Genomic DNA, 72,089 nt, shown 5'->3' with positions numbered 1-72,089 from the left:
GACTTTATTTGACTTTGCTTTGCTAATGCATATTGCAAATCAATGCGCACCTCGTAATGAATTTTCTTACGGCACATTTAATAATGCAAATTATTCCATCACAGTATTCTTCCACAGGAAGACCAAGCACAGACCTGGATTGATGAAGGCACTTCAAAAGTATGCTTCTCACGCCAACATCATGACAGATTTGTAATTCAGTGCAATCTGCAGACTAATCCTGTCAACTACGTCCCTGAAAGTGCAACATCATTGTCTTCATTTAATTGTTGGACATTTTAATCTACAGAATCATTTTTTTTCTGAATCATAATATATGATCAGCAAATCCAGGATTTGCACAGTACAAATGACAGTTTACTTGAGCTGTAGTTTGTTTATGTTGCATTATTTTCAATGTTTTTAGAGGAAGGGGAAACCAGGGGTACAGTGAATCAGTACCTATATCTGCAAAACTACATATAAACTGCCATATTTTTATGGCATATTTTTATGTCCACTCAAGGACATTCACAGAGTTGTCCTGAAGCCACTCCTTTGATATCTTGGTTTTGTGCTTAGGGTCATTGTCCTGCTGAATGATGAACCGTCACCCAAGTCTGAGGTCAAGAGTGCTCTGGAGCAGGTTTTCATCCAGGATGTCTCTGTACATTGCTGCATTCATCTTTCCCTCAATCCCGACTAGGCAGGCTGCCATGTGCCTTTTACTAAGGGCCCCTTCACACATAACACGAAAGACGCAGAAACTGGAAGAAAATCTGCAAACCAACCAGGTTCAGCTGTCAGTCGGCGGTCATCTGACAGGTACTGTGTGTCCACAGCAATGTTTATGAGCAAATCGATACAAGAATGAGTTCACATCTTCACCCTTATTTATTTGATTTAATTTCCACTATTTCTGTCTGTCATGTAAACAACAATTTACATGGCGGTAGTGACATCAGCTGGCCGGGCATCTTCACATCGTGCCACTCACTCAGATGCTGGCGGGTCCTCATGTGGGCATGAGCGCCAGTCCACACATGTGCACAGTGTGTTTTCCAGCTGTGTTGCAGTACACAGGGGTCAGCTGGTCCTGCAGCACACTGCGCTGGACAGCGACCAGACTCCGGGACCCTCAGCCACAGCTGACACTGTTTGATTCATGGTGTGTGTGTGTTGGTGGCGGGAGGGGGGGCAGACTCCTCAAGTCATTTGTCTTGGGGGGACAGACAACAACAACATACTCCACACACCATTTGTGTGTGTGTGTGTGTGTGTGTGTGTGTGTGTGTGTGTGCGTGGGGGTGGGGGGGGGGTGGGGGTGGTGGTGGTGGTGGTGGGAGTTCAGCACAGTTACACTTTTCACAGACAGGTTGAATGTGGTCACCTGCTGTCTACGTACTGTACCAGGGGTGTGAATAGCCCCGCCTTTTCTAAGAGTCCAGCGAGCGGTGTTCGATGTTCATGTGTGGCACCTGGAATTTGGCCGACACCTGGCGCGAGGAGGATTGAATGAGCACGCGCAGGACATTCGTTGTCTTTTGGCTGCTTGTGTGTGCAAATGGAGGTAGCGACAGCTGTACGAGGCATATGAGGTGGCTCCAATTTTTCACAAATGGGGTGCGCTGCTCAGCTAAAATTGTGTTATGTGTGAAAGGGCCCTAAGGAGTGGCTTCTGTCTGGCCACTCTACCATACAGGCCTGATTGGTGGATTGCTGCAGAGATGGTTGTCCTTCTGGAAGGTTCTCCTCTCTCCACAGAGGAATGCGAGAGCTCTGGTTCTTGGTCACCTCCCTGACTAAAGCCCTTCTCCCCAGATCACTCCGTTCAGACGGGTGGTCAGCTCTAGGAAGAGTCCGGTGGATGATCAGTTGAAATAAGATGCACTTGAAATCAGAAATGAGCTTCATGGCAAAGGGTGTGATTACTTAAAACGTGATTTCTTCAGCTTTAGAAAGAGACTGAGTGGATCCAAACTTCTTCCATTTTCACATGATGGAGGCCACTGTGCTCACTGGGACCTTCAAAGCAGCAGAAATGTTTCTGTACCCCTACCCAGATTTGTTCCTTGAGAAAATCCTATCTCGGAGGTCGACAGACAATTCCTTTGACCTCATGCTTGGTTTGTACTCTGATACACTGTCAACTGTGGGACCTTATATGTAGACAGGTGTGTGCCTTTCCAAATCATGTCCAATCAACTGAATTTACCCCAGGTGGTCTCCAATTAAGCTGTAGAAACATCTCAAGGATGATCAGTGGATGATCAGCACCTGAGCTCAGTGTTGAGCTTCATGGCAAAGGCTGTAAATACTTATGTAAATGTGATTTCCTCATTATTTGTTTTATTTTTTAATATATTTGCAAAAAAAAAACAAAAAACCTTTTTTACATTGTCTTTATGAGGTATTGTGTGTAGAATTTTGAGGAAAAACATGAATTTAATTGATTTTGCAATTAGGGCTGTAGCATGACAAAGGTGAAGTGCTGTGAATAGTTTCTGGATGTGCTGTAGCTTTTTATGCTGCACAGAAATGTGGCTTTACTTGGAAAATAGCTTCTTTTGTCCTTATTTTCAATATGATTAACAGCAGAAATTATGCATTTTCATCTAACTTCAGTTTATATTTGCAAAATGTGTTTTTTTTGCAGCACAACTATGAAGGAACTTCCTTATGAATCTACATGGAAAGTAACCTCTGTTTGTTTTGTTTCTGTTGTTTCATCCTTCTACCACTTTTAAAAACCTTACACACCAAAGTATTGATAGCTCGGATGCAATTCTTTATTAAAGTCCTACATTTTAGTGAGGAAGTAACAGAATATTGAACTGCACAGTCAGAAATCAGAAAATGCAAAAATGTGATTTTTTGTACTATAAATTTAATGCAATAAAAGCATATTTTTCTATTTTTTGTTTTTACCTTTTGTGTTAACCAAAAACTGTATACGTAAAGCATTTTCCAAATAAAACAGACTCCAGTGAGTACAAATGGTCCCACTTCCATATAGTGTTTAATCAGCTCTGTCATAGTATAAATGAACTCTGCAGAACTGATCAAACTGATTAAGCTTTATATGGACAAAGACCACAAGTCTCTTACTTTCCAAATTATACAATGTATCTAAACTAATTCCTACATATTTCAAATTTTCTTGCATATTCATACAATTATGAACAGTGACATAATTTTATTTATTTAATTGTACAAATGTAGCAGGAACCATTTCAAATCAAATCAAATCAATTTTATTTATATAGCGCCAAATCACAACAAACAGCTGCCCCAAGGCGCTTTATATTGTAAGGCAAGGCCATACAATAATTACGTAAAAACCCCAACGGTCAAAACGACCCCCTGTGAGCAAGCACTTGGCGACAGTGGGAAGGAAAAACTCCCTTTTAACAGGAAGAAACCTCCAGCAGAACCAGGCTCAGGGAGGGGCAGTCTTCTGCTGGGACTGGTTGGGGCTGAGGGAGAGAACCAGGAAAAAGACATGCTGTGGAGGGGAGCAGAGATCAATCACTAATGATTAAATGCAGAGTGGTGCATACAGAGCAAAAAGAGAAAGAAACACTCAGTGCATCATGGGAACCCCCCAGCAGTCTAAGTCTGTAGCAGCATAACTAAGGGATGGTTCAGGGTCACTTGATCCAGCCCTAACTATAAGCTTTAGCAAAAAGGAAAGTTTTAAGCCTAATCTTAAAAGTAGAGAGGGTGTCTGTCTCCCTGATCTGAATTGGGAGCTGGTTCCACAGGAGAGGAGCCTGAAAGCTGAAGGCTCTGCCTCCCATTCTACTCTTACAAAGCCTAGGAACTACAAGTAAGCCTGCAGTCTGAGAGCGAAGCGCTCTATTGGGGTGATATGGTACTATGAGGTCCCTAAGATAAGATGGGACCTGATTATTCAAAACCTTATAAGTAAGAAGAAGTCCCTGTCAGTACTCTAGCTGCAGCATTTTGAATTAACTGAAGGCTTTTCAGGGAACTTTTAGGACAGCCTGGTAATAATGAATTACAATAGTCCAGCCTAGAGGAAATAAATGCATGAATTAGTTTTTCAGCATCACTCTGAGACAAGACCTTTCTAATTTTAGAGATATTGTGCAAATGCAAAAAAGCAGTCCTACATATTTGTTTAATATGCACATTGAATGACATATCCTGATCAAAAATGACTCCAAGATTTCTCACAGTATTACTAGAGGTCAGAGTAATGCCATCCAGAGTAAGGATCTGGTTAGACACCATGTTTCTAAGATTTGTGGGGCCAAGTACAATAACTTCAGTTTTATCTGAGTTTAAAAGCAGGAAATTAGAGGTCACCCATGTCTTTATGTCTGTAAGACAATCCTGCAGTTTAGCTAATTGGTGTGTGTCCTCTGGCTTCATGGATAGATAAAGCTGGGTATCATCTGCGTAACAATGAAAATTTAAGCAATGCTGTCTAATAATACTGCCTAAGGGAAACATGTATAAAGTGAATAAAATTGGTCCTAGCACAGAACCTTGTGGAACACCATAATTAACCTTAGTTTGTGAAGAAGATTCCCCATTTACATGAACAAATTGTAATCTATTAGATAAATATGATTCAAACCACCGCAGCGCAGTGCCTTTAATACCTATGGCATGCTCTAATCTCTGTAATAAAATTTTATGGTCAACAGTATCAAAAGCAGCACTTGAAAGGATGTTTGGGGATGATGAAATCATTTTTCAAGATGATAATGCATCTTGCCATAGAGCAAAAACTGCAAAAACATTCCTTGCAAAAAGACACATAGGGTCAATGTCATGGCATAGGGTCAATGTCAATGAGCAGATCTGAGTTGATGCTGGTGTCAATTTGGGGGATGAAAATTTACAGGGTGATTCCATAATTTTTTCCTCAGAATTGAGTGATTCCATATTTTTTTCCTCTGTTTGGTCTAAAAAAGTAACCCTTACTGACTGCCACAATCTTTTTTTCTTGATTTCTTATAGTGTTTCTTAAAGCCAGAAAGTTGCCATTTGAAATGACTTTAGTTTTGTGTCATGTCTGTGATCTGCTTTTTTTCTACAAAATTAAACAACTGAATGAACATCCTCTGAGGCCGGTGATTCCATAATTTTTGTCAGGGGTTGTATTTAATGATATTTGGATCTCAGTACATTGAACAAAGACCAGATTTTTTTTTAATGCTTAAAGCTTTTTAATTTGCATTATGAAGTTCACATTTCAGCTTAAAGTTTGCCGTAAAAGCGTCTTTTCGTAACCATTCCATGTGCCCATTTCATCCCAGTCTTTGCATCCAGCTCAGGCTAACGTGTCTTTTCCTCCCTGAAGCAGCGTTACAGATACAGCAAAGAAATAAAGATGTGTCATGACATATGGAGCCTCCACCCGACATACGACACAAACACATGAAGCTTCCCAACTCAGATCAGACCCACAAATCAGTTGGGGGTTTAGCACAGACGGAAAGACGTTCTAGGAAATAGTGGTCATCATCCCAGCATTTTTGATCTGTAAGTAGGAAAATACAAGAGTCAGTCATTAGTACAGGAAACAAAACCTGTTGGGAAGGTGTCGTGACACGGCCCCACAACAGGGGGCGTTAATGAACGGACAATGGATAAGCCAAAAAGTAACAATTTAATGTTGTGAAGCGCACAACGAAGTACAGACAATAACAATAGTGCGGAATGTCAATCATACACAAGGTGGCGTGTGGCAGGCTCGAAGATAGAAGATGTCTGGTGATAGAAGAGCCGGAACCCACACAGCTTCCACCACCAACGGATCTGAAGAACACCAGAGCCGCCAAGCCCTGCGCCCCAGGTGGCCACTGTCTTCAGCAGTCAGACCCGGTACTGCTGGCAGAGAACAGAAACAGTTTGATGAGTGTGAGTACGCACACTCAGTAATCCCACAGTCTGTGTTCAGTTAGGAGGGAGCACCTCCACCTCCAATCACACACTCGTACAGCTCCTGTGAAACCACTTATCTGGTTTGGGGTGTGAGGCGAAGCCGTCGCAGTCCACACCAAATGCCAATACCGCAGATAAAGATAAGGACACCGTCACAGGAAAACAGCTGCAAATGAGATCAGACTATTACACAAGGTCGTTAGATTCAGCAGAGAAGTTACCTGTATGGTAGATGATTTCTCGGCGGGGAGGTGGAGTTGCAGTCCGGCTTTTATGGTGGTTGACGTAGACGAGTGACAGCTGGTGGTGATGATGTGACAGCTGTCACTCCACTGGTTCCGGTGCCCTCTCGCGCTTGAAGCCCGCACTCCAAGCAGGGCGCTATCTGGTGGTGGTGGGCCAGCAGTACCTCCTCTTCAGCGGCCCACACAACAGGACCCCCCCCTCAACGGGCGCCTCCTGGCGTCCGACCAGGTTTGTCCGGGTGCCGGGCGTAGAAGTCGGCCAGGAGGGCCGGGTCCAGGATGAAGCTCCTTTTTACCCAGGAGCGTTCCTCGGGGCCATACCCCTCCCAGTCCACCAGATACTGGAACCCCCGACCCTTGCGACGGATGTCCAGGAGCCAACGCACGGTCCATGCCGGCTCCCCGTCGATGATCCGGGCAGGAGGCGGTGCAGGTCCAGGGGTGCAGAGTGGTGAGGTGTGGTAAGGCTTGATCCGAAACACGTGAAAGACAGGATGGATCCGCAGTGAAGCTGGTAGCTGTAGCTTCACTGCGGCCGGGCTGAGGACCTTGGTGATGGGAAACGGTCCGATATACCTGTCCTTGAGTTTCTGAGAGTCAACTTGAAGTGGGATGTCCTTTGTTGACAACCACACCTCCTGCCCGGGGTGGTATGCAGGGGCCGGGGAACGCCGGCGGTCTGCATGGGCCTTGGCCCTCGTCCGGGCCTTCAACAGGGCAGAACGGGCGGTTCCCCACAACCGGTGGCACCTCCTGAGGTGGGCCTGGACCGAGGGCACACCGACCTCTCCCTCCACAAGTGGAAACAATGGGGGCTGGAACCCCAAACACACCTCAAACAGGGAGAGGCCGGTGGCAGACGACACTTGGCTATTGTGGGCGTACTCGATCCAGGCCAGATGGGTGCTCCAGGCCATCGGGTGTGCGGAGGTAACGCAACGGAGGGCCTGCTCCAGCTCCTGGTTGGCCCGCTCTGCCTGTCCGTTGGTCTGCGGGTGATACCCGGACGAGAGGCTCACAGTGGCCCCCAGTTCCCTGCAGAAACTCCTCCAGACCTGAGAGGAGAACTGAGGGCCACAGTCTGAGACGATGTCCGCTGGTATCCCATGCAGACGCACGACGTGGTGGACCAGGAGGTCTGCTGTCTCTTGGGCCGTGGGGAGCTTCGGGAGGGCCACGAAGTGGGCTGCCTTGGAGAACCGGTCCACTATCGTGAGAATGGTGATGTTGCCCTGGGACGGCGGGAGGCCCATGACAAAGTCCAGGCCGATGTGGGACCAGGGGTGGTGAGGCACCGGTAGGGGATGGAGGAGTCCTGAGGTCCTCTTGTGGTCAGCCTAGCCCCTGGCACAGGTGGTACAGGCCTGGACGTAGTCCCGGACATCGGCCTCCATAGACGCCCACCAGAAGCGCTGCTGGACTACCGCCATGGTCCTGCGCACCCCGGGATGACAGGAGAGCTTGGAACCATGGCAGAAGTCCAAAACGGCAGCTCTGTGGGGTCTGACAACTCGGCCTTGGCCTCCTCTTCATGCACCCGGGACAGGGCATCCGATCGTTGGTTCTTGGTCCCGGGGCGGTATGTAATCTGGAAGTCAAAGCGCCCGAAGAACAGTGACCAGCGGGCTTGCCTGGGGTTCAACCGCTTGGCGGTCCGGATGTACTCCAGGTTCCGATGGTCCGTGAAAACCGTGAAGGGCACCATTGCTCCCTCCAACAGGTGTCTCCACTCTTCAAGAGCCTCCTTCCCCGCCAGGAGTTCCCGATTGCTGACATCATAATTCCTCTCAGCCGGGGTCAACCTGCGGGAAAAATAGGCACAAGGATGGAGGACCTTATCGGACTCCCCGCTCTGGGACAGCACGGCTCCTATCCCTGAGTCAGAGGCATCCACCTCCACTGTGAACTGGCAAGTAGGATCAGGCTGCACCAGAACTGGTGCAGACGAAATCCGGCGCTTCAACTCCCTAAACGCGGCTTCGCACCGATCCGACCAGGTGAAGGGGACCTTAGTGGAGGTCAGGGCTGTCAGGGGGCTAACTACCTGACTGTAGCCCTTAATGAACCTCCTGTAGAAATTCGCAAAGCCGAGGAACTGTTGCAGTTTCCTACGGTTTGTTGGTTGGGGCCAATCTCTCACTGCCGCAACCTTGGCCGGATCAGGGGCGACAGAGTTGGAGGAGATTATGAACCCCAGGAAGGACAAAGAAGAGCGGTGAAACTCGCACTTCTCGCCCTTCACAAACAGCCGGTTCTCCAACAACTGCTGTAGGACCTGACGTACATGCTTGACATGGGTCTCAGGATCCGGAGAAAAGATGAGTATATCGTCTAGATATACGAAGACAAACCAATGCAGGAAGTCCCGCAAGACATCATTAACCAACGCTTGGAACGTCGCGGGCGCATTGGTGAGGCCGAACGGCATGACCAGGTACTCAAAGTGACCTAACGGGGTGTTAAATGCCGTCTTCCACTCGTCTCCCTCCCGGATCCGAACCAGATGATAAGCATTCCTAAGATCCAATTTTGTAAAAATTTGGGCTCCATGCAAGGGCGTAAACACTGAATCCAACAGAGGTAACGGGTATCGGTTGCGAACCGTGATCTCGTTCAGCCCTCTGTAATCAATGCATGGACGGAGTCCGCCGTCCTTCTTGTCCACAAAAAAGAAACCAGCACCCATCGGGGAGAAGGAGTTCCGGATCAACCCGGCAGCTAACGAGTCCCGGATGTAGGTCTCCATTGATTCGCGATCCGGACGTGAGAGGTTGTACAGCCTGCTGGACGGGTACTCAGCGCCCAGTATCAAATCAATGGCACAATCGTATGGACGGTGTGGGGGCAGCGTGAGTGCCAGATCCTTGCTGAAGACGTCAGCAAGGTCATAGTACTCGGCTGGCACCACCGCCAGATTGGGGGGGACTAAAACCTCCTCCTTAGCTGTCACACCGGGTGGAACCGAGGATCCTAAACACTCCCGGTGGCAGGTTTCGCTCCACTGAACCACAACCCCAGACGGCCAATCAATCCGGGGATTGTGTTTCAACACCCATGGAAAACCCAAAATCACTCGGGAGGTAGAAGGTGTTACATAAAACACAATCTCCTCCCTGTGATTCCCAGAAACAACCAAAGTCACGGGCTGTGTCTGGTGTGTGATTAGTGGAAGAAGGGTGCCATCTAGTGCCCGCACCGACAATGGTGACGGTAAGGCCACTAGAGGGAGCCCAACCTCCTTTGCCCATCTGCTGTCCAGCAGATTCCCCTCTGACCCCATGTCCACCAGTGCTGGGGCGTGAAGGGTTAGATCCCCACTCAGGATCATGACTGGGATACGTGCAGATTTTCGGGGTTTCCCCGCGTGGGTATTGTGACCCACCCTTAGCCCAGTCTCTAAGGATGAGTGCTGCTGTTTTGACCGTTTGGGGCACTCTCTCTGTATGTGCTCGGTTGAGCTGCAGAGAAAACACTCTCCACGGATCAGCCTCCTTTGTCTCTGATCTGATCGTTTTTTGGCCCTGCTCGTTTCCATAGCAACGTCAGCAGGGGGAGCTGTCGTCACGTGGAGAGCCCTGGCTGTGGAGCGTGGGGAAGTCGGCTCCCTTTCGGACCTGGGAGGAAGAAGGACGGCTTGTGCCTGACCACGCCCTTCGTCTCGCTCCTGTCGGTGTTCTATTAATCGGTTGTCTAACTGTATAACCAGGTCAATAAGCCCGTCTAAATCCCGCGGCTCGTCCTTCGCCACCAGGTGCTCCTTAAGGACCAGAGACAGTCCGTTTACAAAGGCGGGGCGGAGCGCAACAGCATTCCAGCCAGCTCGCGCTGCCGCAATGCGGAAGTCGACTGCATACTTCGCTGTGCTCCGACACCCCTGTCGTATCGACAGCAGCACGTTTGAAGCGGTCTCGCCTCTATGAGGGTGGTCGAACACCTGTCGGAACTCCCTCACAAACTCAGTGTAAATCGTTAGGAGCCGTGAATTCTGCTCCCAGAGTGCCGTAGCCCAGGCGTGTGCCTCTCCTCGAAGCAGATTTATAACGTAAGCCACCCGGCTAGCGTCTGACGCGTACATGACGGGACGCTGTGAAAAGATGAGCGAGCACTGCATCAAGAAGTCCGCGCACGTCTCCACACAGCCTCTGTACAGCTCCGGAGGGCTTATGTATGCTTCAGGGGAAGGTGGGGGGGTTCGTTGAACGACCAGTGGAATGTCTGTCTCTGACATTCGGTCAGCAGGAGGAAGTGTTGCAGCAGTGCCCTGAGCATGCGCTTCCACCTGGGCAGTGAGAGCCTCCATCCTTCGATTGAGAATAATGCTCTGCTCGGTAACTAAGTCCAACCGAGCAGTAAAGGCGGTTAAGATGTGCTGCAGCTCACCTAACATGCCTCCTGCTGGCGCCTGTGCACCTCGCTCTTCCATTGGTTGTTCAAGCGCTGGTTGACGCCCCTCGGGATCCATGACGCTGGCCAAGAAATCCTGTTGGGAAGGTGTCGTGACACGGACCCACAACAGGGGGCGTTAATGAACGGACAATGGATAAGCCAAAAAGTAACAATTTAATGTTGTGAAGCGCACAACGAAGTACAGACAATAACAATAGTGCGGAATGTCAATCATACACATGGTGGCGTGTGGCAGGCTCGAAGATAGAAGACGTCTGGTGATAGAAGAGCCGGAACCCACACAGCTTCCACCACCAACGGATCTGAAGAACACCGGAGCCGCCAAGCCCTGCGCCCCAGGTGGCCACTGTCTTCAGCAGTCAGACCCGGTACTGCTGGCAGAGAACAGAAACAGTTTGATGAGTGTGAGTACGCACACTCAGTAATCCCACAGTCTGTGTTCAGTTAGGAGGGAGCACCTCCACCTCCAATCACACACTCGTACAGCTCCTGTGAAACCACTTATCTGGTTTGGGGTGTGCGGCGAAGCCGTCGCAGTCCACACCAAACGCCAATACCGCAGATAAGGACACCGTCACAGGAAAACGGCTGCAAATGAGATCAGACTATTACACAAGGTCTTTAGATTCAGCAGAGAAGTTACCTGTATGGTAGATGATTTCTCGGCGGGGAGGTGGAGTTGCAGTCCGGCTTTTATGGTGGTTGAAGTAGATGAGTGACAGCTGGTGGTGATGATGTGACAGCTGTCACTCCACTGGTTCCAGCGCCCTCTCTGCTTGAAGCCCGCACTCCAAGCAGGGCGCCATCTGGTGGTGGTGGGCCAGCAGTACCTCCTCTTCAGCGGCCCACACAACAAAACCAGCAGATTTATCTGCATTTACTCTCAGAATATTGATATTTATTTACCTGAATAATTCATTTGCAAACAGTCTTGTTTGCCCCAAAGATTGGCCCCATTCGGCTCTCCTGGACACCAGTTGTCAAACCCAAAAGGTGTTCCATCAGTCCAATACCAGTGTCCCTCCTATCAAACAGAAGAAATTATAACTGTGCAAATAATTAGAACACAGAGTCAGTAACTGTGTGGACGTCAGAGGTGTCAAGTAACGAAGTACAAATACTTCGTTACTGTACTTCGTTACTTTTTGGGTATCTATACTTTACTCCATTACTTATTTTTCTGCCTACTTCTGACTTCTACTCATTACATTTTCACACAAGTATCTGTACTTTCTATTCCTTACATTTTTAAAACAAACAGCCTCGTTACTCTTGGCTTCAGTTTAATATATATATTATATATATATATATATATATATATATATATATATATATATATATATATATATATATATATATATATATATATATATATATATATATTTCACGTCATGTGCGCCTGTAATCAACTTTTGTGCAGCAGCACGGCTTTGCTTTGAACCGTGAACCAATCGAAGCAGTGGTTCGCAGATTGAAGCAATGCTTCCACCTCTTGCTTCGTTTATTCTTTCTTTCTTTCGCTTAATTTTCCCCCGCTAAAACCCTAAAGAGCATACTTCTGTGAGTATTATTTTCCTTTTTTACTATGTTAAACCTACCTGTTATAGTCTTCTGAAACAGTTGATAGATGTATTTTTATAACTTAAAAACGGGAGCGATGCTAACGCGTTAGCATGTCTATGGCATTTTCAATGTTAAAACTTAGCATTAAGCAATTGCAGCTCTCATCACGTTCGGGTGCATTTGTTTTCAAATTGTAATATTTCTTACATTTATTTTTGTTTATATATTAATAATCTAATGATTATTATATATAATTTTAGAGAAAGAGGCAAAAAGAACCTGAATAGAAACACAACAGAAAATATAAGTGTTTCCTGTGAACACCTAGTGACTCTTCCACCTCCACTTCATCCCTGTCTTATTTAATGACCATATTTTCAGTTTGTTAATTTCTTCAGTGATTTTCTCCAGAACTATCTGCCAAACTAGAAAACTGCTGCATCCTAGTAAGAGCAGAATACTACTGGAATGAATTTGAATAAGGAAAGTTGTGTTTTGTTTTGTTTTTTCCTTCACTAAATGGATGCTGCACTCACTGCAGTTTATCGTCTGGAATAGTCCCAGATTGCATTTCAGAGCTTCTAGAATTGAAACATTTTCGTGCAGGTGGTGTTGGGGAGTAATTTTGGGTTTTGGGTCTTGGGCCACATGTTGAACGAATCAGTTTTTAAATTAAGCTTTCAATTCATATAGTGGCGTCTACCTTTTTTTTTTTTTAAAGGTTACTTTATACTTTTATACTTTAAGTAGGTTTTGGAGCACATACTTTTTCACTTTTACTTGAGTAAAGAGGTCAAGTTGATACTTCAACTTTTACCAGAGTGTTTTTAAACTGCAGTATCTATACTTCTACTTAAGTAACAAATGTGTGTACTTTTGACACCACTGGTGGACGTGCACATTTATATTTTACATACTTCGTATAATGCCGATCCTCCGAGCCATGCCTGATTGGACTGATGTGTGACCTTGATGATCAAGCTCTGAATGTCAACATCTTCGTCATGGCTGTGGACTGATGTGAGATGTCCACCCATGGACATACAGTTCCTCTGCGGGGGACAAAACAATGAATTTAAGCAAACAAAAACACAAAGACATGAACAGAAAGAACATTGTTCTGATTACCTCTGCTTTAATCCAGAACAAGGGCCTTGAGACATAGCGGAAACAGCGACCACTGATCTCATACCAACCATGGGGACAAGATGACCTCTTGACTCGGACCTCTGGAGGATTTTTACAGCAGTAATGTCTTAAAATTCTTAACTTTGCAGGCAAAAACATGATCTTGACACCAAAAGTAGGTGCAGTCAAAAACACATCCTCACACCAAAACCAACACAGCAGGTAACTGCACGGGGACATGACACACATGGTTATTTTAACAATCAAACACCTGCATGTGTGACCTGTAATTAGATTTAGACCGTGAGAAGCACTCTGAGAGCTATCAGCCTGGTTACCAAGCAGAAAGAGGCTCCTGTAATGGACACGTCTGTCTGTGAGGTTATCTTCAAACAGTGGACCATCCTCTAACATCACAGCTCATGGAAAGCTCTAAGGTTAAGGTCGACCACAGTATGACCACAACAGATGGTCACCACAAACCATCTGATCTGCTTGAGCTTTCTTCCTTCTATTGAAAAAAAACATTGTTACAAAATGCAGAGGTACTTTTCCTCGTCACTGTCGCCAGTGTTCTTGCTCATGAGGTATATAAGGTTTAGATGTTTTTTTTTCTATGGAGCACCTTAGTAGAGAAGCTTGAATCTTTGACTGGACTGGGTTGCTTGACGCGAGGACGTTTCGCTTCAAATCACAGAAGCTTCCTCAGCTAAAATTCTTGCTCTGGAAGTCTGACTTCTGTCTGACTCTTGTAGAGAAGAATAAAACAGAAGCCAACAAAAGGTGGAGTTTTAAACCTAACCAGACCCCTCCTACTGAGAGGCAGATTGCTATAGGCTAGGAACTAAACAATAGCTCTCATTAGTAAATATTGTGCTCTAGTTAGCACACCTAATGGCAGGACAGCTGTCCCTCTAATGATGGGATGGATGCCTTTCTGATGGCTCCCTTGATGACGTGAATGACTCATTACCATGAACAAAAGACTGAAACTCCTTTGACCTGAGTACCCCATTGTAAACAGGGGATAAAGTGTGTCTCAGACCCCCTCCCCGGTTAAGGCTAGGTTTCAAACATTTCACAAAGAATGCCTCCTTGACCCCTCTCTCAAACCATTTCTTCTCTCTGGCTAATATTTTAACTTCCTTGTCCTCAAACGTGTGGTTAGTGTTTTTAAGGTGGAGGTGAACCGCAGACTGAGGTCCACTGGTGCCCTCTCTGCAGTGCTGGTATAGCCTTTTGTGTAAAGGTTGCTTCGTTTCACCTATGTAGTGTTCGTTACAGTTTTCCTGACATCTGATAGAATACACTACATTGCTCTGTTTGTAACTAGGGATCCTGTCCTTAGGGTGAACTAATTTCTGTCTCAAGGTGTTAACAGGTTTAAAGTAAACTGGGATTTTGTGCTGTCTGAAGATCCTCTGTAGTTTTTCCCCTACTCCTGCTAAATAAGGGAGAGACACTCCTCTTCTTCTTGTCTCCGTCTCCTGTCTATCTGGTCTCTTTGTTCTCTGGGACTTCTGCACTTTGTCCAGGGACCATCGTGGGTACCCAACTAGAAACCTTAGTGGGGGAAGAGGCCCATAATAAGATCACAAAGTTCATTGTTAAAATTCAAATGGCTGAACATTTAAAAAGTAAGGAGCGGCAAATCAGGAAGTTTCACAACCTTTTAGTGCAGAAAAGGCGTACTTTCAGTGGGAGTATTTTTAAAGATACACCCAGACAAATTAGTGACAACAGGGAAAATTGGGTAAAGAATCTCTCCAACAGGGTTCTTACACAGACAAAAAAGGATGTGCTCGCTAAAGGACTAAATTTCTCAGTGACCCCTAAACATATTCCGTACCAAATTCGGATAAATGCAGAAAATAGTTACAAATTCAAAAGACACCTGTATCAATTCTACAAGTACAATAAATTTAGCAATATTTACAATTTGTAGTTAAAACATAACCCATTTAAATATAATGATGAGTTCGAACAGTAGCAGAAAATGTTGTCCAGACAGTTTTTTGCTCAAACATTTTGCATGGTTTTTGTACAAATCTGAATAAAAAGTAACTGCAATAGACCACATTCCAGTTTTTTTTATTATATTATTTGTTATAATGTTTGTCTGCTCATGTGTGTTGTGTGGGCCGCTGAAGAGGAGGTACTGCTGGCCCACCACCACCAGAGGGCGCCCTGCTTGGAGTGCGGGCTCCAAGCACGAGAGGGCGCCAGATCCCGAAGAAGTGACAGCTGTCATTCTCTCCCTGCACCAGCTGTCACTCGTTTATCATCATCAACATCACACCATAAAAGCCGGACTGCAACTCCACTTCCTTGCCGAGAAATCGACTACCTTTCCTGAGGTAATCCTTCTCTGCAGTATTTGGATTAATCCACGTTTTGATCTCTGTTTGCAGCCGTTTATTCCTGTGGGACAGTTTTCTTGGAGCGGCGTATTGTGGGAACCGCGACGTCTTCGCCTCCCACTCCCTCCAGATAAGTGACTGACAGGAGCTGCTTAAGTGTATGATTGGAGGTGGAGGTGCTCCCTCCCATCAGTGTTGGACTGTGTATTACTGAGTGTGCGGACTCACACTCTCTGCCAGCAGTACCAGGGTCGACAGCCGGGAACAGAGGCCACCTGGGGACTCGGGACTTGGCGGCTCCGGTGTTCTTCAGGCCGTTGGTGGTGGAAGCCGTGTGGAGTACGGCTTCTCTCTCGTCGGGGGGGTCTCCTATCTTCGAGCCTGCCACATGTCACCTGGTGCTAATTGACTGTGCATATTTTCTGTATCTTTTCGTTGTGTAGTGTCACAACATTAAATTGTTACCTTTTGGTTTATTCATTGTCCGTTCATTTGCGCCCCCTGTTGTGGGTCCGTGCTACGACACCCTCCCAACAATGTGAAGCACCTTGAAGCAGGATTGTGGTGATTTGGTGCTAAACAAATAAAATGAATTAAATGTTGTGGAGTTATATTTAATGATACAACCCCTGGCAAAAATTATGGAATCACCGGCCTCGGAGGATGTTCATTCAGTTGCTTAATTTTGTAGTAAAAAAGCAGATCACAGATATGAAACAAAACTAAAGTCATTTCAAATGGCAACTTTCTGGCTTTAAGAAACACTATAAGAAATCAGGAAAAAAAATTGTGGCAGTCAGTAACGGTTACTTTTTTAGACCAAGCAGAGGGAAAAAATATGGAATCACTCAATTCTGAGGAAAAAATTATGGAATCATGAAAAACAAAAGAACACTCCAACACATCACTAGTATTTTGTTGCACCACCTCTGGCTTTTATAACAGCTTGCAGTCTCTGAGGCATGGACTTAATGAGCGACAAACAGTACTCTTCATCAATCTGGCTCCAACTTTCTCTGATTGCTGTTGCCAGATCAGCTTTGTAGGTTGGAGCCTTGTCATGGACCATTTTCTTCAACTTCCACCAAAGATTTTCAATTGGATTAAGATCCGGACTATTTGCAGGCCATGACATTGACCCTATGTGTCTTTTGCAAGGAATGTTTTCAGTTTTTGCTCTATGGCAAGATGCATTACCATCTTGAAAAATGATTTCATCATCCCCAAACATCCTTTCAATTGATGGGATAAGAAAAGTGTCCAAAATATCAACGTAAACTTGTGCATTTATTGATGATGTAATGACAGCCATCTCCCCAGTGCCTTTACCTGACATGCAGCCCCATATCATCAATGACTGTGGAAATTTACATGTTCTCTTCAGGCAGTCATCTTGATAAATCTCATTGGAACGACACCAAACAAAAGTTCCAGCATCATCACCTTGCCCAATGCAGATTCGAGATTCATCACTGAATATGACTTTCATCCAGTCATCCACAGTCCACGATTGCTTTTCCTTAGCCCATTGTAACCTTGTTTTTTTCTGTTTAGGTGTTAATGATGGCTTTCGTTTAGCTTTTCTGTATGTAAATCCCATTTCTTTTAGGCGGTTTCTCACAGTTCGGTCACAGACGTTGACTCCAGTTTCCTCCCATTTGTTCCTCATTTGTTTTGTTGTGCATTTTCGATTTTTGAGACATATTGCTTTAAGTTTTCTGTCTTGATGCTTTGATGTCTTCCTTGGTCTACAAGTATGTTCGCCTTTAACAACTTTCCCATGTTGTTTGTATTTGGTCCAGAGTTTAGACACAGCTGACTGTGAACAACCAACATCTTTTGCAACATTGCATGATGATTTACCCTCTAAGAGTTTGATAATCCTCTCCTTTGTTTCAATTGACATCTCTCGTGTTGGAGCCATGATTCATGTCAGTCCACTTGGTGCAACAGCTCTCCAAGGTGTGATCACTCCTTTTTAAATGCAGACTAATGAGCAGATCTGATTTGATGCAGGTGTTAGTTTTGGGGATGAAAGTTTACAGGGTGATTCCATAATTTATACCTCAGAATTGAGTGAGTCCATATTTTTTTTCCCTCTGCTTGGTCTAAAAAAAGTAACTGTTACTGACTGCCACAATTATTTTTCCTGATTTCTTATAGTGTTTCTTAAAGCCAGAAAGTTGCCATTTGAAATGACTTTAGTTTTGTGTCATGTCTGTGATCTGCTTTTTTTCTACAAAATTAAACAACTGAATGAACATCCTCCGAGGCCGGTGATTCCATAATTATTGCCAGTGGTTGTATTTGGATCTCAGTACATTGAACACAGACCAGATTTTTTAATGCTTAAAGCTTTTTAATGTGTGTTATAAAGTTCACATTTCAGCGTAAAGTTTGCAGTAAAAGCGTCTTTTCATAACCATTCCATGTGCCCATTTCATCCCAGCCTTTGCATCCAGCTCAGGCTAACGTGTCTTTTCCTCCCTGAAGCAGCGTTACAGATACAGCAAAGAAATAAAGATGTGTCATGACATATGGAGCCTCCACCCAACATACGACACAAACACATGAAGCTTCACAACTCAGATCAGACCCACAAATCAGTTGGTGGTTTAGCACAGACGGATGGAAATGTTACACCACACAGTTCATCATTCCAGCAATTTTGATCTGTAAGTAGGAAAATACAAGAGTCAGTCATTAGTACACAAAACAAAACCAGCAGATTTATCTGCATTTACTCTCAGAATATTGACATTTATTTACCTGAATAATTCATTGCGAAACAGTCCTGATTGTCCAGATTATTCGGCTGTCCTGGACACCAGTTGTTAAACCCGAAAGGTGTTCCATCAGTCCAAAACCAGAGCCCCTCCTATCAAACAGAAGAAATTATAACTGCAAATAATGAGAACACAGAGTCAGTAACTGTGTGGACGTGCACATTTATATTTTACATACTTCGTATGCGTCCGATCCTCCGAGCCATGCCTTCTTGGGCTCATGTGTGACCTTGATGATCATGCTCTGAATGTCATGATACTCATCATAGCTGTGGACTGATGCGAGATGTCCACCCATGTACATACAGTTGCTCTGCGGTGGACAAAACAGTGAATTTAAGCAAACAAAAACAAAAAGACATGAACAGAAAATGTAACATCGTCCTGATTACCTCTGCTCTAACCCAGGTCAAGGGCCTTGCGACATAGTGGAAACAGCGACCACTGATCTCATACCAACCACTGGGACAAGATGATGACCTCTTGACTCGGACCTCTGGAGGATTTTTACAGTAGAAACGTCTTAAAATTCGTAACTTTGCAGGCAAAACATGATCTTGACACCAAAAGTAGGTGCAGTCAAAAACGTGTCCCCATGTAACTGCACGGGGACATGACACGTATGGTTATTTTAACAATCAAACACCTGCATGTGTGAAAAACATAAATAACGAGCTGAGTTACGTCTTGTACGAAAGGTAATAGAGAAGAAATTTAGCCATGTTATTGTATATTTCGTGTCAGTTTGAAATGAGTGCTGTCCCGTTCGGGTTGAAATTCACGTGCACATGAGCCAGTCGCTATGACGTCATAAGTAAAGTGTGATGCTTGCTATCTGACCAGAGCACCACGTGAACTGCAAAGATAAAGGCTCCAGTGAGCGGGTTGTGATCTAATATATAAGGCTGACCGTGTGTGTGTGTGTGTGTGTGTGTGTGTTAGCACACATACACGTTCCACCTAAGGAACCCAGTGACCTCCCCCTTGGTGCCTCCAGTCGCCATCCACGTTTTGTGTCAATTGCCTGTTTATTGTGGCTGTGCATAGCGAGCACACACACACACACACACACACACACACACACACACACACACACACACACACACACACACACACACACACACACGGTCAGCTTTATACATTAGATCATATTCCAAACTAAATAATAATGAAAAAAGTCATTTTCTGCAGACTTCTGCTCTCAGGGTGAACAAATTTATCAGACCTCTGATCAAGTTCAGACTAATATTAGCTGGTGACAGTCTGGAGGACTTGTTTGGTTAATGACTGTGTTCTTGGTTAATATTACTGAAAGTATTGATCCTTGATGTAGATGTTAAAATCTGTGCACGCTTCTCTGTCCTCAAGTGATTAAAGGTTCATGATCAAAATGTTTTAAGGAACAAAACCACAAACTGACCCACATGAATAGTTTGATGGAAGAAGAAAAACAATTCAAACTCACCCTCTTGAGGTTCATTTAGCTGCTCTCCTTCTGGAAGATCTGGACAGTTTCAGACAGTTAAAGATCACACACACACACACACACACACACACACACACACACACACACACACACACACACACACACACACACACACACACACACACACACACACACACACACACACACACACACACACACACACACACACACACACACACACAGTCAAACTGGTACCAGTCAGCAGAACTCACCATCAGCTCCACTCAGATTCATCATGGCACAAATCAGCAGACACATGTAAGTCAGGGTCTTCATGTTGTAGATGGTTTCAGAAGGTGACCTTCAGTCAGGAACACAGATGTTATGAACATTTATCGACAGCCACTGTGATTGAAGGCTGACCATAGGTCCACCCAACATGAAGGAAAATAAGAAAAAATGTGGAAAAAAGGAAGTTGGAGTCTGACTAACCTGGTGCAGAAGTTCTTGGGACGTCCTGTGTGGAGATGTTGGATGAAACAAACATCAGCTCTTATATACAGTAACTTTATCTCCCATCTATCACAGAATAAGGAACTGTTGTTTCAGAATGACTCTGCAGTTCCATGAATTTTGCTGATGTGGAAAGTGACTTTACCAAGAGACACTTGAGAATGTGTAAATTGTACCATCAGGTCCATTTTGGTTGTGTGGCTCTAAAACTCTGAGGAACAGACCGACCAGACTGACCAGAAGAACTAAAATATGTGGTAGCATCCCAACAAGGTTTTGTACAACCCCAATTCCAATGAAGTTGGGAAATTGTGTTATATGTAAATAAAAATAGAATACAGTGATTTGCAAATCCTCTTCAACCTATTTTCAATTGAATACACCACAAAGGCAAGATATTTAATGTTCAAACTGAAAAACTTTATTGTTTTTGTGCAAATATTTGCTCATTTTGAAATGGATGCCTGCAACGCATTTCAAAAAAGTTGGGAGGGGCCACAAAAGACTGGGAATGTTGATGAATGCTCAAAGAACACCTGTTTGGAAACAGGTGAGTGTCAAGATTGGGTATACAAGGAGCATCCCCAAAAGTCTCAGCCGTTCACAAGCAAAAATGGAGCGAGGATCACCACTTTGTGAACAACTGCATGAAAAAATGTTCCAACAGTTTAATGGCAATGTTTCTCAATGTTCAGTTGCAAGGAATTTAAGGATTCCACCATCTACAGTCCATAATATAAACAGAAGATTCAGAGAATCTGGAGAACTTTCTACATGTAAGCAGCAAGGCCAAAAACCAACACTGAATGCCCATGACCTTTGATCCCTCAGGCCGCACTGCATTAAAAACCGACATCATTGTGGAATGGATCTTACCGCGTGGGCTCAGCAAAACTCAAGAAAACCATTGTCAGTTAACACAGTTTGTCGCTACATCTACAAGTGCAAATTAAAACTTGACCATGCAAAGTGAAAGCCATACATCAACAACATCCAGAAATGCCACCACCTTCTCTAGGCCCTGAACTCAATTGAAATGGACAAAACAAAAATCACAAAAAAATGGAATAATAAAATATCATGTTGAACATATCACTTTTCCTGTTGGTTTAACTTCTAAATTCAGCTACTATTTGATCTGAACTGTTTCAAATTAAAAATCTGAATCCAGTTTGACACAGACTCCGTACTTTATATATTTTGAAATCACTGAGATTATTCCACAAACGGACTTGAGGCTGAATTTTAGCTTTTTATTTTTATCAGTTCATGCGGTTGATTAGTTTGTTTGAATGAACATGTTTTCCACAAACAATCCTTCACTCTGATTCAACAAAAAAGATTTTGTTTGACAAGATGCAAATGAGTCTGAACTTTTAAATTGACGTTTATCCAAATCAACACCTGCTGAGTGAGTGACAAATTTTCATATCTGAGCAGTTTATTAATCACACTGTTCTTCAGTCATCAATCAATCAATTTTTTATATAGCGCCAAATCACAACAAACAGTTGCCCCAAGGCGCTTTATATTGTAAGGCAAGGCCATACAATAATTATGTAAAACCCCAACGGTCAAAACGACTCCCTGTGAGCAAGCACTTGGCTACAGTGGGAAGGAAAAACTCCCTTTTAACAGGAAGAAACCTCCAGCAGAACCAGGCTCAGGGAGGGGCAGTCTTCTGCTAGGACTGGTTGGGGCTGAGGGAGAGAACCAGGAAAAAAGACATGCTGTGGAGGGGAGCAGAGATCGATCACTAATGATTAAATGCAGAGTGGTGCATACAGAGCAAAAAGAGAAAGAAACAGTGCATCATGGGAACCCCCCAGCAGTCTACGTCTATAGCAGCATAACTAAGGGATGGTTCATCATGATGATATGAATGTTAATATTTTTATTTTGGTCAGTTACACAATTAAAGTTGTGGGATGATTTGAGGTTTTGATCATTTCAAATTGAAGTTATTAATTTTAATTTTTAGGTTATAATCATCAGTGTGTTGATGTAAATTTGCAGAATCATACAATCTTGAGTTTGATATTACAGATACACCCCCCCCCCCCCAGCCACACTTGCAGACAAAAATTTTGTCCACGTCATGCATCCTGGTGTCACAAGAGCACACCAGCAAATAATAATGATCCTGATGGGAAAGTCTAATTTCCCTCAGCCACCGCCAGGTGGTGCTGTTTAACCATTTTAGTCTAAACACTTGTCGATGTTGCATATCCATTACACAAAATCAGCTGACGAGCCAATTATCATCATTTGTATGTAAATCCTCAATACACTCTCACCTCGTAATTGTACGAGAGCCAAGAAAGACCACACCTCTTACAAATTAGGATGACGAGCAAATGCAGGAAATACAACCCCTGGCAAAAATTATGGAATCACTGGCCTCGGAGGATGTTCATTCAGTTGTTTAATTTTGTACAAAAAATGCAGATCACAGACATGACACAAAACTAAAGTCATTTCAAATGGCAACTTTCTGGCTTTTAAGAAACACTATAAGAAATCAGGAAAAAAAAATTGTGGCAGTCAGTAACGGTTACTTTTTTAGACCAAGCAGAGGGAAAAAAATATGGACTCACTCAATTCTGAGGAATAAATTATGGAATCACCCTGTAAATTTTCATCCCCAAAACTAACACCTGCATCAAATCAGATCTGCTCGTTAGTCTGCATCTAAAAAGGAGTGATCACACCTTGGAGAGCTGTTGCACGAAGTGGACTGACATGAATCATGGCTCCAACATGAGACATGTCAATTGAAACAAAGGAGAGGATTATCAAACTCTTAAAAGAGGGTAAATCATCAGGCAATGTTGCAAAATATGTTGGTTGTTCACAGTCAGCTGTGTCTAAACTCTGGACCAAATACAAACAACATGGGAAAGTTGTTAAAGACAAACATACTGGTAGACCAAGGAAGACATCAAAGCATCAAGACAGAAAACTTAAAGCAATATGTCTCAAAAATCGAAAATGCACAACAAAACAAATGAGGAACGAATGGGAGGAAACTGGAGTCAACGTCTGTGACCGAACTGTAAGAAACCGCCTAAAGGAAATGGGATTTACATACAGAAAAGCTAAACGAAAGCCATCATTAACACCTAAACAGAAAAAACAAGGTTACAATGGGCTAAGGAAAAGCAATCGTGGACTGTGGATGACTGGATGAAAGTCATATTCAGTGATGAATCTCGAATCTGCATTGGGCAAGGTGATGATGCTGGGACTTTTGTTTGGTGCCGTTCCAATGAGATTTATAAAGATGACTGCCTGAAGAGAACATGTAAATTTCCACAGTCATTGATGATATGGAGCTGCATGTCACGTAAAGGCACTGGGGAGATGGCTGTCATTACATCATCAATAAATGCACAAGTTTACGTTGATATTTTGAACACTTTTCTTATCCCATCAATTGAAAGGCTGTTTGGGGATGATGAAATCATTTTTCAAGATGATAATGCATCTTGCCATAGAGCAAAAACTGTGAAAACATTCCTTGCAAAAAGACACTTAGGGTCAATGTCATGGCTTGAAAATAGTCTGGATCTTAATCCAATTAAAAATCTTTGGTGGAAGTTGAAGAAAATGGTCCATGACAAGGCTCCAACCTGCAAAGCTGATCTGGCAACAGCAATCAGACAAAGTTGGAGCCAGATTGATGAAGAGTACTGTTTGTCACTCATTAAGTCCATGCCTCAAAGACTGCAAGCTGTTATAAAAGCCAGAGGTGGTGCAACAAAATACTAGTGATGTGTTGGATCGTTCTTTTGTTTTTCATGATTCCATAATTTTTTCCTCAGAATTGAGTGATTCCATATTTTTTTCCTCTGCTTGGTCTAAAAAAGTAACCGTTACTGACTGCCACAATTTTTTTTTTTCCTGATTTCTTATAGTGTTTCTTAAAGCCAGAGAGTTGCCATTTGAAATGACTTTAGTTTTGTGTCATGTCTGTGATCTGCTTTTTTTCTACAAAATTAAACATCTGAATGAACATCCTCCGAGGCCGGTGATTCCATAATTTTTGCCAGGGGTTGTAGTTACAAATTCAAAAAACACCTGTATCAATTCTGCAACAAGTAAAATAAATTTAGAAATATTTCCAATTTGTCATTAAATTTTAACCAATTTAAACATAATGAGCAATTTGAGCAGCAGCAGAACATTTTGTCTGGACAGTTTTTACTAAAAATTGTGTTGTGTGTTGGGGGGTGTGGCTGGACATTTTGGTGTTCTTTTCTTTTCTTTGCTCTCCAGGTGGTATGCAAACTGATTTATTGTCTGTGGAGAAGGTGCTGGCAGAAGAGTCCTTCACCCTCATCAACATGATGTGCAGCACCTGTGGATGGTGCTCACGTGCAACCTTAAAGACTTTCAGCTGAAGCAGATAATGAGATGGCGTTCTGCATTTAAGTCATGTGTGATTCAAGCAGAATTGCCGGGAACTCGACCTTGTGATGTTCGTTTGTGTGACGCTGAGGACCGCCCCTGGGTTTGACACATTGTGCCTGTGAAGGAGGAAGGGTGAGGGACACATGCTGTCAGCACACATCAGAGGTGATTGATTATCTGAATAATTGTTAACAGTAACTTGGTATTTTGTTACGCAGTATATTTGAACTTTGATGAGAGTTGTGCAGCTCGCTTCTCACTGCCGTGGCATGCGGACTGATGATCCTCCACCTGTTGTGAGAAGCTGCTCATTTACATAAAGCTTGAATTCGGACCTGAATGTGTTGCTGATAGTGTGCCTTTTTAAGGATATTGGTTGTAACTGCTGACTTACCTCACCTTTTTTATCCTTCGCAGAGTCGGTTTGTCGTGTCCACCTGGGGGGTGTTTGGCGGTGAACGTGGGTCCAGAAGCGCCGGGCTTCGATCCTTTTGGGCGCTGGAGAGCGTGCCGTCCTTCACTCCGCCAGACCGACGCAGTTTTTGTTTGTACACTTTGTTATGCACCAAAGGGGGAAAATAAATTGTTTTGTTATTGGAACCGCTTTCTGGTTGTTTTAGCGCTGAGTTCCGTCAGACGCAGGTCCGCTCCTCAACCCGCGTCGACACATAACAAATTGTGCATGGTTGCTGTACAAATCTGAATAAAAAAAACACTGCAATAGATCACATTCCATTTTTTTGTTTATTATAAATGGACTACATTTATATAGCGCTTTTCCATCTGCATCAGATGGTCAACGCACTTTACAAATAATGCTTCACATTCACCCCGATGTGAGGCTGCTGCCACACAAGGCGCTCACTAAACACCGGGAGCAACTGGGGGATTAAAGACCTTGCTCAAGGACCCTTAGTGATTGTCCAGTCAGGCTGGGATTTGAACCAAGGATCTTCTGGTATCAAGTCCTAGGCCTTAACCACCAAACCGTCACCTCACCTATTATATTTGTTATGTCTGCTCATGTGAAGTGCCTTGAAGCAGGACTGTTGTGATTTTGTTGCTAAACAAATAAAATCAATTGAATGTTGTAGAGTTATATTTAATATTTGGATCTCAGTACATTGAACACAGACCAGATTTTTTTCAATGGTTAAAGCTTTTTAATTTGTGTTATAAAGTTCACATTTCAGCATAAAGTTTTCAGTAAAAGCGTCTTTTCGTAACCATTCCATGTGCCCATTTCATCCCAGCCTTTGCATCCAGCTCAGGCTAACGTGTCTTTTCCTCCCTGAAGCAGCGTTACAGATACAGCAAAGAAATAAAGATGTGTCATGACATATGGAGCCTCCACCCGACATACGACACAAACACATGAAGCTTCACAACTCAGATCAGACCCACAGATAATTTGGCCGTTTTAGCACAAATGGACGGAAGCTTTTCTTGACATTTTCGATCATCCCAGCATTTTTGGCCTGTAAGTAAGAAAAACAAGAGTCAGTCATTAGTACACAAAGCAAAACCAGCAGATTTATCTGCATTTACTGTCAGAATATTGACATTTATTTACCTGAATAATTAATTTGCAAACAGTTATGAGTGTCTTGACCATTATTCGGCTCTCCGAGACACCAGTTGTTATACCCGAAAGGTGTTCCATCCTCCAAAGCCAGTGTCCCTCCTATCAAACAGAAGAAATTATAACTGTGCAAATAATTAGAACACAGAGTAACACTCTTAGGCATAAAATGTTGAATTTAATTGATAAAGTTAAGGTAACTTTTTCCACATAACGTTGTTAATTAAGTGGAAAACAAAATTGTCATTGACATTAATTAAATCAAATTAAACATTATTACTTAAATCCCAATATTGTGTTGCACTTAATTGACAGAGTTATGTGGAAAATTTACCTTAACTTTATCAATTAAATTCAACATTTTATTTCTTAGAGTGCAGTAACTGTGTGGACGTGCACTTTTATATTTTACATACTTGATATAAATCCGATCCTCCAAGCCATGTCTCATTGTACTGATGTATGAGCTTTATTATCAAGTTCTGAATGTCAAGATACTCATCACTGCTGTGAACTGATGCGAGATGTCCACCCATGGACATGCAGTTGCTCTGCGGGGGACAAAACAGTGAATTTAAGCAAACAAAAACACAAAGACATGAACAGAAAACGTAACATCGTCCTGATTACCTCTGCACCAGTCCAGGACAAGGTCCTGGGAACGTAGCGGAAACAGCGACCACTGATCTCATACCAACCACTGGGACAAGATGATGCCCTCTTGACTCGGACCTCTGGAGGATTTTTACAGTAGAAATGTCTTAAAATTCTTAACTTTACAAGCAAAACATGATCCTGACACCAAAAGTAGGTGCAGTCAAAAACACGTCCTCACACCAAAACCAACACAGGAGTGTAACTGCACGGGGACATGACACACACGGTTATTTTAACAATCAAACACCTGCATGTGTGACCTGTAATTAGATTTAGACCGTGAGAAGCACTCTGAGAACTATCAGTCTGGTCACCAAGCAGAAAGAGGCTCCTGTAATGGACACGTCTGTCTGTGAGGTTATCTTCAAACAGTGGACCATCCTCTAACATCACAGCTCATGGAAAGCTCAAACTCAGACTTTTTAAGTTAATTTATCTGCTCTCCTTCTGGAAGATCTGGACAGTTTCAGACAGTTAAAGATCACACACAGTCAAACTGGTACCAATCAGCAGAACTCACCAGCAGCTCCACTCAGTCATCATGGCACAAATCAGCAGACACACGTAAGTCAGGGTCTTCATGCTGGAGATGATTCAGAAGGTGACCTTCAGTCAGGAACACAGATGTTATGAACATTTATAGACAGCCACTGTGATTGAAGGCTGATCATAGGTCCACCCAACTTGAAGGAAAGTCAGAAAAAGTGTGGAAAAAAGGAAGCTGGAGTCTGACTAACCTGGTGCAGAAGTTCTTGGGACGTCCTGTGTGGAGATGTTGGACGAAACAAACATCAGCTCTTATATACAGTAACTTTATCTCCCATCTATCACAGAATAAGGAACTGTTGTTTTAGAATGACTCTGCAGTTCCATGAATCTGCTGATGTGGCAAGAAACTTTACCAAGAGACACTTCTCTTGAGAATGTGTAAATTGTACCATCAGGTCCATAAGTATTTGAACAGTTAAACTATTCTTCTCATTTTGCCAGAAATAAGATGTTCTTGTAGAGTTTCAGCTTCAGTTCAAAGCTTGTAACAAACATGTTACATTAACCGTTTAAGAATTAGATATTATTTTTAGCTTCAGAGCCTCCATTTTAAGAGTCCAAAAGTAATTGGACAAACTCGATATAAGAATTCTGAATACAAATCATCACCCTTACAGCCAGTTTTCTTTGAAGCTACAGTGTGCAGGATTTAGTCAACTAGAGGTGAGAATGTAGAATTCATCATGCTGTCACCTGGTTATGAATACTTGTTTCCATTTTTTAAGAAACACCGAAAACTCAGAATCACTGGAGCCACATCCTACTTTCTCTGGATGAGGCTCAAAACTTCTCAGTCACCTCTTGTACATCTGTATATCACGAGCAGGTCATCTGCTCAGCTCCTGTTCCTCATCCAAAGCTAAAATCTTCATTGATGGTCCTCTTACTCTGGAAAGAATCCCCCCGCCAAAAAAAACTCAAAAATTGTGGACTCAGACTTTTGTTTTTGGCATTTTGTTGTAAAATTCTGGTTTTGGAGATGTTCTCTTTGCTGAAAATTTAATTTGAAAATAAAAGCTGTCGCTCTTTATTACTGAGAACAAAAACAGATAAATAAATTCCTGTCTCACATCACAAACATAAATTCTTACTTTAAACAATGTTTCCAGAAAATGTCATTCACAGCATACAGAATGTTCTTGATTTAAAAACAAAAAAGCTGCAGAAAGTTTTTTTTTTTAAATCAACATTATAATTATTTATACAAATACAATTATCCACAACATTCACTGAACTGTTTTAATGTGTTCTCACTTTTTTTGTTTGTTTGTCACAAAGGGAAGCTTAACTCAGATGTTCATGATCAACTGTACAATGACAAGACAGAAATGATGCAGCAGATGGAGAGAGATAACTGCAACAGTTTCTCAACTTCTCAATTTGAAATGCCAGTGTAATGATCCACAGATATCTGGGCCCATGTATGTGGTAATACTTCAGCCACATGCTTTTCACCATATTAAGAAATAACTGAGACCACTTGAACAAGATGTTCATGCTGATTGGAGTTCATGTGATCTACACAGTGGTGGTACAGTGAATCTCAAAGTTACCTTTGATACCTACAAACTCAATAACTGAGACACTAAACTGATAAACCATATTAACATTTTGCTGAAACCATCAAGTTCTCGATTTGATTATATGAATTCAGCTTCAGTTTGGGTTTTCTGGCTCTAAAACTCTTAGGAACAGACCGACCAGAAGAGCTAAAATACATTGTAGTGTAAAAACGGAGGATCCCAAAAAAGGTTTTGTAGACCAAGATCAGAGGAAGATCAAGACTGACATGAATAATTAAAGGAACAAATGAAATTAAACAGTTTACATTCAACGTATAGTTGGAGGAAAAGAATGGACATCGTACAGTCCCAACCTTTGGAAAACTGGTTTGTCATTCAGACCGTCCAGAATGACGCGAGACAACATGAGACAGGACAAATGCGTTTTCCATCAACCAGCCTCAGACTGATGAACATCTCAGTGTTTTCTTTCCTGACAGTCGGACCAAAGTCTGAATCAGGTGAAAGCACTTTGCAAGGGTAGAAACCTCTGTGATGTATTTCACAGGAGTCCAAAACAAGCAATTTCAGGACAAAATATTACTTGCTGTCGCAGGAGGATTTCTACATGAACAGATATAGAATCATAAGTCGTTCAGACAGCTACATGTGAAACTCCAACCACAACAGACTCTAAGAGGTAGATTAAAATTCTATTTTGATCAATATGACCTTTTTAAAAACCTATAAAATACTACAAACAGATTTGAAAATCATAACGGTACTGTTGAGAATAAAAGTCCTATGTTTGTATGTTCGTGTGGCACATGTGCATGACTCTCTCGGCAGGGAGTCATGCTGAAGGATGTTCTGGGTCCTCTGTCATCTCCTCTTCTCTCGCACTTTCCAAATGTCCATGTTTGCTACTTTTGTTTTCCAAGTTACTGCTTGCGTCGAAAATTTTAGAGAAATGTGTCTTTGCTCAATTGCAGCCTTCTTTAGAAAAATGGCACATTGAATCCATTTCATTTGGGGTACAAAGCATTTCATAGTACTGATTCTGCACTTTTAAATGTTTTTAATGACCTCCTTTTAACAACTGATTCTGGTAGTTCAGCCATGTTAGTGCTTTTAGACCTCACTGCAGCTTTTGACACAGTCGACCATAAAATTCTTTTAGACCGCCTGTGAGACTGTGTGGGTGTCAGGGGGACCGTTATGGAGTGGTTTAGGTCCTACCTGTCAGAGAGGTCTTTTGCTGTCAGGCTGGGGGACTCCACCTTGTCTTCAGCCCCTCTTCATCATGGAGTCCCCCAGGGTTCTATTCTGGGACCCATCCTCTTTGCTCTATATCTCCTCAAAGTAGAAATTTTTAAACAACGTAGTATGGCCTACCATTTTTTTTTTTTTTTGCCCATGATTGTCAAATCTACATGCCCATTACTAAAAACAGCCTCTGCCCCCTGAGACCCCTACTTGACTGTCTGTGTGATGTCAAGGCTTGGTTATCGCAGATATTTTTTAAAACTTAATGAGGCCAAGACAGAGGTTATGTTGTTTGGAAGTACCCTCGTTGACTTGGGACCTCTCAAGGATTTTGCACGTCCCAAAGTCACCAGCCAGTCTTTTAACAAAGGAAATACCATTTTTATTTTTTAACCTTTTTTAACACGTTATGTATTCTTATTTCAAGTCATCTGGACTACTGTAATGCACTTTATTTATATCAGCTCTTTCTCATCTGCAGTTAGTCCAGAATGCTGCAGCGTGACTTTTAACAGGGGCGTGGAAATGCAATCACATAACCTTAATTCTTGCATCTTTGCACTGGCTTCCTGTTAATTTTAAGATTTTATTGTTTGTTTGTAAAGCTTTGAATGGAATGGCCCCGCAATACGTAACTGACCTCCACCAAACTTACTCTCCGGCACGTGCTCTGAGGTCTGAGAGCTATTTCCAGCTTGTAGTGGGTGCAGAAGATGAGATTTAAACCGGGGGGACAGTGCTTTCTCTGTGGCTGGTCCCAGACTCAGAGTGGAGCGTTTTAAGTCTTGTCCGAAGACCCACTTTTATTCTATGTTTTTTAATAATGCGTGAGTTGTGTGGTCCTCTGTTTTATTTTTTATTTGTTTGTTTTTGGCTGTTTTTTAATCCAGGTTGATTTTATTGGTTTTTATCTTTTGTATTATTGTGTATATATTGTGTAATTGTGTATTGTTTGTATGTGTTATTTTACCGATTTTTTATTTATTTCATGACTATTGGGGTCTTATCTATGTTGATTCTACAAACCCAATTACAATAAAGTTGAGACGTTGTGTAAAATGTAAATTAAAACAGAATACAATGATTTGCAAATCCTCAACCTATATTCAATTGAATACACCACAAAGATATTTAAGATGTTGTTTTGTGCAAATATTTGCTCATTTTGAAATGCGTGCCTGCAACACGTTTCAAAAAAGCTGGTACAGTGGTATGTTTACCACTGTGTTACATCACCTTTCCTTCTAACAACACTCAATAAACATTTGGGAACTGAGAAAACTAATTGTTGAAGCTCTGCAGGTGGAATTCTTTCCCATTCTTGCTTGATGTACAACATCAGTTTCTCAAAAGTCTGGGATCAACGTTGTCGTATTTTGTGCTTCATAATGCGCCACACATTTTCAATGGGTGACAGGCCGGGACTGCAGGCAGACCAGTCTAGTACCCACACTCTTTTACTATGAAGCCACGCTGTTCTAACACGTGCAGAATGTGGCTTGGCATTGTCTTGCTGAAATAAGCTTGGTTGTCCCTGAAAAAGACGTTGCTTGGATGGTAGCATGCGTTGCTCCAAAACCTGGATGTACCTTTCAGCATCGATGGTGCCATCACAGACGTATAAGTTGCCCATGTCATGGGCACTAACACACCTCCACACCATCACAGATGCTGGCTTTTAAACTTTGCGCTGGAAACAATCTGGATGGTCTTTTTCCTCTTTTGTCCGGATGACACGACATCTATGATTTCTAAAAACAATTTGAAATGTGGACTCATCAGACTACAGCACACTTTTCCACTTTGCAGCCGTCCATTTCAAATGAGCTCAGGCCCAGAGAAGGCGGCGACATTTGTGGACGTTGTTGATGTATGGCTTGCTCTTTGCATGGTAAAGTTATAACTTGCACTTGTAGATGTAGCGACAAACTGTGTTAACTGACAATGGTTTTCTGAAGTGTTCCTGAGCCCACGCGGTAAGATCCTTTACACAATGATATCGGTGTTTAATGCACTGCCACCTGAGGGATTGAAGGTCACGGGCATTCAGTGTTGGTTTTCAGCCTTGCCGCTTACGTGTGGAAAGTTCTCCAGATTCTCTGAATCTTCTGATTATATTATGGAGTGTAGATGATGGAATCTCTAAATTACTTACAACTGATTTGCTGAGAAACATTGTTCTTAAACTGTTGGACTTTTTTTTCATGCAGTTGTTCACAGAGTGGTGATCCTCGACCCATCTTTGCTTGTGAACAGCTGAGCCTTTTGGGGATGCTCCTTTTATACCCATTTATGACACTCACCTGTTTCCAGTTAGGTGTTCTTTGAGCATTCATCAACTTTCCCAGTCTTTTGTTGCCCCGTCCCAACTTTTTTGGAATGTGTTGCAGGCATCCTTTTCCAAATGAGCAAATATTTGCCCAAAAACAAAAAAGTCTATCAGTTTGAACATTAAATATCTTGTCTTTGTGGTGTATTCAATTGAATATACACAACAAAAATATAAACGCAACACTTTTGGTTTTGCCCCCATTTTGTATGAGATGAACTCAAAGATCTAAAACTTTTTCCACATACACAATATCACCATTTCCCTCAAATATTGTTCACAAACCAGTCTAAATCTGTGATAGTGAGCACTTCTCCTTTGCACAGGTGTGCCTTAGACTGCCCACAATAAAAGGCCACTCTGAAAGGTGCAGTTTTATCACACAGCGCAATGCCACAGATGTCCGCAAGATTTGAGGGAGCGTGCAATTGGCATGCTGACAGCAGGAATGTCAACCAGAGCTGTTGCTCGTGTATTGAATGTTCATTTCTCTACCATAAGCCGTCTCCAAAGGTGTTTCAGAGAATTTGGCAGTACATCCAACCAGCCTCACAACCGCAGACCACGTGTAACCACACCAGCCCAGGACCTCCACATCCAGCATGTTCACCTCCAAGATCGTCTGAGACCAGCCACTCGAACAGCTGCTGAAACAATCGGTTTGCATAACCAAAGAATTTCTGCACAAACTGTCAGAAACCGTCTCAGGAAAGCTCATCTGCATGCTCATCGTCCTCATCGGGGTCTCGACCTGACTCCAGTTTGTCATCATAACCGACTTGAGTGGGCAAATGCTCACATTCGCTGGCGTTTGGCACATTGGAGAGGTGTTCTCTTCACGGATGAATCCCGGTTCACACTGTCCAGGGCAGATGGCAGACAGCGTGTGTGGCGTCATGTGGGTGAGCGGTTTTCTGATGTCAATGTTGTGGATCGAGTGGCCCATGGTGGCGGTGGGGTTATGGTATGGGCAGGCGTCTGTTATGGACGAAGAACACAGGTGCATTTTATTGATGGCATTTTGAATGCACAGAGATACCGTGATGAGATCCTGAGGCCCATTGTTGTGCCATACATCCAAGAACATCACCTCATGTTGCAGCAGGATAATGCACGGCCCCATGTTGCAAGGATCTGAACACAATTCTTGGAAGCTGAAAATGTCCCAGTTCTTGCATGGCCGGCATACTCACCGGACATGTCACCCATTGAGCATGTTTGGGATGCTCTGGACCGGCGTATACGACAGCGTGTACCAGTTCCTGCCAATATCCAGCAACTTCGCACAGCCATTGAAGAGGAGTGGACCAACATTCCAAAGGCCACAATTGACAACCTGATCAACTCTATGCGAAGGAGATGTGTTGCACTGCATGAGGCAAATGGTGATCACACCAGATACTGACTGGTATCCCCCCCAATAAAACAAAAGTGCACCTTTCAAAGTGGCCTTTTATTGTGGGCAGTCTAAGGCACACCTGTGCACTAATCATGGTGTCTAATCAGCATCCTGATATGGCACACCTGTGAGGTGGGATGGATTATCTCAGCAAAGGAGAAGTGCTCACTATCACAGATTTAGACTGGTTTGTGAACAATATTTGAGGGAAATGGTGATATTGTGTATGTGGAAAAAGTTTTAGATCTGTTGTGAAAGTGTAGGAACACGGACCCACAACAGGGGGCGCAATGAACGGACAATGGAGAAGGTAAATAACAAGGTTTACTATTGTGAAACGAGCACAATAAATACAACAATCACAATTTGGGGTCGAATCCGCTGGTGTCGTGTGGGCAGGCTCGAAGGTAGGAGACGTCCGTCTCAGTCGAACCGGAACCACCAGATCTCCTCTGCCACCGAACCCTGGAAATACTGGAACCGCCAAGTCCCGAATTCCCAGGTGGCCACTGCCTCCGCTCGTCGGATCCGGTACTGCTGGCGGGAGAGAGCAACAACACACAGGTGTGGATGCGACCGCACCCAGTAACGGAGAGGGGAGAAGCCGCCTCCACCTCTTGTCAAAGTACAGCAGGAAGGTGAGTACTTATCCAAGCAATGAAGCTACCAGTAGTCAACAGTCCTGAAAAGGTTTAACAAGTTTAGCTGGTTGTTCAGAATATAAATGCAGAGAATATTACCTCAGTCTTAGGCGATATCTCGGCACTGAGGTGGAGACGCCGTCCTCCTGATATACCTCTGTGCTGAGTGGAACAGCTGTGTCTGGTGATGGGTGACAGCTGTCACCCAGGCTACTCCCATAAGGCGGCAGCGCCCTCTGGTGCCTGGAGCCCGCACTCCAGGCAGGGCGCCCTCTGGTGGTGGTGGGCCAGCAGTACCTCCTCTTCAGCGGCCCACACAACAAGATCTTTGAGTTCATCTCATACAAAATGGGAGCAAAACCAAAAGTGTTGCGTTTATATTTTTGTTGAGTATAGGTTGAAGAGGATTTGCAAATCATTGTATTCTGTTTTTATTTACATTTTACACAACTTCCCAACTTCATTGGAATTGGGGTTGTACATGCAGCACTTTGGAAACATCTTTGTTGTTAAATGTGCTATATAAATAACGCGGATTGGATTGAAAAGTAGATTTTAGCCTTGGATGAGGAACAGGAGCTGAGCAGAGGACTTGCTCATGATATATGGATGCATGAGAGGTGACTGAAGTTTTTGAGCCTGATCCAGAGAAAGACGTGACTCCAGTGTTTCTGAGATTTGGGTGCTTATGAGCAGAAATGGAAACCAGTATTCAGAACCAGGTGACAGCATAATGAATTCTGCATTCTCATCACTAGTTGACACTAAATCCCACACACTGTAGTTTCAAAGAAAGCTGGTTTTAAAAGTGATGGTTTGTATTCATAATTCTTATATTGAGTTTGTCCAATTACTTTTGCACTCTTAAAATGGAGGCTCTGAATATAAAAATATTGTTTCTAATTCTTAAACAGTTAATGTAATGTGTTTGTTAAACACTTTTAATTGAAGCTGAAACTCTTCAAGAACATGTTTCAGGCAAAATTAGAAGAATAGTTTATCTGTCGAAATACTTATGGACCTGATGGTCCTATTTACACATTCGCAAGAGAAGTGGCTCTTGGTAAAGTCACTTGCCACATCAGCAGTATTCATGGAACTGTAGAGTCATTCTAAAACAGTTCCTTATTCTGTGATAGATGGGAGATAAAGTTACTGTATATAAGAGCTGATGTTTGTTTTGTCCAACATCTCCACACAGGACGTCCCAAGAACTTCTGCACCAGGTTAGTCAGACTCCAGCTTCCTTTTTTGCACACTTTTTCTGACTTTCCTTCATCTTTTGTAGACCTGTGGTCAGCCTTCAATCACAGTGGCTGTCGATAAATGTTCATAACATCTGTGTTCCTGACAGAAGGTCACCTTCTGAATCATCTCCAGCATGAAGACCCTGACTTACGTGTGTCTGCTGATTTGTGCCATGATGACTCTGAGTGGAGCTGCTGGTGAGTTCTGCTGATTGGTACCAGTTTGACTGTGTGTGTGTGTTTGCGTGATCTTTAACTGTCTGAAACTGTCCAGTTTATACAGGAGATCAGCTATACAAACTTCAAGAGGGTGAGTTTGAATTGTTTTTCGTCTTCCATCAAACTATTCATGTGGGTCAGTTTGTGATTTTGTTCCTTAAAACATTTTGATAATGAACCTTTAATCACTTGAGGACAGAGAAGCCTGCACACATTTTAAAATCTACTTCAAGGATCAATACTTTAATCCCCAGCAACAGTAAACATGAAGTAATATTAACCAAGAACACAGTCATTAACCAAGAACACAGTCATTAACCAAACAAGGCCTCCAGACTGTCACCAGCTAATATTTGCTGAACATTGGTGACAGTGACAAGGAAAAAGTGCCTCAGAATTTTTTTTACAAAAATGATTGTATTTAATAAAAGGAAGAAACCTCAAGCAGATCAGATAGTTTGAGGTGACCATCTGTTGTGGTCATACTGTGGTCGACCTTAACCTTAGAGCTTTCCATGAGCTGTGATGTTAGAGGATGGTCCACTGTTTGAAGATAACCTCACAGACAGACGTGTCCATTACAGGAGCCTCTTTCTGCTTGGTGACCAGACTGATAGTTCTCAGAGTGCTTCTCACGGTCTAAATCTAATTACAGGTCACACATGCAGGTGTTTGATTGTTAAAATAACCGTGTGTGTGATGTCCCCGTGCAGTTATACTCCTGTGTTGGTTTTGGTGTGAGGACGTGTTTTTGACTGCACCTACTTTTGGTGTCAAGATCATGTTTTGCCTGCAAAGTTTAGAATTTTAAGACATTACTACTGTAAAAATCCTCCAGAGGTCCGAGTCAAGAGGTCATCATCTTGTCCCAGTGGTTGGTCAGAGATCAGTGGTCGCTGTTTCCTTTATGTCCCTCGGTGCTTGTCCTGGACTGGAGCAGAGGTAATCAGGACGATGTTACATTTTCTGTTCATGTCTTTGTGTTTTTCTTTGCCTAAATTCACTGTTTTGTCCCCCGCAGAGCAACTGTATGTACATGGGTGGACATCTCGCATCAGTTCACAGCAGTGATGAGTATCTTGACATTCAGAACTTGATCATCAAGGTCACACAACAGTCCAATGAGGCGTGGCTCGGAGGATCGGACACATTCAAAGTATGTAAAATATAAATGTGCACGTCCACACAGTTACTGACTCTGTGTTCTAATTATTTGCACAGTTATAATTTCTTCTGTTTGATAGGAGGGACACTGGATTTGGACTGATGGAACACCTTTCAGGTTTAACAACTGGTGTCCAGGAGAGCCGAATAATGGTGTGGACCATCAGAACTGTTTGCAAATGAATTTTTCAGGTAAATAAATGTCAATATTCTGACAGTAAATGCAGATAAATCTGCTGGTTTTGTTTTGTGTACTAATGACTGACTCATTTTTCTTACTTACAGGTAAAAAATGCTGGGATGATCAAAAATGTCAAGAAAAGCTTCCGTCCATCTGTGCTAAACCCCCAACTGATTTGTGGGTCTGATCTGAGTTGTGAAGCTTCATGTGTTTGTGTTGTATGTCGGCTCCATAAGTCATGACACATCTTTATTTCTTTGCTGTATCTGTAACGCTGCTTCAGGGAGGAAAAGACACGTTAGCCTGAGCTGGATGCAAAGGCTGGGATGAAATGGGCACATGGAATGGTTATGAAAAGACGCTTTTACTGCAAACTTTACGCTGAAATGTGAAATTTATAACACAAATTAAAAAGCTTTAAGCATTAAAAAAAAATCTGGTCTGTGTTCAATGTACTGAGTTCCAAATATCATTAAATATGACACAACAACATTCAATTTATTTTATTTGTTTAGCACCAAATCACAACAATGCTACTGCAAGGTGCTTCACATGACCAGACAAACATAACAAATATAATAGGTGAGGTGATGGTCTGGTGGTTAAGGTGTTGAGGTTGAGACCAGAAGATCCTCTGTTCAAATCTCAGCCTGACTGGACAAGTACTAAGGGCCCTTGAGCAAGGTCTTTAATCCCCCAGTTGCTCCCAGTGTGTTGTTTGCGCCTTGTATGGCAGCAGCGTCACATATGGGGTGAATGTGAGGCATTCTTTGTAAAGCGCTTTGAGCGTCTGATGCAGATCAAAAAGCTCTATAAATGCAGTCCATTTATAATAAAAAAATATATATATATTGGAACGTGATCTATTGTTTTTTTTTATTCAGATTTGTACACAGACCATGCAAAATTTTTAGCAAAACCCATCCGGACAAAATGTTCTGCTGCTACTCAAACTGCTCATTATGTTTAAGTTATATTTAACCACAAATTGTAAATATTTCTAAATTTATTGTACTTGTAGGTGTGGTCTTTCTTGGGTCCCGTACAGTTCCGACAAACTGCCAATAATCTGCCTGAAAATCGGCAGTTGATAGTAATTGTGTGGGCTTGTTAGAGAAAAAGGCAAAATTATTATAATCTGGAGAAAAAACTGTGAAACATATTTTGAAGAACAGCTGTTTCTAACTTCTTTTTTTCTTTATATACAAATACTTGATCATTTTTTATTGAGTCTGATCTTTTGGGCTTTCTGCAGCTTTGATTGTGGAATGAAAACTTTATTCCCGTTGACGACGCCTCAGTCTGGTGGCCAACAAGGCCACTGCTGCTTGTTTTTAGATAATTAAATAACATTTCGGGGCTCTGCTGGTACGGAGAGAGAGTGGAATCAGTCTGTTCCATTTCAATATGTTACAAAAAGTTATCAATCGATCATTGCTTTCCACCTTAATATTGGTTAATTTTCAAGTCATCCCATTTTATATTGACTACCAATATTTTAAACATTTCCCTTTCTGAAAAAGTCCATATTTTTGTTCACATTGACATAGTGTTTTAATATCAACAACTGAAAAGACAAAATCCAACTTTTGTCCCTTTTTACTTTCCATAAATCCCCCTCCTTGAATCCGCTTTCATTTCCCTCTTAGGCTTTCATCTACTCCCCAACCCCTGACTTTGACCTCTGACCCTGACAGGAATGAGACACAATGGCTCTAAAACAACACTTCCTTCATCCGACCTCCAAACCAACTTATGACCTGGGCCTCATGATCAAAGACTTGTGTGGATTCCCAACTGAAACATGGCGCACGCCAAAACCCGGACACTGGCGTAAGCCCAAAAATTACCTGTGGCCTCATGTACAAAGGCTGCGTACGCACAAAAATGTGGCGTACATCCCTCTCTCTGCTAACGCTCAGATGTATCAAAACTGAAATTACTGTGGAAATGTGCGGTGCGTCATGCAAAAATCCTGGCTGGTGTGCACATGTTTCTACAGCTATCAGAGACACACTGATGTTAACACACCCACGTGTTTGCAGTTATATGGGTGGATATAAAAGCACAAATTGATGAGGAAAATAGCGCTAACAATGTCTGCTTTCGCGTTAGAGGACCCAGCAAATGGTGCAATCCGACGTGAGCGTGTATTCAGAGAACGTGAGGATTTACTTACAAATGATGATAATTGGCTCATCAACTGATTTTGTGTAATGAATATGCAACGTTGACACTTGTTTGGACTAAAATGGTTAGAACAGCACCACCTGGTGGTGGCTGAGGTAAAGTAGACTTTCCCATCAAGATCATTTGCTGGTGTGCTCTTGTGACACCAGGACACGTGACGTGAGCAAAATTAATGTGTGCAAGTGTGGGTGGGTGGGTGGGGTGTTGTTTCTGTAATATCAAACTCAAGATTGTATGATTCTGCAAATTTACGTCAATGCACTCATGATTATAACCTAAAAATGAAACTTAATAACTTCAATTTGAAATGATCAAAACCTCAAATCATCCCATAACTTTAATTGTGTAACTGACCAAAGTAAAAATAGTAACATTCATATTAATCATGACGACTGAAGAACGATGTGATGTGATTAATAAACTGCTCAGATATGAAAATTTGTCACTCACTCAGCAGGTGTTGATTTGGATAAACGTCAATTTAAAGTTCAGACTCATTTGCATCTTGTCAAACAAAATCTTTTTTGTTGAATCAGAGTGAAGGATTGTTTGTGGAAAACATGTTCATTCAAACAAACTAATCAACCGCATGAACTGATAAAATAAAAAGCTAAATTCAGCCTCAAGTCTGTTTGTGGAATAATCTCAGTGATTTCAAAATATAAAAAGTACTGAGTTTATGTCAAACTGAATTTGGATTTTTAATGTGAAACAGTTCAACTCAAATAGGAGCTGAATTTAGAAGTTAAACCAACAGGAAAAGTGATGTTATTTTGTTCAACATAATAATTTATTATTCCATTTGTTTGTGGTTTTTGTTTGTTTTCTTTACTTTAATTTTAATTTAACATGTTATCATGTTTAAGAGATTTGTTTTCACTTCGATTTTTTAAATGCATCATCTGTAATACATTTAAAGTCTGTATGTTGGGATTTGAATTTTTTTTTTTAATAATAATAAAAAAAAAAAAAAAACAGATGTAAAAGTTAGCTGGGTGAAAGTTTTGTTCCTGGCAAGTGTCAAAGAATTTAGGATTCTGAAGAAACTTTGTGCGTAAACATAAGTATTTACTTCCAGTGTTTAAATGAAGGTGGCCACAGTGTCTCATTTAAAGCATTCTGCCTGCTAATATGTGTCACGGGTGGAAGGATGGTTGAGACCCCGATGCAGAGATGAACACAAACGAATGCAAAAATACAGACTTTAATGACACAGAGAGAGGTCAAAGATCAGTACACAGGAGAACAGTCAAAAACTGGTAACAGTGTCTGTGGGGATTGGCAAGAGAGCAGTCAGAGAGGCAGCTAAAGATAAAAAAAAAACAAGCAGCAAAAACAAGCAAAGTCTCCAAAGCAACATGCAAAATCGACATGGTCACTGGGAAAAACAGGTACGGTAACAGGAAGTCAAACACGAGGACACACTAGAGATGTTGGCAAGAAGAAAGCAACAAAATACAAACATTAAAACAACACAGGAGGAACACAGGGGTATAAATACACACTGAGGACAATCAGACAAATGAGGCACAGTTGAGGGTAAACACTAATTGACAACAGCTGGGGAGAGACACAGGAAGAAAGTTAACCAAACACACACAGAAACCAAGACCACTAAAATAAAATGGCCAATAACTCAGCCACACAGCCACTCAGTCCTAAACGCGTGCCACCTGGAAGGAAAAACAAAAGACAGAAACAGAAGACAGAAACAAAAAGCAGCCAGGCACCCCCAACCATACAACAGCACCCCACCCTCACGGGAAGCCTCCCGGCGACCACACAAACCTGGCCCAGGAGAAACACCCCCCTCCAGGGACCATGGCTGGAAACCGTATCTGCATTCATCTTCCAACAGAATCTTCATCTAACAGAACGGTTGACGTCTTCTCCTCTGGCTGCATCTTTGCCTTTGTTTCTGTAAATCGATTTGCACAGGTATGGCCAGGAGTTCTTAAACCTGTGCGGTCAGCCTTTGTCCAACCATGTGTAAAGTCTGATTAGTCATAAAACAAAAAAGACAAACACTAATAACCAAACCACCCCCCCCCCTCCCCAGAGGACCGTCCCATCAAACCCCGGGAAGAGGAGAAAAGAAAAACAACCCAAACTTAAGCTTACACATAAAAAACGCTAACACCCCCCCCCCCCCCCCCCCCCGATGACATGTAGGGACCAACACCCCCCAGAGGACATCCTGCCAGCTCCAGGAGTAATAACCACAGCCAAGGTCCCTCTGGGATCCAAAGTCACCCACGGGGACTCCCAGCGCCTCCCAGAGGACCGTTCCATCAACCCCAGGAGACGCCCCCCCCCATGACCAACGGACCCAGCCCTGGCCGTCTATGGCTAGATGTACCCACAGCCCTTTCCCCCCCCAGAGGACACCACAGTCACACCCTGAGGGCGGAAACTGGGGGGAAAAACAAAAGGAGAAAAAAACCAAACAAAACAACACCAGCCCCACCCCCTCGGCGCAGTGGAAACTGGAAGCACGTCCAGCGTCACCAACCATGACTATACCCCAGAAGTCAACCGGGAGGAGTGGAACAGCGGTTATGGCAGACGGCACAAAACGGCGCCACCCCTCTGACTTCCAAACCAGCCACCAGCTGCGGGTATATTCCACTGCCCCAAACCTCAGCCACACCGATGGCAGACGGCTCAAAGGCGCGCTGAAGCCGGAGGTGGAACAGGGAATCAACAAAAAAAAACAACACCCCGAACCCCCCCCCCCTCCCAGGTGCAGAGGTTACCTGGGAAACGCCCAGCATAACCAAACTGCACCACTCCAGCAATGCCGACAACCTACGGCACACACGGCTGGAGCCAGAGGAGAAGAGAGGGAATAAAAAAAAATACCCCAACCCCCCCCCCCCCCCCCCTCCCGGGTGCAGAGGTTACCTGGGAAACGCCCAGCATAACCAAACTGCACCACTCCAGCAATGCCGACACGTATGGCTCACACGGCTGGAGCCAGAGGAGAAGAGAGGGCATAACAAAAACAAAAAAAAGAAAAAACAACCCAATTACCCCCCCATCACCCCCCAGAGGACCGTCCCATCAAACCCTGGGAGGTGAAACCAAAAGAAATAAAAAAACCACCAACAGACTAACATACAGTTATTTGGGTCCTTTTTATGCTCCAGACAGCCTGCGAGGGCACGACCCCAGACACTAATAGTGTAAAAAATCTCCCACACAAAAACCAACTCAAAAAAACACCCACAAAAAATGAACCAACACAAAACTAATAAGTGATTTATACCGTCAAGCTCAAACAAATGGAACACACCTGTTCCACCTTAAGAGCTATGACGGTAATGTGACTCAGTCACCAACAGAGGGAGCCAAAGTGCTGAAAATAAAAACCCCTTTGGTGACAGAGAAAACAAACTCATGCTGCCTTTCCTGTGCGCAGCTATGTGTAACACACAACCAAAAATGTGCTTCAACTAAATTACGCCGGGGCTGACAAAACAGACGCAGTAGCTATCTTTACCCGGGGAAATGGAGCTACAACTGTAACACAGGAAGCACAGCGACCCGTGCCACAGAGCTCCGCCGTGCGCGTTCACCCATTACAGACACACTCATGCAGCTCGCGTTTAAACCTCTTATCCGGTCGAAGTGTGACGCGAAGCCGTCGCTAGTCACACTCCACCACGACCCTCGGATAAGGCACAACACAGGAACACGGCTGCAAGAGAGCTCAAATCAGTATTCGATAATGGGTTCTCAAACACGCACCATCTGGGCGGAGAGCACCCGCAACTGATCCGGATAACTTCTGAACATCTGCTGCCGCCTTCCTGGCGCGTTACCGTCTCTGCTACCGCTGGGTCCGTGATGTTTGGCCAGAGACTACTGTTATGTGTCGGACGCAGGATGGAGAACCGACCAGCGTTTGAAGGACCCAGTATGAAATAAGCAGAGCACGGTACAAAGGATAACAAAATTTAATAACATAACAGTGATGTGCAAAAGTATAACAAATTAGTGCGCGGACTGGCGAGGTGGATATACGGTGCGCTCCCAGCTGCACAAACGGTCCAGAGCCAGAAACAGTTCAGACCCAAGGACCCCGCCGACACCCCCCAGGTGGCTGCGACAAACCGAGTCTGTGAAAGAAGAACCATCATGTGAGTCCACACTCCACACACAGAGAGACCACTCAAAGGTGTACACAAACAGCAAACACTTCCTGGCTTAATCACTAATCAGCTTCCCACCCTGCAGGCATGGAACACCCCGTTCACATTATCAACTGCAGTGGAAGCTGATTAAACGACTAACATAACAGCTCAATATAATAAGGTGTGAGGGACACCACATTTACTGACTGTACTAATGTTAGTCACAAAACCTAACGTACCTCAGGAAGTGTGCTGACGAGCGTGAGACCTCACCCCCTCCTCTTTCACAGACCATGGCATCAAACCTGGACGTTCTCTGCATCCATAATGATGAGATGGCTCTCAAGACGACGATCTCACCCGTCTGGTCACAAAGTCGAGTCTCTGGCAAATACACACTGTGTACTCCAGACTTAAATGCCACCATGCTCCAATCCGTGTAGATGCACCACAGCTGTGAGTCCTGACGAGCTGCACATGATCAGCCTCAGGTGATCAGGGTGAGGTCCTGATAACTCAGCCACACAGCCACTCAGTCCTAAACGTGTGCCACCTGGAAGGAAAAACAAAAGACAGAAACAGAAGACAGAAACAAAAAGCAGCCAGGCACCCCCAACCATACAACATCTACCTTCTAAAGATTAACTGTCAACCCCAATCTGGGCTCACATTGGGTAGTTTACCTGTACATCTAAAAATAAAATAATTATAATACATATCAGAGCAAAGAACAAATTATACATTTGTCAAAATGTCATTTTTTAAAAACAAATTGTACAAATGTGGCTCACAAAGAATGCTTTAAATGTTTTTCCAGTCAGAGAGTCGATGATGTTTTCATGCACGTGGTATTGTCATGCATGTACAGAAGACTTTCCAGCAGCACAAACTAGGTTTCATTTCAGTGGAACAGAAGATCTATTCAGAGAGCCAGGTCAGGACTCTAACTTCAATTAGCCTCCAGGACGTCATCAAGGACTGGGGATGGAAATCCTTTTTAGCCCAGCTTGAGATGATTTGATGAGTTGAGGTTTGTTAGTTTGTGGTTTAATCACAGCCAATTTGAACATGGGTGACACATTTGTAAACATCTCAGGCCAGAGCTCAGGTTGCGAGCACATCTTATATGATTCAGGATATGATTCCTTCTTTATGTTCTCTAATGCCATATAACAACACAGTGCAGAGTAGCTACCTAAACTCTGTAAGGGAGATAGAGTATCTCGTCAATAGTTTTACATCCTCATTGAAGACAACTTTGGATGCTGTAGCTCCTCTGAAAAAGAGAGCTTTAAATCAGAAGTGTCTGACTCCATGGTATAACTCTCAAACTCGTAGCTTAAAGCAGATAACCCGTAAGTTGGAGAGGAAATGGCGTCTCACTAATTTAGAAGATCTTCACTTAGCCTGGAAAAAGAGTCTGTTGCTCTATAAAAAAGCCCTCCGTAAAGCTAGGACATCTTTCTACTCATCACTAATTGAAGAAAATAAGAACAACCCCAGGTTTCTTTTCAGCACTGTAGCCAGGCTGACAAAGAGTCAGAGCTCTATTGAGCTGAGTATTCCATTATCTTTAACTAGTAATGAGTTCATGACTTTCTTTGCTAACAAAATTTTAACTATTAGAGAAAAAATTACTCATAACCATCCCAAAGACGTATCGTTATCTTTGGCTGCTTTCAGTGATGCCGGTATTTGGTTAGACTCTTTCTCTCCGATTGTTCTGTCTGAGTTATTTTCATTAGTTACTTCATCCAAACCATCAACATGTTTATTAGACCCCATTCCTACCAGGCTGCTCAAGGAAGCCCTACCATTATTTAATGCTTCGATCTTAAATATGATCAATCTATCTTTGTTAGTTGGCTATGTACCACAGGCTTTTAAGGTGGCAGTAATTAAACCATTACTTAAAAAGCCATCACTTGACCCAGCTATCTTAGCTAATTATAGGCCAATCTCCAACCTTCCTTTTCTCTCAAAAATTCTTGAAAGGGTAGTTGTAAAACAGCTAACTGATCATCTGCAGAGGAATGGTCTATTTGAAGAGTTTCAGTCAGGTTTTAGAATTCATCATAGTACAGAAACAGCATTAGTGAAGGTTACAAATGATCTTCTTATGGCCTCGGACAGTGGACTCATCTCTGTGCTTGTTCTGTTAGACCTCAGTGCTGCTTTTGATACTGTTGACCATAAAATTTTATTACAGAGATTAGAGCATGCCATAGGTATTAAAGGCACTGCGCTGCGGTGGTTTGAATCATATTTGTCTAATAGATTACAATTTGTTCATGTAAATGGGGAATCTTCTTCACAGACTAAAGTTAATTATGGAGTTCCACAAGGTTCTGTGCTAGGACCAATTTTATTCACTTTATATATGCTTCCCTTAGGCAGTATTATTAGACGGTATTGCTTAAATTTTCATTGTTACGCAGATGATACCCAGCTTTATCTATCCATGAAGCCAGAGGACACACACCAATTAGCTAAACTGCAGGATTGTCTTACAGACATAAAGACATGGATGACCTCTAATTTCCTGCTTTTAAACTCAGATAAAACTGAAGTTATTGTTCTTGGCCCCACAAATCTTAGAAACATGGTGTCTAACCAGATCCTTACTCTGGATGGCATTACCCTGACCTCTAGTAATACTGTGAGAAATCTTGGAGTCATTTTTGATCAGGATATGTCATTCAAAGCGCATATTAAACAAATATGTAGGACTGCTTTTTTGCATTTACGCAATATCTCTAAAATCAGAAAGGTCTTGTCTCAGAGTGATGCTGAAAAACTAATTCATGCATTTATTTCCTCTAGGCTGGACTATTGTAATTCATTATTATCAGGTTGTCCTAAAAGTTCCCTAAAAAGGCTTCAGTTAATTCAAAATGCTGCAGCTAGAGTACTGACGGGGACTAGAAGGAGAGAGCATATCTCACCCATATTGGCCTCTCTTCATTGGCTTCCTGTTAATTCTAGAATAGAATTTAAAATTCTTCTTCTTACTTATAAGGTTTTGAATAATCAGGTCCCATCTTATCTTAGGGACCTCGTAGTACCATATCACCCCAATAGAGCGCTTCGCTCTCAGACTGCAGGCTTACTTGTAGTTCCTAGGGTTTGTAAGAGTAGAATGGGAGGCAGAGCCTTCAGCTTTCAGGCTCCTCTCCTGTGGAACCAGCTCCCAATTCAGATCAGGGAGACAGACACCCTCTCTACTTTTAAGATTAGGCTTAAAACTTTCCTTTTTGCTAAAGCTTATAGTTAGGGCTGGATCAGGTGACCCTGAACCATCCCTTAGTTATGCTGCTATAGACGTAGACTGCTGGGGGGTTCCCATGATGCACTGTTTCTTTCTCTTTTTGCTCTGTATGCACCACTCTGCATTTAATCATTAGTGATCGATCTCTGCTCCCCTCCACAGCATGTCTTTTTCCTGGTTCTCTCCCTCAGCCCCAACCAGTCCCAGCAGAAGACTGCCCCTCCCTGAGCCTGGTTCTGCTGGAGGTTTCTTCCTGTTAAAAGGGAGTTTTTCCTTCCCACTGTAGCCAAGTGCTTGCTCACAGGGGGTCGTTTTGACCGTTGGGGTTTTACATCATTATTGTATGGCCTTGCCTTACAATATAAAGCGCCTTGGGGCAACTGTTTGTTGTGATTTGGCGCTATATAAAAAAAAATTGATTGATTGATTGATCTTGTAGGTCCTACTTAATTTGCATCACAAACGTTGAGATGTGAGGCATCATAATGTTTATCCTGACTCAGTCTAGCTCTTAAAACAGTGTGGTTTTCCTGTTCTGTGGAGAAACAACAGCGGTAAAACCAGACTACTGGGCAGATTCAACCAGATCTGACACATGTTCATCATGCACAGACCATCATCACTCACCAGCCTGAATGCAAGTATTATCAGCCAAGTCACAGTCAAGATAAACCTCAGTGACAGAGCTCCTGTTATGGCCATGATTGTGTAGAAAGCCCTTTGTTTTGATTGGTTAACCTGCTCTCTGTCCCTGCCCACTTCCCCTGGCCCCGGACGAATCAGAACACAGAGAACTGAGACGCTGCAGAAACTCATAACAATTACACAGAAAGACGGCAATGAGCAATCCAGAATAATAAAAACATCTTGGTAAAACTTTAGGCCCATCCACATGAAGGAGAGCAGCCAAACAAAGATGATGCTGATATTTCTGATTTTTATCCCGCTGGATGATTTCAGGCCCAGATAGGTGATGGGATGAACAACTGCCAGGTAGCGTTCAACACAGGTCAGGAGATGAAAGAAGGTCTGTCCATACCAGGTGACTGACAACAAAAGCCACCCCGTGTCAATTACAGCTGAGCTCCAAATGCAGATACCAGTCCAGACTACCCAGACAGCAAATAGATCCAGGCCGGATGTAGTCCAACATCTAGTATCAATCCTGAAAACAGATCCCAATAGAGCGCTTCGCTCTCAGACTGCAGGCTTACTTGTAGTTCCTAGGGTTTGTAAGAGTAGAATGGGAGGCAGAGCCTTCAGCTTTCAGGCTCCTCTCCTGTGGAACCAGCTCCCAATTCGGATCAGGGAGACAGACACCCTCTCTACTTTTAAGATTAGGCTTAAAACTTTCCTTTTTGCTAAAGCTTATAGTTAGGGCTGGATCAGGTGACCCTGAACCATCCCTTAGTTATGCTGCTATAGACTTAGACTGCTGGGGGGTTCCCATAATACATTGAGTGTTTCTTTCTCTTTTTGCTCTGTATGCACCACTCTGCATTTAATCATTAGTGATTGATCTCTGCTCCCCTCCACAGCATGTCTTTTTCCCGGTTCTCTCCCTCAGCCCCAACCAGTCCCAGCAGAAGACTGCCCCTCCCTGAGCCTGGTTCTGCTGGAGGTTTCTTCCTGTTAAAAGGGAGTTTTTCCTTCCCACTGTTGCCAAGTGCTTGCTCACAGGGGGTCGTTTTGACCGTTGGGGTTTTTCTGTAATTATTGTATGGCTTTGCCTTACAATATAAAGCGCCTTGGGGCAACTGTTTGTTGTGATTTGGCGCTATATAAAAAAATTGATTGATTGAATTGATTGATTGATTAGGAGAGTGCTAACTAGAGCACAATAGGTGGTAATTAGAGCTATTGTTTAGTCACTAGCCTATAGCAGTCGGCCTCTCGGTAGGAGGGGTCTGGTTAGGTTAAAAACTCCAGCTTTTGTTGGCTTCTGGTTTATTCTTCTCTACAAGAGTCAAGAAGTCAGACTACCTGAGCAACAATTTTAGCTGAGGAAGCTTCTGTGATTTGAAGCAAAATGTCCTCACGTCAAGCAATCCAGTCCAGTCAAAGATTCAAGCTTCTCTAATACTTCCCTGGTGTCCTCACTGTCTACATATTGTGTTCAACTTATCCTAACCACAACATAATGAACAAGCTCTTAATCATTAACCCTGCAGGCAGCTACTTCAACACCGTGGCTTTAAAAGCCATCTATGAAAGATTGTTGTTTAATTGTTATAATATGCTATACTCTGGGGAAGAAGAGTGATCTCTTTTTTTGGATCAGACTTGGGATATTCTGTATGCAAACATCTGAACGTTTTAGTTTTTGCTGGAATTATATGCATAAGAGGGTTTTTTGATCAGGACAGGCTCACCAACTGGGCACATGGACAAAGAACTAAGTTGGGTCACATGGACTTGACCATCATTGGCAAGACACTATGGAGTCATGCCCTCCAGGACAGCCTGTTCATCTTGGATAGTGCCATGCCCACAACTACAGACCTGTGGTGTTTGAGACAATTTTTCCAAGGTTGATTCTGCTTTTTGACTGCTGTTATTGCAGTTACACACCTGGCAAGCGGAATGGGTTTTTAGATCAGGCATGGGATCTCCTACAAGAAGACCACTGGGTGTTTGGTCTCTTCATGGAATTGTACGATTTGGACAATTTATTCGAGGCAGGTAGGCCCCCGGATTGGCTACAAGACCCAGAGACCTACCTGTCAACTTACCTAAAATCAGTTATGATGGCTCATAGTCAGAGTATCGTATCCTGTCAAATGAGGAGGGGGACCGCATTCTGGAGTCAAAAGAGGACTCTGAAGACCTGAATCTCCACAACACCACAGAGGTGTTTTTTTCATATCTGGGATCTTTATCTTGACTGTGTGGACAGTACAGATCGGTAAGAACAGAACTCAGTTTTCGACACAATGGAAAATATCACACCTGCCAAACAAGATATCATGACTGCATACCCAGACCAGAACATTAGATCGCTATTTATCCAAAGACACACTCCCCCCATATATTGACGACCCCATGGACTTCTTGTACTCCCCAATCCCCAGGACTCTCAGGACTTTTGATTTAATTCAGTCCCAGGATCACCGCCATTGCTCCCATGGCCAGTTCAACTTCCACATGAGCTCCCACTCCACCCTCCTTCATCTTCCTGTTCTACCTATTGTCTTCCCAGCTGATTGACATACAGATGAATATAACTCTCTCACACACACACACACCCCTCTGACCAACACACAGATGAAAATAACACACACAATACATGCCACACGCTACACCCCACACAGCACAACAGACCTGACTCCGGTCCAAACTCTCCTTACAGCCCTTCAGTACACTGTCACCTATCTGCAGTCAGTCATCCCCCAGCTAGAGACCATTAGCCCTCATGCTCACATCACCAACCCAAACACGACTTCCCACTCTCATCTGCCACAACCTGGATCTCTCTTAGCTCCACCATAACTGGCATGCCACACCCCTATATTGGCTACCATGACTGTACTCCTGGCACCTGTAGCCCAGCCATCACTGCACTTCTCTCTCATCTGCTCCAAACTGGACGGTGCTACCAGGAAAAGAAGGAAACGTCAGCCGAAGGCCAACAGGGAGTTCAGAGTGCCAGCTACAGTTGTGGCTGCTGTCTCCCTGGTTGAACAGTCTCGTCTAGGTGGGCAGAAAGTGCAGCCCCAGGACTAACCGTTTCTCTTTTACCAGCTCTGGGGAGGTCAATGAAAGACAGATCCCCTCTGCTTGTCTGAGCAGGTTGGAGAGCTTCTGTGCCATCTGGCATCAGGGTTCCAGAGGGTCCAGGCCCCCGCAGCTGACGATGGCAGAGTCCCAAGAGGAGTCGGCCACGATGGGGCCATCCGATGTTGCGGGTGGCTTGGTTCGAATATTTTATATGCCAAATTTTGTGATGACTGAGTTGTTGGAGAAGTGAAAAAACAAATATGCAAAAAAATTTAAATGGGCTGAAAATTTATAAATGGACGAATGTGATTGGTCAGTATTTTAAGATGTAGAACCAAACAGGGATTTTAGATAACAAAGAATTTTGATTTTTGGTCCAAGGGTTGTGAAGTGATGGTGATTTGGTGATTACGGAGAGGATATAGCACCCCCGTTGGGTCATTTCAGGTATCATTTCTTCAGAATGATCTTGTCCACAAATTTTGATTGCAAAATAGTGATTCCTTCATGAGCTATAACAGATTTAGTGATATAAGCCACACCCTACGTTACTCATGAATTGTTGCAAAATGGTCAAGAAGTTGGAAAACCCGTGTGATAACTTCTGTGTGGCTCGGTTCAGATATTGTACATGCCACATTTTGTGATGATTTGGCAAAAATTGTAGTGGGAGTAGCAGCGAAAAAACACTTTTCAAAACTATTCAAAATGGCAGAAACTTTGTCATGAGTTGTGGATGCCTTGTGGAAGGTGCACCACAAGTTTCATTGCTATCACTTTTATGGTTTCTGATAAAAAATAAATAAATAAATACACTGAACAAAAATATAAATGCAACACCTGTTTTTGCTCCCATTTCTCATGAGCTGAACTCAAATATCTAAAACATTTTCTATCTACACAAAACACCTATTTCTGTCAAATGTTTACAAATCTGTCTAAAATCGGTGGCTTAGTGGCTAGCACTATTGCCTCACAGCAAGAAGGGTATGGGATCGATTCCCACCTGTGGCCTTTCTGTGTGGAGTTTGCGTGTTCTCCCCATGTTTGTGTGGGTTTTCTCCAGGTGTTTTCTCCCACATTTAAAGACATGCAGGTTAGGTGAATTGGAAACTTTATAATTGCCCAGGTGTCCCTTGCAAAAAAGGTCTTAATCTCAAGGGGACGAACCTGGTTAAATAAAGATTAAATTAAAATTAAATCGGTGTTAGTGAGCACTTCTCCTTTGCAGAGAAAATCCATCCCACTTCACAGGTGTGCCTTAAGATAGCCACAATAAAAGGCCACTCTGAAATTCAGTGTATATTCGGGAAGAGTCTGAATATTTCAATACAGCTGCCAAGCAAGAAAATGGATGTAGGCGGGGCCAACACGACAAGATATACCTGAGGACAAGGAACACCAGAAAAAAAACTGCAATTGTAAGATGAAGGGTTCAGTAGTTATTGCCATTAGTTGTGGTGGTTGTAGCGCTCCATCAGGTTGCTTAAGGTATTTCTTGTTGCAGATGGCTATACTGATTACGTCCCCCAAGTTTTACTTCAACAGAGTAATTCCTTCTTGAGCTAGGCCACATTGAGTGAATTAGGCCACACCCACTCAAATTTGGTAGCCGATAGAAGCAAAATGGAAAGGAAAATCAAACATCCATGACATAACTTTTGTGTGAGTTGGTCCAAACATCGTATGTTCCAAATTTGTGCAGATTGAACAAAAATTATAGGAGAATTAGTGAAAAACAAAACCAGATTTGTAAACAATTCAAAATAGCTGAAAAACTGTTATCTGGGTGTGGCCTATCCAGACAGATGCAGAAGTACCCAAGGAATCCAGCAAAAAAGAAGTTTGATTGTATGACTGATGGTTCAAAAGTTATTAGCCAAAACATAAAAGTGGTTATTATAGCAATGCCATAGGTACGATGATGGTAATTTTTTTAAAAATCTGAATAGTGGTGGTGATTTTGGACCTACTTGCTAAATTTGTTTTTGTAACCCTTGTGGTTATTGACCTCCAGATACTTTTAGGGGAGAAAAAAAACCCAACAACAACAAAAAAAAGTTGGAATAATAATAAACCTTGCAGTTTTAATATGTGTCTTTGCCCCTTTGGGACTTTGACTCCGATTAACAAATATGTGATTTTTCACTATACAAGTCTCACCTGAGTATACATTGAAGCCCCACCAAAACTTATAAACCACCCCCAACAAAAAAATGTGATTTATATGTGGAAAAATGCGTACTCCTGAGAGTGTGTTAGATTTCTGTAACCAGATTTGACAGTTTTGATCTACGGGGTGTGTTTCTTCCAGGTATCAGTTTTTACACTTATTTTTCTATTGACTGAGCAAGTAAAAAAGCAAAAGCAGAATTCTAGAATCAACACCCACAGTGATATTTTTAACACCCAAAGTGTCTCTGTCTCCACACTGTTACATTTTTAAACACCCTGATTGTGTTATCTAGCTGTTACAGTATAAAGCAGTCTTTTCCTTTTAACATGAACTCATACCAATTTCACAAAAAAAAAAAAAAAAAAAAAATTACAAGAGAACCATAAAATGGAAAAACCTTAACACTGCAAATTTAAGCATAGCAAAGTTTCTGAAAGTGTTTAAAAAATATGAGTATGTGAGGTAAAAAGTAAAATAAGCAATAAAGAATTTTGTACTTTTGAAATTTGGTGTTTTTATGATTCAACAAAGTGTGCGATATCATTTTTTTTCTGAATGAAACGTCATTAAGTTGTGTGCACTCAAATCTTATGACATGAATTTTTAAGTGTGCTAATTTCTTGTTTTTAGTCATTAAATGGCAAGTTTTACTGTAATAATTGGTAATCGTAAAATGTAAAAAATTCTTTTGTTTAGACAATTTGGTCGTGGTCCCACCTCAAGTAGATTGTTGTAAAAGTGCCGAAAATAAGTCTTAATTAAAATCCTCAGATATGTGGACATCTAATTTAATATATAATGCTGGGTTACAACTTTACAAATCGAACTTTACATTACCGAAGTAAAAGTCCAAATTGCAACAACCAATATGTGATATGTTTCAACATGAAAGAAATCAATAAACACATAAAAAATGCCCATAAATCTATGGGTAAATCAAAAAATGCTTTTACTAAACAATAATTAGCTTGATTTTAAATGATCTGATTTGAAATTGATGAAGACACTGACCTTGTTTATGTTTCTCCACTGGACAGAAAAAAAAAATTTTTTTTCAGTTAAGGATTACTCTCATTCATCCTTAGAAGACTTCCCATCAATATCGTTATGCTTCAGAACTCACCTGCACACAGGTTTATTTCCATCTCCGATGTTATATTCAATTTTTTTTTTTCATAAACCCATCACTCAAAGGTCTAACATCAAACTCACTATTATTAATGGAATGTTTCCACAGGTTTATTTAAAACTACATTTTGACACAAATCCCCCCTAAACTTAACTTAACAATCTCAAAGAAACTGAAACATACAAGGAAACCAAGACCACAAAAAATAAAACGGGAAGAACTAAGAACAATAAATACAAAAACACAATAATGATAAAAGTCTATGATCAACAAAATATGTAGATATAAAACGTAAAAAAATGTAAATATCTTGGAAACAGTGGCAGCAGAACAAACTGGGATTCATTTCAATGGAACAGAATAACTATTCAGAGGGCCAGCATCAGGCATCTGACTTAGAGTGGCCTCGAGGACTTCATCAAGGAGTCGGGATGGAAATCCTTTTAGCCCAGATTTAGAGGATCTGATGAGTTGAGGTTGCTTAGTTTCTGTGTTAATCACTGCCAATTTGAACATGAACAGCACAATTCCAAACATCAGCTGACCACATTCAAGCTGTCTGTGAAAATTGTCTAAGTGCAACACGAGTGTGGCGTAACCTAGCAACACATGGGTGTGACTGAGCCGAACCGCCCCCCCGCACACACACAAATGGCTATGGAGTGTGTCGTCGTCCCCGACACACACACCATGAATCCAACATTGTCAGCTGTGGCTGAGGGTCCCAGAGTCCGGTCGCTGTCCAGCACAGTGTGGTGCTGGAACAGCTGACCGCTGTGTACTGCAACTCAGCTGGTGCACATGTGTGGGCAGGCGCTCATGCCCTCATCACATGAGGACTGGCCAGCATCCAAGCTTGTGGCATGGTGTGAAGCCGGCCGGGCAGGCTGATGTCACTTCCACCATGTAAATTGTGGTTTACATGACAGACAGAAAGAGTGGAGATTAAATAAAAGGAGTTAGGGTAAAGGAGTGAACTCATTCATGTTTGATCACTTTGATCATACACTTTACTGTGAACACAGCGCCTGTCAGCTGACCTCCGACCTGACCGTGCACACAATGTGTTAAATTAAACACACAGACATCAGACAGATGCAGGACAAACAAATATAATAATACATACATAAAATTAAAATCACAGCATAAAGGAACAGAGAGTGAGCCTTTTTTTCTGTGAGCTGACGAGGTCCACAGACAAAGATGGCGTGTCCCTGTGAGTGGCAGCTTTCACCCAGTTTCGTGTTGTGTGTGAAGGGGCCCTTACAGATGAACACATTTTCCAATCCAGCATAATTTAGAAAAATCCATGTGCAATAAGCAAATTTGTAAATATAATCACACATGCACAGCATATTAAACAAACTGTATTGGTTTAAGTTAACATCATTGTCTTGTATTGATAAAATATATCAAGAAATGGGGAAATTGACAGAATGATGACAGAATGATGTTTACACAAAGGCTGTTGTTTATTCAAATTAGTCAAAACATACACACACACACACACACACACACACACACACCACCACCACCACCACAGTGTTTGTATTTGTCGCTGAGCACAATGATAGTGTATTTGCGTAAATTTACAAATAAAAACACATTTGCATCTTAATAAACTATGTACATTCCTTTAAGTGCCCATCATTGTCCGACATAGGTCGCTAGGTTATTTCTGCAGCCAGGGCTGGTCGCAGGGTGGACTGAGACAATGCAGATTAAGTACCTTGTCCAAGGACACAGACAGGTAGGATGATGACGTTTGATCATGGTCACCATTGTGCTTTTCAAATATTAATTTATGAGTAAAATCTGTAAACCATTTTTTAAAGTCAAAATTCCTTCTCAAACCTTTAAAAATGTACAGTTCCAAATATTGTAACTAAAACAAGAGCTTATATTTTCAGTCTACTATGGTGAACAACTGATCATGTGCTGAGAAACATTTATCTTCTACTCAAGTTTAAGAAAAAAAAAATGCAGTCCAAAGATGCCATTTGTAAGCTAATGAGTATGAATGTGGTGTTTAGTCACACAACAGTAATTAGTAACACAATATAAAGAATAAGCAACACACCAAAATAACAATAACACATGTATTGTTGTGCATATAATATACAGCAAAAGTCTGAGACTTGGTTGCATGAAAATTGGTTGTTCTAAGACAGATTTCCTTAACGTCTTTAATTAACATTGTTGGAAGTGTGTGCTTTAATGGAACACAGTGTGTATATAAATGTCTACACTGATCCAGATTAACATTGACTTTGAGCGTTGATCTTGGTTTTTGTGAATCCTTCTCTGCTACGCTCTTACATGGGGTCCCACAGGGTTCAATTTTTGGACCCTTGCTTTTCTCCCTGTATATGCTTCCCCTAAACTCTATCCTCAGTAAACATGTCGCTTTTCATTGTTATGCTGATGACTGCCAAATATATGTCCCCCTGAGGAAAGTAATGCCTTTTCTCTCAAACCCCTGCTGTTATGCCTTGAACATATTAAAGCCTGGATGGCCCTAAACTTACTAAATTCTAATGATAACAGAGGTGATTGTGTCTGGCCCCAGCAGCTTCTGTATATCCTTCCCTGTTGATTTGGGTCCATTGACAGCTTATGTGAAGAGTACTGTTACTAATTTGGGTTTTAAGATGGATAGCGATTTTAAATTGGATTGCCAAATTAGTGCAGTAGTTAGGTGAAGTTTCTTTCACCTCAGGCAACTTGCTAAAGTGAAGCCTATGCCCCTGCATGGTGCCTCCAGTCAGCTGATCAGCTGCTTCTTGAGGTACCAAGGTCCAAGTGAACGCTCAGAGGAGACGAAGCATTCTCTGTTGCTGCTCCAACAATTTGGATGATCTACCTGCGCACATTATTCAGGCCTCTTCATAGTCTGTTTTTAAATCCAATCTTAAAACTCTGTTTTATTCACTGGCATGAGGCTTCGATCTGTATTAGTTTAGTTTGTTCACTGCTGTTTTTATTGTTGTTGGGTTGCTTTGTTGTTTTTTATGATCCCTATGTACAGCACTTTGTTTCAGTTGTGGCTGTTCTAAAGCGCTTCATAAATAACACTGAGTTGAGATTATGCTAATCTCAATGAGGTGTAGTCTTCAACGCCGTAGTTTTCGAGTTTTGTTTAGAAACAGCAGCGGTAACACCAGACTGCTGGGCAGACAGAACCACATATCACACGTGACAATCGCACAGGATAACATATTATTTTCTGTCCTTGAGGCCAAATCATACACCGCCCAAATGAGCTTAGAAATGAACCAGATCGACAGAGTTCCCATTATGGCCGTGATGGTGTAGAAGGATTTTCGTTTTAGCTGCTCTCTGTCCCTGCTCACTTCCCCTGGCCCTGGACGGATCAGAACACACAGAACAGACACATTGCAGGAAGAGATGACGATGAATGAGAAAGCCAGCAGACAGAAATCCACTGGAATCACGTTATACCCTCTAAAATATAAAATTGTCACTAAACAGCAAACCAGGCAAATGCAGCCATTAATAATATTCCTGATTCTAATCACGCGAGCGGTTTTCAGGCTCAGGTATGTGATGGGGTGAACAACAGCCAGGTAGCGATCTACACAGGTCAGGGTGTGGAAGAAGACATTTGTGTACCATGCGATACAAAGTGTTAAGTCCCCCACAAAAATCAGGTCTGGGTGAAGCATGTAGAGGCCAAAACAGGTGATGATGGAACCCAAGGTACAAATAAAATCCATGGCAACTGCGTGGTAGGTGAAAACGTCGGAGTGGTTTGGTGCAGTTGTCGAAACGGAGCATTGGAGCCGCCACTGCTGGAATCCCACATAAAGTACAAGGACGTATAGAGGGAGGAGGAGCGTGGAGATGGTGGTGTAGGCTGTGTAGATGATCCGAAACTTTGTGGAGGCAAAACATTGAAGCACAGACATGCAGTTGAAGGAGACAGAAGGACAGAAGGAGGAGGATGAGTTGAGTGTCATGTCTGGTTAATGGAATCAGAAAAGGAGTGTGTGTGTGTGGGGGGGACATACAACAAGGATTAGCCTGGATCCAAAACATGCATTGCCAAGTTGCAGCATCAATGATTCTGACACTCGAACAATAAAACACACAATAATGCTGAAAAATAATGAAAAATTTTGGAAAAATTATTAAATAGCACAAAGTGGGATCTATCCTTTCAAGTACCTTGTTTCAGGTAATCCTCCCAAATCAGTCCATTTGAACCAAGCTGCTGGGATGGATGATGGTTGTTTCCACGCCAGGCTGTTGATTCAGTCACACCTCTGCTCTGACAAATATAAATGTGCTGTATTTGCAAACGCAACCACACATACACATTGAGATAAATGTGGATTGGCAGGATTTGCCCCGCCCCCATTAACCTCACAGAGGTAGGCTCCGGTGTCCAAACGTATAATCCAAAAACTTACAAACAAACAACAATAAAATTCTTATAAATCAACCATATAGTTAAATTCATATTGAACAAAATGGATAAACAAATGGTGGCTGAGTTTTAGTTGTTTAAAATACATTCATTCTTATCAATATTTCAAATCTGTATTTACGTACACATATGGGGCCTGTTTGCCATTTTCATTCAGCAACTAATAACTCTAAGTTTTTCTTAAAAAATAAAGAAAAAAAGTTCTTTGCCTGTCTGTCATTTTGTAAAACTGGACTTAACATTTGCAAAGTTTATCTAGGTTTTGCAAAGTAGCACAGTCCTGCTCACATTTGTTAGAACTGTCACACACACATTAAATATTCATAAGTGAAGCCAGAGTACTTACACCGGCAGATCAGGAGAACAAAGATCGGGAACAAAAAATAAATAAATAAATAAAAAATACAATGTTAGCGACTTTTATTAACATTGTGTTTTAATTTACACTTGTTACCGGTCAAATAATGATCTGACATGTATTACCAAATGTTGAGCTGCGTAGATCTGGATTTGGTGTATTTTATCTTAATTAAGTCTTAATTGTAAAATAATTGTTTTACAAAACATTAAACTTCATAATTCAGTGTGGATGTTCCTGTAAAACAAAAGAAACCTCAATGAGTTTGTTAATTGATCTTTCCAAAAAAGGTGAATTTTTAACATTTATCTTAAATCCAACCAAATTTTATTTGTGGGTATTTTTATTGATGCTTCCTTGTTTGACATTTATAGTACAGGCCATAAGAGCAGTGGCAATATGAGCAAAGGTTGTGGTTATAGATGGAGCATATTTTCTAGGAGAAAATTAGCAAAAGTTACAAAAATAATGGATATGCAATGAGCTGGCAGTAGGACTATGTCAGGTTTGACCTCACCTGGACATACAAGAAATGACACTTGAGACAAGAACTCAGACAGAGTGAGCTTTGCAAAGCGGAGACACAGCAGAGCTTGCTATGTGCAGTTCTCCAACTGTGACATCCTCCGCGAGGCTCTTTTATTGTGTGTAAAAAAACAAAGATAAGGGTGGGGCTACATGAGTCCACAGGCATGTGGTTACAACATGTGCTATTAGTCATGTGCAGATACGTATGCAATCAACTGAAACATTCTGATCTTAGGTACAGAGTGAGTGGTTTTGCTGAAGCTTGCTAAATGTCAAACCGCAAACAGGCTGACCTGCAGCTGTGCTATCTATCTGGGAATATCTGAGAGAAACAGTTTGCAGAATTTAAGATACAAAGGAACAGTATAAACGAGCAGATGTAATAAAAGATAATAAATGATAACATGTTTGTACAGTACATTTTATCTAACAGACTAAGTTGGTGTATGTGGTTGGGGGCGATCCAAATGTGGTCTAGTAAGTTTTTTTATTTTTCCCCATGTCATCATCATTTACAGACACGTGTGTACCACCGTTTCTTGCACATGGGTGATTGGAGCACATGTGACAATATGTGTGCCCCAGCTTTGGTGGCTGTGATGTGGAGCGGCGCAAGCCACAGGAATGCAGTCACTGGCAGTGGGTTATGGTTAGATTGCGCCATTCGGTCGGTGTTCGATGTCGCCGATGATTTTGTGCAGCCCCTCGGCCGCAGCACAATATGTCTGACCTGCGTTTGACATGCCTTGCGAATGTTGCAAACATGATCAGATGGCCGTTGTCTGCTCCCTTCCTGCTTGATCTCGAATGACATCCAACCCATGACATGATTACATGTCAACCACAGTCACCACAGTCCCCTAACAAATGCATAACTGTAGTGGGTGTGAGCACGCGTGATCATGTCAATACAGACATCACATCACTGAGGAGCAACACGCCCACCTATCCGGAGCAGCACTGCACTCACATGAATGGGCTCACAGCTCCAGGATGTGGTGCAATAGAGCTGCAAACAATGATCTGTCACATGATGGGCCATCTCATGTCATGTGATGTGCCTGTCCGGTGGGTAGCGTGCTGTGACACACAGCCAGAGTTGCTAGATTTTTATTTCTATCTTTTTCTGAATGCTGCTGACCAGTGATTCCAACTCCAGCAGGACATGCTGGATATGCCATGATGGGTGTTCCACAGCTGTCAGCTGTTCCATCATGAATACAACAGCTGTCCAGATGGGCGCGCTGCAGTGACAGCGATCACACTACACTGTGGCCACCATTCGAGCCTTTGCCACCTCAGCCGCACCTCAACAATGAATGCTTGCATTGACTGGGGTGGGGGGACGGCACACTAACACGGCATTTGTGTTGCTTGGGGGGAAACGACACAATCACAGGGTACTATGCGCAGCTATTCCCCCAGATGACTCAAAAGTGGTAGCCTGCGCTCTACTTTCTTGCTGGCTCTGCGAATGGCACCACATTTTCTAAATGCCCCGCAAGTTATATTGGATGTTTGTGGGTGGACTCTAGCCGAGAGTGGTTTGAATGGACACTCGCTCACCATTTGCCATCATTGTAAAGGCTACCTCAATCGCACCATTTGGCCAGGTTTTGACATGGCTGATGATTTCATGCAGCCCCCCGACCTGCCTTTGACACACCGTGTGAATGTTGCAAGCACAATCAGATGGCAGCGCGACCTCATCTTGCCTGCCGTTCAAATGGGTTTCCGGCGCAAGCAACAAGCAAATGTAGAGTGCATGTGCTTTGCCCGAATGGATGTGGCGACTGCTACACGAGACGTTCCAGTGCGGCTCCAATTATTTTTATGAGTGTCATTTGAATCCTCCTTTGTGTGTTGTGGGCTGGGGTGTTTGGCTGGCTTTGTTTTTGTTTTCTGTTTCTCCCTCCAGGTGGTATGCGTTCAGGACTGAGTGGCTGACGTGTGGCTGAGTATTAGGACCTCACCCTGAACACCTGAGGCTTGTTATCACGTGCAGGTCATCAGGACTCACAGCTGTGGTGTATCTGTCTTGATCAGAGCTTGCTGCACTTAAATCTTGAATGCACAGTGTGTGATTACCAGAGACTCAACCTTGTGAGCAGACGTGTGAGATCGACGTCAGGAGAACAATCTCACCATTACGGACGCAGAGACCGCTCTAGGTTTGACGCCACAGTCTGTGAAGGAGGATTGGGTGAGGTCTCACGCTCTTCAGCACACTTCCTGAGGTAATTTGGTTTTGGTGACTTTCATGAAGTAATGACAGTGGATTTGGTGTCCCTCACACCTTGTTATATTGAGCTGTTATGCTATGCTAATCGCCTAATCAGCTTCTGCTGCAGTGGAGATTTGAACTGAGTTGTTCCGTGCCTGCAGGGTGAGAAGCTGAGTTATATTAAAGCCAGGAAGTGTTTGCTGATTGTGTGCACCTTTGAGCTGTGTCTCTCTGTGTGGAGAGTGTTGGACTCACCTCATGATTTCTTCCTTCGCAGACTCGGTTTGTCGCGGCCACCTGGGCGGTGTCGGCGGGGTCCCTGGGTCCGAACTGCTGTGGCTCCGGACCGTTTGCGCTGCTGAGAGTGCGCCGTGTTTCCACCTCACCAGACCGCGGACCTTTTGGGTTGTTTATCACTCCACTCACTATTATGTTTATTAAATTCTGTTACCTTTTGAACCGTGCTCTGCTTATTTTATGCTGGGTCATGTCAAACGCTGGGTCGGTGCTCCGACCGCGTCCGACACATAACATTTTGTGCCATTCAGCCTCAGTCGTGTTATGTGTGAAGGAGCCATTAACAATGTCGATGGCAAGTGTGTACATGCAGGATGGTTTTACAGCACAATTTGTTTTTTTGTATGTATCAAAACCAACAGCCCATTTATTTAGAGATACGACGTGTTACCATCCTGGGGACTGTGTTTCATCCATTCAAGCAGTATGGACAATTGGACACAAATAAAGTGAGATAGTGTGTCTTGTGATTTGTGCACAGATAAGCTAAAATACATGGTTCATCCAACAAATGAGAAATTCATCAACTGCTTCATAATTTGAAGATAAACAATTGACTCAGTCATTACATGTATCAATACACATAAATCATAACTTTTACAGCCAGTGTGTTTTAACTTAGTTTTGGGACACATCTTACAGATTATCTCTCACTTCATCACTCTTTGGTGTGTCTCAGACATAATAGAATCAGACTGTAATCTGTCATTCCTTCTAGATTGTGAATCTGTTAAAACTCGATATGCGTGAATATTCAAACCCATCGATTTTGCAAAGATGCACCGAGTTCCATGTAAACCAGATTTCATGTATACTTGACATCATTCAAATGACCCATCACCAACACGGTGTTTATTTAAATCCAAACCACTGCTTTGTTTGGGTGTGTTTGATCTTCTGCAAAGTGAATTATCAATCAAGTAACCCTGAACTGTCACCACAACAGCTGATCCAGAACATATGGAACTAGTACAGATGCTGTCTGAATGCCAACTTTTTTCAAATTGGATTATCTGAAGCAATGACATACAAAATGTTTTTTCCCCCATATTTCACAAGTTCATATGTCTTCAGTTTGTTCCATAAACACGATAAGAGTCCAGTTATCGATACATAAAATTAGTGGGATTAGTAATTCCCCAGAGCAAAACCCTGCAAAGGAAAAATAATTTTAAGTGAGGTATTATTTGTGGTGTGGTTTAGATAAATAGACAAAAGTTTCCCTTTAAGCTGCACTTTAATTAGAACATGAACACAGAAGGAAAATGGGATCTACAGCAATGATACATGAAGCAGATAAATGTTCAAAGAATATAAACCGTTATCAACGGGTCCTTCAAATAAACTGATGATTGCATGTTGCCAAGAAATGCAGTAAATGAGCAAAAATAGACTTCTTTATTACATCACACAATGAACCAGTGCAAAAGCCACACTGGTTTTAAAGCAAAATTTTATCTTGTAGATAGTCATAGTTAACAGTGTGTTCCAGAAACAACAACAATAAAATAAAATGTAGAAATATACAAACACCCAACATTTTAGCTTTTCTAGATTTTGCATGGGTGGAAACAGGATTCAGATCCTTTATTTCAACAAGTTACAAATTTGCAAGTAAAAAAATATCAAACGTTTAACAAAATATTGCTGTGACTGGGATCATTCTTTGGAGGCCCAGAGGGTTCCCAATGCTTCTGCCAATAATTAGACTTTTTATCAATGTGTAGAAGATGCAGTGAATCCAAAAGGGCTGTCAAGATTCAAGATATAGATTTCGAGATACAAGTGAGTATTTCAGTGGACCACAAACCTGTAGCTCCTGGTATGCATTGCAGCGGGGAGATAAAAACAAATATTAAATGATATCTCAAAATGTATTGAGATACCAAAAGCTGAAAATTGTCATGTTTTCAATTCCCCATTAGGCAACGAGCCAGACCAAATAATGGAGAATAACCCAGCCATAACTGACAGGTGTAATGGTTAGTTTTAGTGGGAATGGTATTATTCACTTTCCTTTTATTTTTAAAATCCATTCCTCATTTTATTCCATGTCGTAACAGCAACATTGCAACTTTTGCGCCCTGTGTAGAAACAGCAGTGGTAAGACCAGACTGCTGGGCAGATTGAACCACATGGTTAATGCAATCATCACACACCTCTTATGATCATTCAAAGTCTTTAAATGGTCAAGGACAGCGACAACCAGGGATTTTGTAAGCCAGAGCAACAGCACTGACACTATGGTCATGATGGTGTAGAAGGTCCTCAGCTTTGACTGGTCAGTGCTCTCACTGTTCCCACCTACCTTGCCTGGCCCTGGGCAAATCAGAGCACAGAGAACAGAAAGGCTGGAATAAGAGATGATAACCAAGGAGAACCCGAAAACACACACAAATGGTACGGTGGGAAGATTAGGATGGTACAGAACACTGAATCCATTAAATCCAACACATAGCAGCCAAACACATCCAATGCTAATATTTCTAATTCTGACCCCGCCCTCCTTTCGCAAGCCCAAGTAGAGGATGGGGTGCACAACAACTAGATAGTGCTCTGCACAGGTCAGGCACTGAAACAACATCTGTCCAGGGTAAGTCATGGTATAAAGATAAAACCCCAACATCATCAGTGGGAGATGGAAGAGTGGACTGCCACAGTACAGAACACACCCCAGAACGCCGATTAGCTCCATGACAACCATGTGGTAGGTCAAGACGTCAGAGTGGTTCATCGTGGTACTGGAACGTTGTCTCTGCCACCGCTGGTAACCCAAATAGAAAATGATGATGCAGAGAGGTATCAGGATGAGGATTTTGACAACAGTAAAAGAAGTTACTGTAAAAAGGCTCATGGGAAAGGCAGAGCAGTAAATTGGAAATGAAAAGGAAGAGTTTGACATATTGCCTGACATGGGCATCTGAGGAAAAGGAGAGGAGAGTAAAAATGAGGGCAGGTACAGACAAGGAATAAGACAGGATTAGCGGATTAAGTAAGACTCAAAAGAACACTTACAACATGTTGATTCAGTCTGTTTTAGAACACATTTTACACAAAACAAATGTATTCTGAATAAAAATAAACTTTCAGGAAATGTTCAGGAACTCCTGAATACTCTGATCACACTAGAATGATCCCGAATGCCATAGGAAAGAGGATTTGAATGACAGTTGTGCAAATTCAAGCTGCACTCGAACGCCTCGTACAGCATTCAGGACATTCATGCGGCCAGAGCACATGCATTCTACATTCATGTTGTGCTCGTATTGGAAAACATGCAAACGGAGGTCGAGTTGCAGTTGTACTGCATTCTGACCGGCATACGAACGTGGTACAACACTCGAATGGCAATTTGAACAATTGGAACTGTGTTTGAGGGGCTGAACGAATTGTTTGAGCACATCTAATCCTGGCTGAATGTCTCGACCTTCCTCCCCGTCACACTGGAGCACAAATGCTGTACAAATGAATATTCGTATGGCATTTCTGCAATTTGAGCTGCTTTCGAATTCCTCATACAGCATTCATGTGGCACTTAACAAAATCCGCTAAATTCACAGCCAGCATGAATGCAGAGAACATGCACACCACTGTCGTGCTGCATTAGAACTGGGAAATATTTGAACAGAGTTCAAAGGGCAGTCGTACTGCATTTGTGCTGCATTCAGTGCATTTTGACCTCATTTGAGGGAACCTTGAAATGGATCAGTCCTTTCGAGGTTCATCCTGTTCAGGGTAAGAAATATTATAATGTGCAAAGTCTTTGGCAGCAATCATTATGTGCATTAGACATGAACATTGTACAATCACACCAAATACACAGTGTGTCACACCAAGTCAGCAAGTTTGCATGGTGCACACTGCGGCCATTTGGACGGGGTCTAACAGCCATGTTAACATGATATTACAGATACATCCTGACACATGAGGTGGACTAATAATGTAATGTAATATCATGCACATTATGGGCGTAAGTGGTCCACTGCGCAGAGCTTTTGACTCGCCGTGGGGCAGGGCACCGCGCAAGTGCATGTGATGTTACAGCTAAGGTGATGATCATAATCCATATATGTTATGTAACCCATGAGTAGGCATGACCATGTATATGCCAGGTGAGTTAGCTTCTGCCGACACCCTTTTGGCCACACGAAATTGTGAAATTCTTTTTATTTTTTTTGTTGAGTCTATGTGTGCGCCAAATAAATAAATTAATTAATTCATTCATAAAACTGACAGGTATTATTTTTTGTTGTGTATCTACACCAACATAGTCCAACTGCCAGCTCATTGCATATCCATTATTTTGTAACTTTTGCGATTTTTTTTCCTAGAAAGTATGCTCCATCTTTAACTGTAACCTTTGCTCATATTGCCACTACTCTTACGGCCTGTGCTAACGTCAAAAAACAAAAACAAAAGCAACAATAAATATATCGACAAATAAAAGATAAATGTGAAAAATTTGCCTTTAAGAAAGATAAATTAACAAACTCATTGAAGTTTATTTTCATAACAACATCCACATTGCATTTTGAAGCTTAATTATTATTTTTTTTTTACAATTTGAGAGAGAATCTTTCACAATTAAGACTTGTACAAAAAATATACCAAATCCAAATCTTCGCAGCTCAACATTTGGTAATACATGTCAGATCAGTATTTGACCGGTGACAACTATAAATTAAAACACAATGTTAATAAAAGTCACCAACCTTGTATTTTTTGTTTCTGATCTTTGTTCTCCTGATTTGCCGGTGTAAGTACTCTGTGGTCTGGCTTCACTTTTGAATATTTAATGTGTGTGTGACAGTTCAGACAAATGTGAGCAGGACTGTGCTACTTTGCCTGTCTGTCATTTTGGAAACTGGACTTAACATTTGCAAAGTTTATCTTGGTTATGCAAAGAACCTTTTTTTTTTCAAGAAAAACTTAGAGTTATTAGTTGCTGAATGAAAATGGCAACCAGGCCCCATATGTGTAAATACAGATTTGAAATATTGATGAGAATGAATGTATTTGAAACAACTAAAACACATCCACCTTTTGTTTATCCATTTTGTTCAATATGAACTTAACTATATGGTAAGTTTGTAAGAATTTTAATGTTGTTTGTAAGTTTTTGGATTATACGTTTGGACACCGGAGCCTACCTGTGTGAGCAGTGCTTAATTTGTAAAGTGGGAGGTTCCGCACCGAAAATAAACTGGGTGTTGTGTGTTGGGGGGGTGTGGCTGGACATTTTGGTGTTCTTTTCTTTTCTTTGCTCTCCAGGTGGTATGAAAACTGATTTGTCTGTGGAAAAGGTGCTGGCAGAAGAGTCCTTCACCCTCATCAACATGATGTGCAGCACCTGTGGATGGTGCTCACGTGCAGCCTTAAAGACTTTCAGCTGAAGCAGATAATGAGATGGCGTTCTGCATTTAAGCCATGTGTGATTCAAGCAGAATTGCCGGGAACTCGACCTTGTGATGTTCGTTTGTGAGACGCTGAGGACCTCGCCTGGGTTTGACACATCGTGCCTCTGAAGGAAGAAGGGTGAGGGACACATGCTGTCAGCACACATCAGAGGTGATTAATTGTTTGACTAATTGTTGATAGTAACTTGGTATTTTGTTACGCAGTATATTTGAATTGTGATGAGAATTGTGCAGCTCGCTTCTCACTGCCGTGGCATGCGGACCGGTGATCCTCCACCTGTTGTGAGAAGCTGCTGATTTGCATAAAGTTTAAAATACAGACCTGAATGTGTTGCTGATAGTGTGTGTCTTTTGAAGGATATTGGTTGTAACTGCTGACTTACCTCACCTCTTCTATCCTTCGCAGAGAGTCGGTTTGTCGTGTCCACCTGGGGGATGTTTGGCGGTAACAGTGAGTCCAGAAGCGCCGGGCTTCGATCCTTTTGGGCGCTGGAGAGCGTGCCAGCCTTCACTCCATCAGAATGACGCTGTTTTAGCTTTTACACTTTGTTATGCACTAGAGGGTGAAAAATAAATTGTTTTTGTTATTGGAACCGCTTTCTGGTTATTTTAGCGCTGGGTTCCGTCAGACGCAGATTCGCTCCTCAACCCACGTTGACACATAACACTGGGCATGTATTCTAGGCCTAACACTAGTCACACCAAATCCAGATAGAGTACAAATTCCTCAGTGGTCCCTCGTTTATCGCGGGAGTTACGTTCTCCGCATTCACACCGGGCGGGACGCGAGCGACTGCAGCCACAGGTTGACATGTAATCCCTATGTAAGGACGCGTTTTGGCGCCAAACCGCGCAGCGCGACACAAGTGAAGCGATTTTGAGTGTTTTGCACGTTTGTAGCACGATATTTCGTCGCGTCATGCTGTGTTGCCCTCCTGTTGAAAAATCTGACCTTTTTTGTCTCGTCGCGCCGCGATGACCAATCAGGGACTGAATATGTAGTGACGTGGAGATGTCTGGAGTTTGACTGAAGATGTGAACATGTCCTGTCTCTGGTAGCAGCCTGTGAGCAGGACCTATGTCTCTTTTGTCCTTTATTTCACAATCATGACAGAGTTTTTGGAGCTAGCAGCAGCAACACAGCAGGGAGAGCGGAGTTTCTTTTTCTTTTCTTTTTTTTTACGTGCGCGTGTGAGCGAATCATCCGTGGAGATTATTTTACTTATTAACTACACAGATGTATAATAAAGCAAATGGTGACTGGTTTCTAAAGACAATCATGACAGAGTTTTAGGAGCGAGCAGCAGCCCCACAGCAGCGGGGAGCGGAGTTTCTTTTTCTTTTTTTTTTTTTACGTGCACGCGCGAGGGTCCATGGAGATTATTTTACTTATTAACTACACAGATGTATAATAAAGCAAATGGTGACTGGTTTCTAAACACAATTATGACAGGGTTTTTTGGGGACGGAGCAAGCTGCAGCAAGAAGCGGAGTTTCTTTTTTTTTTTTTTAATTGTTTACATGCGCGCGCGTGAACGGGACAGTTGGTCCTCAAACTGGGTCCCGCAGAGGCGGAAGGACCGCTGAAAGCAGCTGTAGCTCCTGCAGCAAATAATGATCCTCTCTGTATTGGGAGCTTTTCACAGCAACTCGCTCCGTGTGATCAAGGTCCGTCATGATGACTTGACGCCGAGCGGAATGGAAGCTCCTCCTATTTGATGACGCACCGGGGCGAATTTTCGCAGCGAAAGTCCACCCATAGAGCAACACACCGGGCGAAGGAGGCGCATCCGTCGCCACGCGACCCCCGCATCTGATCGCGCCCGGTGTGAACACGGCGGAAATCCGCGAAGTAGGGCTATTTTTTACACTTATTATAGATGTTTTAAGGCTGTAAAACCCCTCACTACACACTTTTCTCAAACAGGCATTAACATTTTCTCACTTTTCTCTGTTGTGTAAACACTCTCTTTTTTTTCTGTGCGAGAAGATTATAAACAGACACACGCAGAACACAATGCGCGGCTCTTCCTTCACTCACTGCCTCCGGGGGTACGGATGCGGGACCCGCAAAGAATCCAAGTCCTCTCACGGTGGCCACGGAGCTCTGCGGCTGCGGTCAACATCCGGATCAAAACAGCGAGCGTAGCCTCTGGACCTGTTGCCAGATTTGGCGCAATTCCGCACAGCAGACAGGAGGGCGGTATGAGTGGCAGTGAGAGCAATAGCGGTGATTTTTTTTTCTTTATATATATATATGTATTTTGTTAGTCAAGAGAGGTGGCGGATCATGGATCCAGTATAAATAGCTGGCGGAGCCAGCGTCAGAGGTTCTGGAGCGCGCGTCCGAGGTTCCGGACGCGCGCTCCAGCTTGCTCTCTCTCAAATTAAGCCCTGTGTGTGAGGTTAATGGGGGCGGGGCAAATCCTGCCAATCCACATTTATCTCAATGTGTGGTTACTTTTGCAAATACAGCACATTTATATTTGTCAGAGCAGAGGTGTGACTGAATCAACAGCCTGGCGCGGAAACAACCATCATCCATCCGAGCGGCTTTGTTCAAGTGGACTGATTTGGGAGGATTACCTGAAACAAGGTACAGTACTTGAAAGGATAGATTCCACTTTGTGTTCCTTTGTATTGACAGTAATTTTAGTATATGTCAAATCTGCAGGCATAGATTACATATATATTGATAAATTAATGACAAGCTATTTAATATTTTTCTCCAAACATTTTATGTTATTTCTCAGCATTATTGTAAGCTTTATTGCTGGAATGTCAAAATCCCTATGCAGCAAAAACGGCATCAATGATAAGAGAAACTTGGTAATGCATGTTTTGTATCCAGGCTAATCCTTGTCGTGTGTCACCCCCCCCCCCCCCCCCCCCCCCACCAACACACCCCTCTCTCTTCTCTCCTTCTTTTCTTCCATTAACCAGACATGACACTCAACTCATCCTCCTTCTGTCCTTCTGTCTCCTTCAACTGCATCTCTGTGCTTCAGTGTTTTGCCTCCACAAAGTTTCTGATCATCTACACAGCCTACACCACCATCTCCACGCTCCTCCTCCCTCTATACATCCTTGTACTTTATGTGGGATTCCAGCAGTGGCGGCTCCAATGCTCCATTTCGACAACTGCACCAAACCACTCCGACGTTTTCACCTACCATACAGTTGCCATGGATTTTATTTGTACCTTGGGTTCCATCATCACCTGTTTTGGCCTCTACATGCTTCACCCAGACCTGATCTTTGTGGGGGACTTAACACTTTGTATCGCATGGTACACAAATGTCTTCTTCCACACCCTGACCTGTGTAGATCGCTACCTGGCTGTTGTTCACCCCATCACATACCTGAGCCTGAAAACCGCTCACGTGATTAGAATCAGGAATATTATTAATGGCTGCATTTGGCTGGTTTGCTGTTTAATGACCATTTTATATTTTAGAGGGTATAACGTGATTCCAGTGGATTTCTGTCTGCTGGCTTTCTCCCTCATCGTCATCTCTTCCTGCAATGTGTCTATTCTGTGTGTTCTGATCCGTCCAGGGCCAGGGGAAGTGGGCAGGGACAGAGCGCAGCTAAAACGAAAAGCCATCTACACCACCACAGCCATAATGGGAACTCTGTTGATGAGGTTCATTTCTAATATAGTTGTGAATGTGTATGAGTTGACCTTTGGGCCAAAACATGAAGACTATTGTGTGATTATCACGTGTGATGTGTGGTTCTGGCTGCCCAACAACCTGATATTACCACTGCTTTTTCTACACAAAACAGGAAAACGACACTGCTGAAGGAATTCCAAGGATGAAACCGAGTTGAGATGAGCATAATCTGGATCTGTGGAGACATTTATATACATGTCGAATGTGTTTCCTTAAAGCACGCACTGCCAACAATGTTAATTAAAGTAGTTAAGGTAATCTCTCTTCGAACAACCAATTTTCATGCAACTAAATTACATTTGCTGTTGATTATATACACAAACAAATTATGCGTTTAGTTATTTTTCTTATTCTTTATGTTGCATTACTAAACACCACATTTATACTCAGTGGCTCACAAATGGCACCTTTGGATTGCATTTATTTGATAAACTTGAGTAGAAAAATGTTTCTCAGCACAGGAAAAGTTGTTCACATTAGTAGACTGAAAATATAAGCTCTTGTTTTAGTTATGATATTTTGACATGCCAATTTTTAAAGGTTTGAGAAGGAATTTTGATTTTAAAAATGACAGATTTACAGATTTGACCCATAAATTTTTGAAAAGCACAATTGTGATCATGATCAAAGGTCATCGTGTTACCTGTCTGTGTCTTTGGACAAGGAACTTAATCTGCATTGTGTCAGTCCACCCTGTGACCAGCCCTGGCTGCGGAAGTAACAATGATGGTCACTTAAAGGAATGTACATAGTTTATGAAGATGCAAATGTGTTTTTATTTGTAAATTTGACCAAACATTAATTTACACTATATTTATTTTTAAATTTCATACATTATCATTGTGCTCAGTGACAAATACAAACACTGTGGTGTGTGTGTGTGTGTGTGTGTTTGTCTTTGTAACCAATTTGAATAAACAGCAGACTTTGTGTAAACACTATTTCTGTCATCATTCTGTCAATTTCCCCACTTACATCGACACCAAAACATGACATTTCTTGATATATTTTTGTAAATGTTAAATGTAAAGTAAATGACTATATTTT

At 42.5% G+C, this 72,089-nt stretch overlaps 3 protein-coding genes across 5 annotated transcripts; 1 reads left to right on the top strand and 2 right to left on the bottom strand.

The window, feature by feature from the left end:
- Positions 1–17,951: 17,951 nt before the first annotated feature.
- LOC117504618 (type-2 ice-structuring protein-like) lies at positions 17,952–20,359 on the bottom strand. The gene is made up of 7 exons (XM_034164113.1): positions 20,306–20,359; positions 20,086–20,174; positions 19,853–19,891; positions 18,780–18,883; positions 18,566–18,700; positions 18,371–18,479; positions 17,952–18,274 (listed from the first exon to the last, which is right to left on the bottom strand). The coding sequence occupies exons 2-7, from the start codon at positions 20,147–20,149 to the stop codon at positions 18,192–18,194; spliced, it is 534 nt and encodes a 177-aa protein (XP_034020004.1). The 5' UTR covers positions 20,150–20,174; positions 20,306–20,359; the 3' UTR covers positions 17,952–18,191.
- A 5,520-nt stretch (positions 20,360–25,879) lies between these two features.
- Positions 25,880–27,560, bottom strand: LOC117505436 (type-2 ice-structuring protein-like). Its single transcript, XM_034165079.1, has 6 exons — positions 27,499–27,560; positions 27,159–27,180; positions 26,952–27,116; positions 26,738–26,872; positions 26,313–26,423; positions 25,880–26,217 (listed from the first exon to the last, which is right to left on the bottom strand). Exons 1-6 carry the CDS (start codon positions 27,558–27,560, stop codon positions 26,134–26,136), a joined length of 579 nt encoding a protein of 192 aa, XP_034020970.1. The 3' UTR covers positions 25,880–26,133.
- On the top strand, positions 26,991–38,149 carry LOC117504616 (type-2 ice-structuring protein-like). Of its 3 annotated transcripts, XM_034164110.1 has the most exons (8): positions 26,991–27,034; positions 35,854–35,890; positions 36,022–36,109; positions 36,186–36,221; positions 36,969–37,072; positions 37,152–37,286; positions 37,375–37,486; positions 37,580–38,145. In XM_034164110.1, the coding sequence occupies exons 3-8, from the start codon at positions 36,046–36,048 to the stop codon at positions 37,660–37,662; spliced, it is 534 nt and encodes a 177-aa protein (XP_034020001.1). In that variant the 5' UTR covers positions 26,991–27,034; positions 35,854–35,890; positions 36,022–36,045; the 3' UTR covers positions 37,663–38,145. The 3 variants fall into 3 exon arrangements, with proteins under 3 accessions (XP_034020001.1, XP_034020002.1, XP_034020003.1); XM_034164111.1 differs by lacking the exon at positions 26,991–27,034 and having other exon boundaries at positions 35,855–35,890; positions 36,019–36,109; positions 37,580–38,147; XM_034164112.1 differs by lacking the exon at positions 26,991–27,034 and having other exon boundaries at positions 35,872–35,890; positions 36,019–36,109; positions 36,195–36,221; positions 37,580–38,149.
- Positions 38,150–72,089: the final 33,940 nt, after the last annotated feature.

This window comes from Thalassophryne amazonica, chromosome 23 (assembly GCF_902500255.1).
Source record: "Thalassophryne amazonica chromosome 23, fThaAma1.1, whole genome shotgun sequence".
Taxonomy (NCBI): domain Eukaryota; kingdom Metazoa; phylum Chordata; class Actinopteri; order Batrachoidiformes; family Batrachoididae; genus Thalassophryne; species Thalassophryne amazonica.
This window is presented reverse-complemented; position numbering and strand designations above follow the sequence as displayed.

What these genes read in the sequence shown, in the direction of transcription:
- LOC117504618 (XM_034164113.1), bottom strand. Translation starts at nt 20,149, where the DNA reads ATGAAGACCCTGACTTACATGTGTCTGCTGATTTGTGCCATGATGAAT. An exon ending in GAATCTGAGTGGAGCTGATG is followed by an intron (nt 19,892 to 20,085) that starts GTGAGTTCTGCT and finishes GAAACTGTCCAG; the next exon opens with ATCTTCCAGAAGGAGAGCAG. An exon ending in TTTCGCAATGAATTATTCAG is followed by an intron (nt 18,275 to 18,370) that starts GTAAATAAATGT and finishes TCCTACTTACAG; the next exon opens with ATCAAAATTGCTGGAATGAT.
- LOC117505436 (XM_034165079.1), bottom strand. Translation starts at nt 27,560, where the DNA reads ATGAAGACCCTGACTTACGTGTGTCTGCTGATTTGTGCCATGATGACT. An exon ending in ATGACTGAGTGGAGCTGCTG is followed by an intron (nt 27,181 to 27,498) that starts GTGAGTTCTGCT and finishes GTCCCCGTGCAG; the next exon opens with TTACACTCCTGTGTTGGTTT. An exon ending in TTTGCAAATTAATTATTCAG is followed by an intron (nt 26,218 to 26,312) that starts GTAAATAAATGT and finishes TCTTACTTACAG; the next exon opens with GCCAAAAATGCTGGGATGAT.
- LOC117504616 (XM_034164111.1), top strand. Translation starts at nt 36,046, where the DNA reads ATGAAGACCCTGACTTACGTGTGTCTGCTGATTTGTGCCATGATGACT. An exon ending in GACTCTGAGTGGAGCTGCTG is followed by an intron (nt 36,110 to 36,185) that starts GTGAGTTCTGCT and finishes GAAACTGTCCAG; the next exon opens with TTTATACAGGAGATCAGCTA. An exon ending in GAGGATCGGACACATTCAAA is followed by an intron (nt 37,287 to 37,374) that starts GTATGTAAAATA and finishes TCTGTTTGATAG; the next exon opens with GAGGGACACTGGATTTGGAC.